Source organism: Electrona antarctica (genome assembly GCF_951216825.1).
Source record: "Electrona antarctica genome assembly, chromosome: 5".
NCBI lineage: Eukaryota > Metazoa > Chordata > Actinopteri > Myctophiformes > Myctophidae > Electrona > Electrona antarctica.
Genome location: NC_136810.1, coordinates 27,534,105 through 27,606,193, shown reverse-complemented (window position 1 = coordinate 27,606,193; position 72,089 = coordinate 27,534,105). Strand labels below are relative to the sequence as shown.

At 41.3% G+C, this 72,089-nt stretch overlaps 3 protein-coding genes across 4 annotated transcripts; all 3 read right to left on the bottom strand.

Moving 5' to 3' along the window:
• Positions 1-24,586: 24,586 nt before the first annotated feature.
• etfbkmt (electron transfer flavoprotein subunit beta lysine methyltransferase) lies at positions 24,587-27,968 on the bottom strand. The gene is made up of 3 exons (XM_079501422.1): positions 27,439-27,968; positions 26,034-26,164; positions 24,587-25,470 (listed from the first exon to the last, which is right to left on the bottom strand). The coding sequence occupies exons 1-3, from the start codon at positions 27,723-27,725 to the stop codon at positions 25,121-25,123; spliced, it is 768 nt and encodes a 255-aa protein (XP_079357548.1). The 5' UTR covers positions 27,726-27,968; the 3' UTR covers positions 24,587-25,120.
• A 7,168-nt stretch (positions 27,969-35,136) lies between these two features.
• Positions 35,137-49,056, bottom strand: LOC306922826 (protein AMN1 homolog). The gene is made up of 7 exons (XM_079500672.1): positions 48,957-49,056; positions 46,003-46,135; positions 43,162-43,288; positions 42,113-42,327; positions 39,718-39,771; positions 39,154-39,265; positions 35,137-37,868 (listed from the first exon to the last, which is right to left on the bottom strand). The coding sequence occupies exons 1-7, from the start codon at positions 48,980-48,982 to the stop codon at positions 37,792-37,794; spliced, it is 744 nt and encodes a 247-aa protein (XP_079356798.1). The 5' UTR covers positions 48,983-49,056; the 3' UTR covers positions 35,137-37,791.
• A 2,857-nt stretch (positions 49,057-51,913) lies between these two features.
• Positions 51,914-68,404, bottom strand: LOC306922825 (uncharacterized protein). 2 transcript variants are annotated; one of them, XM_079500671.1, is made up of 5 exons: positions 68,264-68,404; positions 60,613-61,611; positions 55,849-60,534; positions 53,501-53,563; positions 51,914-52,456 (listed from the first exon to the last, which is right to left on the bottom strand). In XM_079500671.1, the coding sequence occupies exons 2-5, from the start codon at positions 61,607-61,609 to the stop codon at positions 52,317-52,319; spliced, it is 5,886 nt and encodes a 1,961-aa protein (XP_079356797.1). In that variant the 5' UTR covers positions 61,610-61,611; positions 68,264-68,404; the 3' UTR covers positions 51,914-52,316. The 2 variants fall into 2 exon arrangements, with proteins under 2 accessions (XP_079356797.1, XP_079356796.1); XM_079500670.1 differs by having other exon boundaries at positions 55,849-61,611.
• Between the last annotated feature and the right edge of the window lie 3,685 nt (positions 68,405-72,089).

Here is a 72,089-nt window from a genome sequence, read left to right as displayed (position 1 = left end):
TAAAAAAATATTTTACTTGGGTTAGGGTTAGGGTTTACTTAGTGGGGTTGCTGATTAACGAAGCGGAAAAAAGCGCCATATTTTGCATGAGGCTTCTTTAGGACCTACTGATGGATTCTAGCCTTGGGATTCAAACTTTATTTTGAGAATTATGCGGGGTCCTGCCCATTTCTGATTTCAATTTTTTATTTTGTTATTTTATTTTCAAAACACTAACCCTAATTACTACTCCTAAAAATGTTGTCAACAACTCACACAAATCGGCACACACTCTGATTTTGGTCATGTGATCAATACAAGATGTATAAGTCAGATTAGTCATATTCCATGCGGATTGGCTGTGATTGGCTTCTGAAATTTGTGGGAGGGTCCGTTTGGGAAAAAATGGCATCAAATCATAAACACGGCATCCTATCTGTCCCAATTTTTTATCATTGAGGAGCCACTAATAAACATAGAGCCAATGCGATTTCACTTCCACCCATAGGGGGCGCAACAAATTATACAAATGTCACTGTTTTTGTGTCTGCTCTTTGAGCCTGGTTGAGGGGGAAGTAATTGTGTGATATGCACCGGGCTTCAGTCCAGAGCATCATCTCAACATGGTTTCCCACTCGCAAGATCGGATTAGAGTTCATCCGAAAAAATGCTTTTGATTGCGTGCGTGTGCGAGGACGATTTTGGATATGATGACGTCACAACATGGGTGCCACCCGGCCACCGGAGTCCTTGCAGGTGTGTTTGCTCGTTGCTCCAGTGCATGCCGTACATACATGAACCAGAATCCTGGTGTCTGCCCCCTCATGATTGCAACAGTCATGGTACTATAATACTACTGGAACCAAAAGACTTACAGTGCGTTTTAACAGCGGAAGAACAACGGCGAGCGATCATGAATTTCATTGGCTATCGCCTCTTGTCATTCTGCGCAATTGATGAAGACGAACTCCGCAAAACCATATCACGGATGACTTCATCCTCCTGTTCATTGGATACAATTCCCACCACCTTTCTCAAAGAGGTTTTAGACAGTGTGATTGGAGATATCCTAAAAATTGTAAACAGCTCTCTACAATCAGGCGTCTTTCCAGACTCACTGAAGACGGCTGTAGTTAGGCCCTTACTCAAAAAACACAATCTTGATCCCTCTGTGTTGGGTAACTATCGACCCATTTCTAATCTGCCCTTTCTGGGCAAGGTTTTAGAAATCTTTCATCAATTGGATGTGTTTCTACAGAACAATAATGTGCATAACAAATTCCAATCTGGCTTTAGGAAAGGTCACAGCACAGAAACAGCTCTTGTAAAAGTAATTAATGATCTTAGGGTGTCTGCTGACAAGAAAAATGTATCCGTTCTCTTACTTCTAGATCTAACGGCTGCATTCGACACGATTGATCATTCAATTTTAATACAGTGTCTGGAGCACTGGATAGGCTTGTCTGGTACGGCCCTGTCCTGGTTTTCCTCCTACCTATCAAACAGAAGTTATTTTGTCAATCTAGCTGAGTTTGACTCATTTCTATGCTGATGATACCCAACTATATCTTTCTGTAGCTCCAGATGATCCCTGGATAGAGAGACTCTGTGGAAGCTGCTGAGGCATTACGGTATCCCAGAGAAGATTACCCTGATTCAAAACAACTATCAAGGAACATCATGCACAGTTGTATACGTGCAGGCCAACTGTCCGAGAGTTTTGAAGTCCCATAGACAAATAATGCACTTCCGGAAGATTCGTCTGTCTGTCGCTCTCTGTTAAAACGCACTGTTAGACGACACAGCTTGCCCTGATGTGACATACACAGATTTGGATGGTGGCCAGTTCAGTGTTCATTTTTTCAGCAGATTTTGATTTAGTCTTTAGTCTAGAGAGGGTAGAGAGGGTCCAAATATCACTGAAACCAGTCTTACCAGGGGGGCACTATAGCAATTGTTTGAAAATGAAAACTGAGAACAGGCATAATTGCCTCGTTTGGCCAAAATCCATGGACCTTGTTTAGACATGTACCCTGACTCATGCGGAACACATCTGTCACTTTGACCAGTAAGCTCCGCCCTCAGATTTTTAAACCTGATTTTCTGCCTGGATTTTTGAGCAATTTGTGTGAAATGTTCTACATACAATCTATGGACCATTCACGGAAATCCCAGTTGAAGAGAAGTTTGTAAGTGAAAAATTGTACAGAAAATATAGCTGCAAGCAACAGGCACTTTCTGTATGTTTGGGGTACGAACAGCTGCAATACCGCTGGGTGACCTAAAGTGGCACTGTTGAGCAGCCTAAAAGGGCCATTCACACTGAGCACTATGGCCCTCATTTATCAATCGAGTGTAAAATCTGCCCCAAATTCGAGTGTAGGATTCGTAGTACACCCACGTCGGGTCGGCATTTACAAAGTGATCGCAGACAACTGTTTCTTCCTAATTTCATTCCTAGCAGTGATAAATGTGACGGCTGAAATCAATCTGGCACGCCCTGTGAAATCAAGCCTCGCCCTCGTTTTTGCGACATGAACAACTGCAATACGACCTGGAAACCATGGATACAGGAAAAACGTACTGCCCGCCTCACCCCCCTCTCTCATACACACACACACACACACACACACACACACACACACACACACACACACACAACTTGCAAGCCCAACTAACTGGTGTGTTGTATCTTAAATAAATAAAGAACGAACACCTGCATGAATTAAATAATTCCCTCTCACCTGTTTCCCTCTCACCTCGCTTGCCTTTCTGTAATGTCCACGCACGCACGCACGCACCTCAAGGCTACATGACACATCGCATCGCCATGAATGGAATACGTTTGTAGGCCTATAATAATTTTACCCATTCGTGCGCAGTGCACGGCGAAGGCGATCAGTGAGACTGCGCACTGCTGTGATAAGTCCTGTGGGTGAGTCAGTGATGCCTGCATGAGAGATAGGCTACCATGTCGTCAAGGCAGTCATAATCAACGTTTATGGAGTGATTTGATCATTGATGAACGAATCATAAACATATGGATGAAGGTTTGCATGTGTGCCGGTATGTGCTGGCCTGGGCTGGCGACGCACGCCTCCCGACCCCCGAAAATGATCTCGCTTTTATCTGAACTGTCAAAGCGCTTATTTAAATGGTGAATGATTAAGCCCCTTACGCCTATAGCCTGCTACAATTGCAAATAGGCAAGCTGTATGATTGTCATTGTCACTTGGAAATAAAGGCGTGCAGTCCATGTGCCTTTTTTTTAAAATAATATCACAGTGATTCTATAGGCATCTGATGTCACGCTCATGCCGCATGCGATGCGCTCCCAAATCATCTCACAAGTGCGCTCGCATAACAAGGCCAGTAAAGCACTGTTTGATTAAGCACAAACTAATACATTGTAAACATGTTATATTGTTTTTAATTGCGCGATTTTAATTACTTGTAAAGTTGGAAATCTCTCTTTTTCTTTTTCTTTTTACATGTATATACATACAGTTTTATATTAACATTTTAGGAGTGAAAACATATGTTTAGATGCCTGTGACAGCGTGTCAGCAGTTCAGACAATGCTGCTCCGCTGTTCTACGACAGAAAAACAGGTGAGGACAAAGCGTACGACAGCTCCCGACCAGACGTGAGTTTTGTCCTGGCTCAAGTTCAAAATCAAACGTTGGCGCAAATGGTAAATGCCGAAAATTGCGGTAATTTCGGCGTACACCATAATTTGGCGTACGCACGGTTGATAAATGAGGGCCTATAACTACAGCCAGCCAGCAGTGTTGAGAAAATTGCTTATTCATTTTCCCCTGGACCAAAAGCATACTCATACTTATGTATCTATACACAAGAAGTAGCAATAAAGAACCTTGAACCTTAATGTGTTGCTAAAAAATAATTTGATGAAAACATCTATGTTGTGCATGCCCGAATGTCTGCATCATGCATGAACATGCACTTTCATTTAAGAGTTCCGGTTTTGGGATTTGAAAATTATGGTCATTGGGCACCCTAACTATACACCACAGTATTCTGCCCATTACAATAAATTGCTTCATCTCAAGACCTTGATATACTTCCCAGGCATGGTGTGACTGGGTGCCACATATTGCACATACAGTTTCAAATAGTCAATAAATTATACAATTGACATTTTGCCCTCTGTCACAAAGCTGTTTCGACAGTCTAACAAGGCAGAGGGTACTGCCTCAGAGATTTTGAGGCCCCTAGGTAAAGACTGAATCCCTGAGCCATTCTGTTCCAGAACTAATAAGGAGCGCAAGTCTCACACAACTAGGCTAAAGCAAACATCGACCCGGCAGAAGAAGCTCGCTGAAATATTAGCCTTGTAGACTGTAAATATTGTACAATAGAAGATTAGAAATGTAAAGCCTTTATTAAGCAAATTTACACTGCAATATCCAGAGTGTTACAGTCATTTAAATCAAAGTGTAAAATTGGACAGAGGTCCAATTTTATGCTCAGACGCAGTATACAGTAAATGCATGAACTGGGCCTCAAAGGTATTATATTTTTGCATTGAAAGGGGGAAAAAGGTTATGTAAATGTCTTTCGACTGAATATTCTCTGGGGATCTTGACACTTTTAAAGTAAGGGATTTTATGAGAATTGGGCAAGTGCACACAGTGCAAACAACATCCATAATATATATTACATATTCATATAAGACCATTGCTTCAGAACCATCGCTTGATTCTTGAATTGGATTTTAAACAGGGGAATTCAGCGGAACGGCACTTCTAGGGAAATCTGCTAGAAGGCTACATTTCCTAGCACATGGTCTCCAGGGTTATAGGATGCTTCAAAAGCACAGTCAGTGTTGCACTACTACATTCTCTACCATGTTCCATTTCCTCTTTCAACATGCACAAACGATGAAGCAGTACGCCAGTGACCTGCTCATTGACAGTTCCCTGGGGAAGTTAAATATGGTCGCCTGCTGGTGATTTGAAGCATATAATGTTAAGAGAGGGGTGCATGGAATGGGGAAAATTTAGGGTGGGGTGTCTGCTGCCTGTGTGTGTGCACGCTGTCTTCCAACCATCCCCTCTGTGAATGCGATCCACCGGGGAGCCCTGCCGCCTCCTCCTGCCCCGAGTCTCAAAGCTGCCTTTGAAACCCAAGTCATTTCAGGGGAGACGGCCTATTTTGTTCTATTTTCCAGTAACACTTTTATGAGTTTGCAACTCCTGGGGGAGTAGTAGCCCGCTTAAGCTAACTGTAAGATGTGTCAAAACTTTCTAATACAAAGGTGAGATGTTTCATATCACAGATAAGAACTAAACAGAAAATATTGCCATGATCCACGCCCTCCACACACACACACACCTCACTGTCTATCTATATCTCTCAGCCCACACTCGTTCTACTTCTCTCCAATCTCCACATAACTGTCTGCATTAGACGTGGTTCAAACCTTTTCTGGATCAGGGCCCACTTGAAAATATTGAAAGCGTTTTTGGCCCACGTATTTTAATGATCAATCAATCAATTGTGTTCTGGCTTGGATCGATGGAACTAATAATTTCAGCAAAATTATTATTTTAAAAACAACATACTGGGCGCTGGTGGCGTGTCCTCTCCTCCGCGTCATCAGTGCCCATACCCGAGGCGGGGTTGGCGAAAGGGCCTTTCTGTGTGGAGTTTGCATGTTCTCCCCATGTCCCCTAGGGTAGGTACCCTCACAAAAAACATGCAGTAATCCTGGTCTCTAAACTGCCTCCCCCTGGGCAGCCGGGGCGCCTGATGGAGGGGAAAGGAACTGGTTGGAATAACGTGTTCCTTCCACGCGCTACGTCCAACCAGGACCCCCCCTGTCAGGTGTAAAGGAGCGACTTCCTTCATGCATGAAGGACGCATGAGTTCAAGTCCGTTGCTCTCCCCAGGTTGGCGGAGGGTGTGTAGAGCTCAGGATCACATTAGATAATTGACACAGGGTGAAAAATGGGTTATAAAAATCGTGGGATAAAAAATATTAAAAAAAACAAAAAAAACAACATAGGCTACTATTATTATTTGGGGACCCACTTGTAATACCCTTGGGAATCAATACTTTTGTCCTTTTTCCCTCCCATCTCTCACACGTGCTGCCTGTCACCATGGCTGGCATTACAGTCAGTGTAAAATGGTAAATGGTGCATTTATATAGTGCCTTTATCCAAGGCGCTTTACATAGATTGTGCATTACATTCACCCATTCACACACACATTCATACATTGATTGTGGCGGAAGCCATGCAAGGTACCAACCAGCACATCGGGAGCAATTTGGGGTTCAGTGTCTTGCCCAAGGACACTTCGACATGTAGCCAGGAGGAGCCGGGATTCGAACCGCCGACCCATGGATCATTGGACGACCTGCTCTACCTCTTGAGCCACAGTCGCCCAGTGTACATACCACACTGCAGGGCCCACTGGGATTCTGTCATCATCTGTTGGTTGAAACCACAAAGCCTCTAATCAGTAAATGTTCTCGTCAGCTGACAGTTCTGAAGACAACCAATGGAAAAAGTTATAGCCTATACCTTTATTGCTGACAAAGAACTTCAAAAACTAGGACACAAGCTTATCGCTTTGCTGCTTTGGGTAAGCAATACTAAGTAACCCAATCAAAAGCACAGAGTTTCATGCTTGCTTCAAGCTATAGGCTGTTCTGTTCTGCCTGAAGACAGATTCCGGCGTGATAGTTTCCCAGGGAGCTCTGGTGGTGTCAGTCAACACTTGCAAGACTTGATTAATGAGACTTGTGTGTTTGCATAGTGTATGCTGCCTGTATGCTGTCTGTTGGCACAGAGCCAGAGAGAGAATCTGTACACGATCTCACTAGTTCTGTACCCAGAAATAGACAATGCGGTAACAAACACTTGATTCAGGACTGCCTTAATTATTTACTTTATAGTCCAAAATAAGTGCTTATAGCACTGAAGAAGATGTGTAAGTACTGAAGCATGGTGTGTAAAGGTAGGTTGGAGAGCTCCAGTGCGTTACAGTCTCACTCACATTGGGCACAGCTCACTCGGAAACACATCATTACGTCATGGAAATAAAATACTCTCAAAATACCATTTCCTGATTATAGTTTTCTAGGAGAGACCTGTGTACAGTAGATAGTGTGGCACAATAATACTATTGAACATAATCTGGACTGGTTGGACCTACAGTATATTTCTGAAATGTGCAAATACGAATATTGTTTAGCAAGTAGTTTTGCTCTTTCTTATGCCTTCCCCGGTGGCCAGCCGTGGCTAGGGGCATTGCATTTTGGGGGTTGTCCGTCCGTCCATCTGTCCCAACATTATGAATGCAATACTTCAGGAACGGCTTGAGGAAATGTCATGACATTTGGCACACATCATGTCCACTTGGACTTAATTAAGTATGAACCGATTACAAGTAGGTGGTCAAAGGTCGAGGTCACTGTGATCGTATGTCTGCCCCAACAGTGGACATTATTTAACAGACCTTTATTTAACAAGCCCCCATTGAGATTTCAAAATATCTTTATAGATAGAAGGACGACAAGTTATTAGAAATGTCAATGCTGCAAACAACACAAAAGTAAAATATTAACGGCACTATTTACATTATAGCAAAACATACACAGTATAGACTCACAGAATATGCCTAAAAGACAGGAAATGGAATCTAACTAAGGGTGAACTTACAAATTGCCAAATGAATTTACCAGCAAACCCTTGTTCACTACATTTCTGACTGATTTCTTTCTCTGATCAATTTCCTTTCATAATTAATCATTCTCGTAGGATACATCCGGCAAAGTTCATGATATTGTTTTATTATTTCACTTCCAATAGCAATAATAAAGAGGAAGGAGAATCAATGCAGCATGCAGCTCATTGTCTTGGGCTGCATTCACAGCGTGATTATCACAGCATGATTAATGCAGCCCAAATTTATGCAGCAATGTATTTGATCTCTAAATAAATTATGCTCTTTCAATGGCCTAGCAATCTAGCATGTATTAATCTTTGCATCCTGCTGTGAAAGTTTGTCTTGTAAATGCTCATAGTCAGGGGATATTAATAAAATCTGGGAATACATTTCTTACCAAGAATGTTCTTCACCAATGTGTTTGTAAGGGTGTCTACTAACATATCCCACATTGGTTTCTATTCAACCACCCTAGGGGATTTTTTGACGGCTGCTGAAAGTTGAGGTACCATCAACAACCAATATATGGCAAAATGTTCTAAATTTCATTATACTTTAAGTAGCATGTGACATGTCAAACTAGGGGGTTTTCATGATTCTGAACCCATTCCAAGCATTAGTTTTCGGCCATAGCCACTTGCCCAAATGTGCCCAAATGTGCTGACCTCATCACATTTGTGATGACGGCTATGGCTGTTTTTAGGCCTAGGAGTGTTTTTCGTGCAAAACTAATGCTTGGAATAGATTCAGAATCATGAAAACCCCCTAGTTAATGAAATTTAGAACATATTTTGTCGTATATTGGTTGTTGATGGTACTCCAACTTTCAGCAGCTGTCAAAAGTTCCCTTAGGGTGGTTGAATAGAAACCAATGTGGGATATATTGTTAGTAGACACCTTTACAAACACATTGGAGAAGAAAATTCTTGGTAAGAAATGTATTCCCAAATTTGACACTATTCTGATAATATTCCCTGACTATCAATACATGCTCCACCATACGTTAGTGTCACAAACAAAAAATGGCAGATCTATAAGCTCACAACACGTCACAGACAAGATGCACAGTGAGCTTGTATATATCTGCTATCTTCTACAACAAATCTCTCAAATGCGTTGTGAGTTGTTTGTGTACATCGAACAGATGACTGCTCTACCATACTGCCTCACAAAGGATCTTCAAGCTGCATCAAGTCAAATATTGCATTAGGCCTACTTTATTCTACTCCAGTCTGAAGAGAAAAGGGAGACTTGCAGAAACACGAGTATGAGCCGTACAATACAATCTGTCATTGTTTAATCTTGAACTCCGTGTCACAGATATTGATGTCTGCTACCAGGATAAACACTCTTCTATCAAAATATCTAATCACATACCTTCTGTTTAAATCACCAATGTACATTTTTCAAGGCGTCCATACTAGGAAAGTAATTCCTGTCTCTACTACAGAGAATCTGTTGGGTCTGTTGCAGAGAAGAGGGACGTAAAGGATCAAGAAGGTAACGTTATTTCCTTGGGCTCCAATCTCCGAGGATGATAACAGCACCCTTTCAGCTGCCCACCACTTACAGTAAATTGAGTCTTTGAAATGCATAATGTCGGGCTCCTGTGTGTAGCTCCAGCAAACCTCATTACTGATTCTCCAAAAGGCTGCCTGAATCGCTGCCATGTAAGTGGTGGCGGTCCAGGCCTGTGATATTACATCTCCATCTGCAGAGTGAGAAAATACTGCTGGGACATCCCGGTGTGAACTCATGTCAGTTCCCTCCTGAGTCAGACCCTGATGGACTGTAGCCATCTGTAAACAGCCCTCGCACAGACCTGTGTGATCGCTGTTCCCACTGACATGGTGGGACTGCTGAGCCAAGTGGCAATAGACAGATGGAGGCAGAAAACAATTTGTTACACCTTCGCCAGCATCTGGGTGCCCGCATCAAAAGGCAACATCTTATTAGAGGCTGAGAACATAAGGGGTCAAGCCATTACAGCTGTAGGGACTGACATTGAGATGATAAACACCATGAACAGCTATTCACATGCCATGTGTCATTTGTTACTCATTTTGATGATGTGTAAGGAAGCCTATTTATTTCAAGTCTATGCAATAATTACACAGTCACTAAGCCGTGTTCACATCAAATTGAACAGTTGATCCAGTGTTGTGAAACAGCTGCAGTGTGACAAACAGAACATATAAACAGGGGGAATTAATACATTCGGAGAGCAAATCTTTATATAATTTCAAATAGGCCTGGTTTTGTTAAAGATTTTATAATAATTTATAACTAGAAAGTACTATTCCTGAAGAAACTGTGGGATCACTAAGAATGTTGATATAGTATTAAAGGGCGCATTCACCCATTTTCAACCTATCTTCATATTATTGGTCCTCACTAATGCTCATTATAATTTGGTACCATTTTTGTCAACTCGGTCCGTGTTTCAGAGGCCCCATTGAAATGAAAGGGGAAACTAAAAGTGAAAGTGGTGGTGCTATAACAGGCCGTTGTGGAAAGATTGTGGCAGAGGTTCGTCATTGGCATCCAGGGAGTGTGTGTGCACAGTTTGGCATCGAACAGGGGAAACGGTGCCGGAGATTAGCTGTACACGGACGGACGGACACGACACACACACACACGGATGGACGGACGGAGTGCAAAACATACTCTCTCCCCATGCCTTCGGCCTGGTGGAGACTGACAAATATCTCTAAAAGTACAAATTATTTCAAGAATTCTAATGGTAGCCGACATGTCCTAAGTAGGCTGAACGTTGTACAGTTGGAACAGAGTTTTTACCTAAAAGTATGAAGGACTAGTTAGGGGCCAAAAAACAGGGCGTAATAAATAAATACTAGGCCTTAAGATAACATTAGTGTGATCGCCTTAGCGATCCCACAATGACAGCTGGAATGACAGTCTTGTATTTATTTTGGAAGAATAAGAAATGCAGCTCTCGTGGGCCCCGTCAGCACTGATGTCATGTCAGACACAACAGAAACAGTCACTGTGGCCACTGCCCTTGGGGGGAATCCAAATTCGGGAAAGATTAAAGCTCGATATGAACCTCATTGACTTCCATTAAAAGATTAAATGTTAATTATTTCCTAAAGTATAAAACAATATGGGGGTTGTGGAAGTACATATGTGGCCTACTGGCAGCGCACTGGTCGGCCCAGTGTTTTACAGACACACAGACATCCGAGTCTCCATGAAAAGCTGATTCAGAAAGGTGGCACTCTACATCCAACCGGGGAAACTCTCCCCTGTCAGGTGAAAAGAAGCAATTTGGACTCCTCATGCATTGAAGGAAGCATGAGGTCAGTCTGCTGCTCTCCCCAGGTTGGCAGAGGCAGTCTCCAGGATAACATAACATTAGATAATTGACACTGGGTGAAACAATGGGTTACATTATTATCGTGGGATAAAAATTTGAAGAGAAAAAAGAAAGGTGGCGTTATGCCCATCCATGTAGTCGCTGGTGCAAAACAAATTATTTCGTATCAAAAGAAAACAGCTGTATGCTATGCTCTGAAGATTTTACTCTGCAAAGCAGCAGACAACCAACATTTGAACCACAACTGACAACTGGTCTTCCTCAGGACTGGAAAGACCTGAAGAAGACCTAGTGTTAGTGTAGAGTTTTCTCAATGAAAAGCTACCAAATATCAGTGTGCGGTTACATATTTATCCAAATCATAACAAGGCAATTAGATGGGGTTTTCAACACCAACAAGTTGTGCTCAATAGAGCACATGTCTGACTGGACTGAGATAAGACCACACTAGATTGAGACCACACAGACATATAATGGAAGGATAGGAGCAATGTAATTGTTTAAGTTGGACGGCCGATTACGCTATAGCCTTTTTCCTGGTGAGTGGTGATTATACATTTAAATAGGTGGTATCCTGGACCTGAACTAGCTTATGAATGAATGAGTGTCTCTGCAGCCGTTTGGGATAGCGTTGAATCATTGTTTTTGCTATGTACAAACATTGAAGGCAAAAGTCTGTAAGCACAAACATGTGTAAACACAAACATTGAAGACATAGGTGAGGATGCAAATTGTGATGGGCCAAAATCACTTCACACGGGTGTGGTTTTTCAATGATCGCTGACGCTTTGCCCCATCCTCTCTGGTGATGCATTTATAGCCTGTGGTCATTACTGAATCACGGTTAATTACCTCTTATGCACAGCATGCGCTTTCAACTGGCACGGTGGCACCCTATATGATTACAAACCTTTATATCAGGTGTTTTTATGTGATGCCTAGAGATCTTTTCCCAGGTGGCGTGTCTGAAACTAATGTGATTGTTAACAGTGTATAAACATTTTTCATGTGTATATTCCACTCCAGGTGATCTGGGTACAAATAAGCTGTAACAACAGTATAACAATGTACTTCATTTGGATGACAACAAAGAATTAGAATTGCTTTTCACTCATCTTCACCTCCTTTCTCATGTATGTGTTGATAAGAACTTAACTCAGTTATTCCTGTTTTATTTAAAGACCCCTTGCTTAACGTAGTGTATTGTTTTTCTTGAACGTAGACTGTACCTCTTGACTGTCATTATATGCAGCAGTTTGACCTTTAAGCCCACATATAAAGTCCTGGTGTCATGGGGTAGTTAGTGCATAGTTAGTCAAACTGCACAACCACAATGCCTTTGGAAACAGCAGAAAGTATTGCACAGGACTCAGGAGTATAGGTTTCGCCGCCTGAAGAAGTACAGAGTTAGCCTCCGCATCGTCAGATTGAATTACAACAACTCCATCCTGTCCATACAGCCTGGTATGGAAACGACATTGCCCGAGAAAAGATAAACCTACAGCCACAATCTGTTCAAACCCTGTTTGATGAATTGAAAATGGTGGGCCCTATTGTAAACAAGTGTAATGCTTTATGGTGTCGTCCACTCAGTACTAGAAGGCTTTCTTACCTTTATTTGTAGTTGTTACGTCCCCACCAAAGAGGTCCAGGTGTTAATTTGTGCAAAAGTGCATTATTGGCTATTTGCCCTACTATAGGCCCTCAATGGGGGTTGGGTTTCGAAATAAGTAGTAAAGTGTGCTGCTTGGGATACTATTTACATTATGAAGAGAGGATATATTTTTAAAAAAATGATTTTTGAGCAATGGACATAAGCGAAATAGCACAACACCCCAATGCCCCACTCAATTCAATGCAATTCAATTCAATTAATTGAGGACTTATGGTAGGGGAAATAGCCAATAATGCGCTTTTGCACAAAATAACACCTGGACCTCTTTGGTGGGGACGTAACAACTACAAATAAAGGCCACACAGCCAACTCAAGGTACGGCCACGGAGCCGACTTGGGGACCCAACGCAGCTCCTCCAAGGAAAACAAACAAATTAACGGAGCTGAACGTGAATCCCCCCCACCGCCCACCCCTTTTTTTCCCCCTCACTGTATATGTTTCTTTTCCCTTTTTACCTCCTTTATGATGAATTCCTGTTCTGTCTATAGAATTGTCTATTTGTACGTCTCTAAATGTTTTGATGATTTGAACATGGTGGACCCTATTGGAAACAAGTGTAATGCTTAATTGGGTCGTCCACTCACAGTTAACAGCCTTTGTATTGAGTTTGTGCTTGAAATGTACTGTAATTCTGCAAACTGTTAATAAATTCTTCAATCAATCAATCAATCAATCAAGAAAGCCTCTAGTATGGACTTCTCCTTTAACAGTTTTTGTATTGAGTTGTACTTGAAATGTACTGTAATTCTGCAAACTGTTAATCAATCAATCAATCAATCAATCAATCAATCAATGTTCAAACCCCTACAACGACCGCAGCCGGGCAAGGCGGCCATTGATACCATAGTATCAAGGGCCAGCCCACTAGTTTTATGAACAGCTTCCACCCGGCTATCAGTCTGTCGAACAAGGCATGACCACCACCTGTCATCAGGCCGGCCTTGGACTTTTGCTTTCATCATGGACTTACCTGTTGATTATAACTGCAAAGCTAACTTTTGTGGACTAGGTGGTTGAATTTAATACTTGCCGATACATACTCTGCACCTTAATCTGATGTACAACACACTGATACTGTTCTGGCACTATTGTTTATGTCATGGACCGTGTATACCAGCTGCTATTTCTAAACCTGTGTAAATATGTACGTAGCTACCTTGTTGTCTCTGTTTTGATAACCCTCTGTCTGTGTCTGGAAACAATCAAACGTTGGAGCTTGCACAAAACCAAATTTCACCTACTGTTTTACACCTGTAAATCTGTATGTCGTTCCAGGGCACCCCAGAAGCAAAGATTTAAGTTAAAAAGGTTCACTTTAAAAACAATTATATATATCTAAATCAGATCTACAAGCTCATAGCCAATTTAGCCAAATAGCCAAAGTATAAAATGACACAGATGCTTTCCAGCGGTTTTAATGGGTTAAACACCTGGAATCAGCTATCCCTTCACACACATTCAGAAGGAGAGGCGGAGCTGTTATGAGATGTTTTTATCTGCCCATTTCTTGCTTTTATTTCAACGGGCATTTTTTACAATGAAGTCATGGCAGGTGGCTCTGTGGAAATAACTCTGAGCCTGTGCTGTCACAATTGTCAATATTGTTGTTACCGTTGTTGCTGCTTTTGCTCGTCTCTCTCTGTGTCTCTCTTTGTCTCAAATCAATTCAAAATGTGTCTCTCTCTGACTTTCTTCCAGACACAGCACATCGCTACCCAACCCACCCAAGGCCTGGTTCTGCCTAGCTCTGGTCCATAGCTCTAATGCATTGCATTTAGAGCTATGTTACTATATCAACTTCCGGGGCTCGCATGAATGCAGACCAGCCTCTCGTTTTTAGCGTAAACTAGAAAAAGTGCCCTTCTGGGCACAGGTCTCCACCAGGAGGATAGGAGTGTGTGTGATGTTTGGCAAAATGTTTAGGAGTGATATAAACATGTTTGTTTGTTTTTTGCAACAATTTTCTTCATTTTGTTGAGGAAATGCAGAGCCAGATCACTCATAGCATCTCTGAGGATAGAATTCTGGATGAGCAGGACATGTGCAGCATTTTGTACAAAACTCCTGAAGACTTTGGAAGGCAATCTTAGCCAATCAGTGTAGAATCTGAGAAATCAAACAGACTTGTCTTGATCACATGACTACAGAGATCATGTATACCGATTTGCATGAGATTTGGATGAAATCTGTACGACTAATATAAACAATGTGTTTTGCAGAAATCGGCCTCATGGTGGCGCTATAACCGGCAGATGTGGAGGGATGCAGGTAAAATGTTTTTCCATGGCCTCTAGGGAGTGCGCATACAAAGTTGTACACAGATCGATGCAGTTATAGGTAAAAACAGGAATTGCCCTGTTATAGCGCCACCATGAGGCTGGTTTGGAAAATAAATTGTGTCATGTCGTCCTCAGCCTAGTGGAAATGTGCGTGTATAATTTCACGGAAATTGCACACTGTTTGTGATTTGTGGCATTTTGTTCGAAACGGACCAATCATGTGAGCTTTGGAAGCGAATCTTAGCCAATCAGGAAGGAAGATGGGAAATGGTGCAGATCCGTGTTGATCACATGACTATGGAGATAGTGTATACCGAATTGTGTGATGTATGGATAAAATGTGTACGAGTAATCTACAGAAATGTGTTTTGCCTAAATTGGCCTCATGGTGGCGCTATAACAGGCCGTTGAGGAATATTTGGGGCAGAGGTTCGTCGTTGGCATCCAGAGAGTGTGTGTGCAAAGTTTGGCATGGATCGGGCCAACGGTGCCGGAGATTAGCTGGTAACAGACGGACGGAAGGAAGGAAGGACGGACGCACACACGGACGGAGTGCAAAACATACTCTCTCCCCATGCCTTCTGCCTGGTGGAGACAATAAAAAGAACGTTTTTGCTACTCAGTACTCACCAAAACAAAGGCGGGTTGTGTCATTAGAAAGCCTACTTTCCTTAGTGGAAGCACTCTGAGCCCCCCACCACACGTATAAAAGGTACTTTTTGGCCAGAAAGGGATTTTTTTTCACCGGAGGAAAAATATTCTCTATGAGGGTATTCTCTGGGCAATATCGGTAGAGGGCGCATTGGAGTAACTAAAAGTATTTTTTTTGGAAACAAAATCCCTTTTTGGCCAAAAAAATCCGTTTATACATGTGGTGGGGGGCTCAGAGTGCTTCCACTAAGGAAAGTAGGCTTTCTTTTTTTTTTCAACAATATATTTATTTTCCTTTTTACACACAAATGACAATACACATATACAAAAAACAACAATGAACAGTACAAGACAATTACTGATATAAAGAAAGCAAAACAACAATAACCAAAAACAACAAAACAAAACAAAAAACAACAACAACAACAGCACTACTCCTCTTCAGCTCCATCCATTAGATGTGACAAATTATTGTTCTTTATGTATCTCATAAAACGGCCCCACACCTCCTGAAACATTTCTTGTTTGTCCTTAAGAATGTATGCAATCTTTTCCAAAGGTAGACATAAAGACAATTCTCTGAACCACTGTGTAATACTTGGTTTGTCCGGCCTCTTCCAGGTCAATGCTATCACTCTCTTAGCTTGTAAAAGACATATATCTATAAACATTTGTTCATTACGCTTTATCTTGTGTCCCTCCGGATATAGACCGAGCAGGAAGAACTTTGGTTCTGGTACAATATTTATTGACAAAATCTTCTGTATTTCCTGCCCGACCTTCCCCCAAAACTCAATCAATTTTGGACAGGACCATAGACAGTGGAACAATGTGCCTCTATCTTCACCGCATCTGGTGCATACATCTGGAATATTACAATTATACTTATTAAGTTTCACTGGTGTAATGTACACTCTCATAAGCCAATTGTATTGTAGAAGTTTTAGACGAGTATTCCCAGTCTGGGATTGAGCTTGTGCACAAGCCGTACTCCATTGTTCCACTGTTAAATCCTCCTGAATATCTGTTCTCCAGGCATTAAGCCTATCTTCCGAGGATTCCGGAGAAAAGTCAACCAATAGGGCGTAGAAATCTGATATTAACCCCCTTCCGAATGGGTCATTAACCAAAGCTTTCTCCAGCACAGACATGGATGGGGCCAGCATGGATTGCCCCAGATTAGTTCTAATAAAGTCCCTCAGTTGCAGATATTTAAAGAAGTGTTTGCGAGGGATATCATATTTAATGACCAGTTCCTCAAACGAGAGCATACTCCCCCGACCCCTCTCAAATACATCCCTTAATTGACCTATTCCCCTATCAGCCCACAATTTAAACCCCCCATCAGCTCTACCTGGCACAAATTGATTATTACCCCATATTGGGCTGAAGCGAGAGAGACGTGGATGTTCTCCCAAAAATATATTAACCTCATGCCAGACTTCAATCATTGTTTTAACTATAGGATTGCTTGTAATTCTTTTTAGGTTTTTATAAGTATCTGAGTAAATATAAAGGGGGAGTGGTAACTTCAAGGAGCTTGATTCCACATCTTTCCATGCCGGCGCCGCATCCGTTGTAAAGTAGAACATTAGTGTTCTCAATTGAGCTGCCCAAAAATACCACAGCAAGTTAGGACACTGTAATCCTCCCCTATCATAGGGTAGATAAAGTAAGGACAATCTAAGTCTAGGACGTCTATTGTTCCAAATAAAGTTGGTAAACAATTTCCTGGTTCTAGAAAAGAAGTTTGGTGGAGGTGACAAGGGTACGTTCTGAAATAAATACAATAGCTTGGGAAGTACATTCATTTTGAGTATATTAATTCTGCCGATCAAAGATATTGAAAGACTTGACCATCTATTAATTGAATTTTCGATTGTGGCTAAAATTGGGTCATAATTGGCATTCACAACCTCTTCCAACCTTGGCACGATTTGGATTCCCAAATAAGTAAAGGCATTTACTGGTCTGAAGTGACGAACATGACCGGGAGGGTTTGATCTTTCTTCCGAGTTCAGAAGCATAATGGATGACTTAGAGTTGTTTACTTTGTAGCCAGATATGCGACCATACGAAGTTATTAGATCCAGAATAGCTGGGACAGATATCTCCAAATTTTTCAGGAATAATATTACATCATCAGCATATAAAGATATGCGGTGCTCTAGATTTTCTATATTAATACCTGTAATTAGTGTATGTTCCCTTACAGCAATTGCAAATGGTTCAATTGCGATCAAAAATAAGAGTGGTGATAAAGGGCATCCCTGTCTACAGCCTCTATGGATCCTAATCGGTCTAGATATATTATTGTTGGTTAGTATTTCTGCATATGGATCGTTATACAACAGTCTTACCCATTTACAAAAGTTCTCCCCCAAGCCAAATCGACCAAGAAGCTCGAATAGAAACGGCCACTCTACGCGGTCGAAAGCTTTTTCCCCATCGAGAGATAAAAAGGCTGTATCTGGCGCCCCCTCCTGGACATGCAATAAATCCAATACTCTCCTTACATTGTGAAAACCCTGGCGGGCCACCATGAACCCATTCTGGTCCTCATCTATAATTTCAGGTAGAATAAGTTCTAGTCTCTTTGCAAGTATTTTGCAAAGTATCTTAAGATCAGAATTTAAGAGGCTGATTGGACGCATATTTTCGCATCTATCATTTGATTTACCAGGTTTTGGCAAAAGTATAATGAGGGCTCCTCTCAAAGTGGGAGGCAATACTCCCTCTTCAAAAGATTCAGTATACATGTCCAAGAGGGGTCTCGCCAATCTGCCCGCAAATCTTTTATAAATGTCTATCGGCAGACCATCAGGCCCTGCAGCTTTTCCAGACTTCATATTACTCATTGCCTCCAAAATCTCACCAATACTCACATCTGCCCCCAGCTTTTTACTGTCTTCCTCTCGAATTTTAGGAATATTAATTCCATCCAAAAAGGAGCTCTCAACTACATCTTCTTGATTTGTCTCGGAGCTATATAATTTACCATAATAATCTCTAAATGCCTCGCAAATTTGGATAGGGTCTTCTATCGTCTCCCCAACATAATTTTTTAACATGTTGATTGCTCTTTCAGTTTGCATTTGTTTAATGCGCCAGGCTAGAACCCTGCCAGACTTCTCACCCTGGTCAAAGATAGTTTGTTTGAGCTTTAACAAATTAGCTGCTGCTTTGGAAGCGGATATTTCATTATATTGTGCACGTAATAATAATATTTCCTGATGTAATTTAGGACAAGGCTTCTTAAAGTAAGAACCTTCCATAGCTTTAATTTTTGATTCCAGTAATATAACTTTTTGTTTGTTTTTCTTTGTTTTGGAGCTCGTAAAATTTATAATCTGTCCCCTAATAAAAGCCTTAAATGCTTCCCACCTTATAGTTGCCGATGTTTCATCCGTATTTGTAGCAAAATAGGTGTCTATTTGTTCTTCCAAAAAAGTTATCAGCTCAGGGTCCTGGAGCCATCTCTGCTCAAACCTCCACTTAGGGGGGTCCCGCATCCGACCTGGGTCTACATAAATCAAACTATTAGGAGCATGATCTGAAATTAGGATACTATCATACACACAGTCCTTAACTCTATTTACAAGACTTGCAGAAACCAGAAATAAATCAATTCTACTGTACGTTTTGTATGTACTAGAATAGCATGAGTATGCAGATACACCAGGGTTTCTATCTCTCCATATGTCTCTAAGATTTAAGTCTTTGGAAAACTGGTGAATAACTTCCCTACTTTTAGAGTGAGTTTTGTCTGAATGAGTAGATCTATCTTCAGTAGGATTAGGGGTCACATTCCAGTCCCCCGCTATCAGATAATGACCCCCAAGAGATGTCAATAATATAAATAAGTTACTGAAAAACTTTGGGTCATCATTGTTCGGTGCGTAGATATTTACCAAAATAAGACACTCTGCAAAAAGATTACCTTGAATTATCAAATATCGCCCCATTTTATCGGCAATTACCTTAGTAACATTGGAAAGTAGGCTTTCTAATGACACAACCCGCCTTTGTTTTGGTGAGTAGCAAAAACGTTCTTTTATTTAAAGACGAGGCTGGTCTGCATTCATGCGAGCCCCGGAAGTTGACAGTAACATAGCTCTAAATGCAATGCAGTAGAGCTATGGACCAGAGCTAGTTGCTGCCTAAGGGTTCTTCTCGTTAAAATGAGTTTTCCTTGCTACCATTGCAAAATTGCTTGCTCAGTCAGGGTGGGTGGGGTTACAATGTCGGATCTCTGCTCTATAGAGGGTATGCGCGTTTGATTGATTGATTGAAGAATTTATTAACAGTTTGCAGAATTACAGTACATTTCAAGCACAAACTCAATACAAAGGCTGTTAAAGGTATATTCAGTGATTTGACTTAATCTAAATAACACTTATTTTTTCTTTTTTTCTGGATAATCCTCCCTACTATAGAGTGTGCTGACCATATAAGGAGTTCCTCCCTGTCCCCAGTGAGCCCCTGGGGTCAAAAAACCCTAGTTTCAGTTTTGGTGGCGGGTGGCAAAGCCTTCATCCAATCAGGATGCCTCCAATCATGATCGAGTGGGGGCGGGCCTTGGTGCACATGCTGTTGGCCTGTTGCACTTCCCCCCACTGTAGAGCGTGCATGTGCACATTTTGTTACCGGGGCGGACTGGGTGGTTTTCCAAATCACTCAAATCACTGAATGCTCCTTTAACTGTGAGTGGACGACCCAATTAAGCATTACACTTGTTTCCAATAGGGTCCACCATGTTCAAATCATCAAAACATTTAGAGACGTACAAATAGACACTTCTATAGACAGAACAGGAATTCATCATAAAGGAGGTAAAAAGGGAAAAGAATTATATACAGTGAGGGGAAAAAAGGGGGGGGCGGGGATTCAGATTTTACGGGGGCCAGTTTCGAATTGCAGCCATCCGTAGGTGCCCTTTGAGAGCGGTTTTGAAGGAGTCAAGGGATTCGCATGTCTTAATGACAGTTGGTAGGGCGTTCCACATTTTGGTGGCATAGGAGCGAAAAGAATTTAGTCCCTTGTTTGTGCCGAATCTGGGTTGTACATGACATCATCAAACCCGGAAGTTATGCGGGAACGCCTACTGAGTGACCTACTGAGTGACAAAAAACTACTTTCTGGCCTTGACAGCCCATACATCCAAACGGAAAAGTCCTATTTGATTGCATTAAACAACGTTAAACAATGTTAAACTCACTTTGCATGTTGCTTTGCCACTCGATGTGCCATTCACTTTAAGCATGCGCATACCCTCTATAGTATGTAAAGTGTCGTACATCTTGTGAATTGGCACTATAATTGATTTGAATCTATGACACTAATTAAACAGTTCAACTTGAGGTGATCAAGGTTCGATGCTGAATAATTGTAGTGACTTGCATATGAAAAAATCACACCCGTGTGAACTGAGTGGTGTAAGGTCTTATATAGACTGATCAGCTGTGGTCTGACGTAATGTCTCAATAAATAGGCTGCCTGGCACATCAAAATGAGTATAAACTAGTTACTAAACAGCTGATACTTGGTGTGTTCATGATGTTTATCAATCCAGTGTCAGACCCTACGGCTGTAATTAGTTGACCTCTTATGTTCTCAACCTCTAATAAGATGCTTTTTGATGCGGGCCCTGAGATGTTGTAGAAGGTGTAACAAATTGTTTTCTGCCTCCATCTGTCTATTGCCACTTGGCTCAGCAGTCCCAACATGTCACTGGAACAGCTTCCACACAGATCTGCTTGAGGGCTGCTTATACATGGCTACAGTCCATCAGGGTTTGGAGGGAACTGACATCACACCACAGAGGAAGTTGATGTAATACCAAGGCCTGATTGAGGCAGCCTTTTGGAGCAACAGTAATGAGGTCCGCTGGAGCCATGTCGAGGACACTGCGAGATTGTATATTTCAAACACACAGTTTAAGTGGTGGGCAGGTGACAGGATGTTTGTTGACTATATAGAAGTGTCTATTTGTAGTCTCTAAATGGGTTGTCCACTCAGTTAACAGTCTTTGTATTGAGTTTGTGCTTGAAATGTACTGTAATTCTGCAAACTGTTAATAAATATTTCAATCAATCAATCAACAACCTGGTTTATCTGTAGCCTTTAGGTGAGGTCATAGTCATTAGTCAACAAAATGAACACTGCACAATATGTATAGCTCCATTGTGGTTCAAATTGGGTACAGATTACAATGAAGGCTACCCAAATCAGTCATGTTTCCCCACTAGTCTCCCTTTTCTCTTCAGACTGGTGGAAGTGGAATAGAATAAAGCAATGTAATATATATATTATCTCAATAATAATAATATCTCAAACTTATATAGCACTTTTCTGAGGACCCAGACACTTTACATGGGGGGCAAGAGGAAGCAACAAACAACTTTATTAGGGAAAAACAACACTAAAAGCTAAGGGATAAAAGCATTAAAATCAAGTAAATATTTTACTTATTTCTGGTTGAATACCCTTGAATGCTTTCAACAACAGGCAGAACAGCCACTAGTCCTTGCCATTCAAAAGGGAAATGCAATCATCTGCTGCTATTGTGTGTGTGTATACATGTTTGTGTCTGTCTGAATGAATGCATTCTGTATTGGATTATGTTCCATGAATTACATGGCCCAGTTGAAGGGCTATACTCAGATTCAGAATAAAGATAACTATTGATTCTGATTACTTTATTTATCCCAATGGACAATTCATTCCATTTTGCAATTGTAAACCCAGATGGCTGCTGTCTAGTAGATCCGCTGATTTACATTTGTTCTTTGCAAAGGCTGTAGTTCTGTTGTATGTTGATACTTGGTGTTCATGTTACTGTGACATGGAAATGTACAGCTGTACTTTAATATTGCTTGTTGTAAGAATCCTTATAGAGAAACAGACACAGACATTTTTAACAATACAGTGAAAGGGTAGCACAATAAAGAGTGAGGGACGGAAAAGTTTCCAGTAATATGGACCTAAACATGTCTGTTTATGTCCTTTTATTTTCCCTCTGTCCACCTCCCCCTATCAAGAGACTTTTTAATGTCACAACCACAAGGTAAGTCTGGGATTCTCTGCTGGAACTGGAACCTCTGCAAACTGATTCTCTCGGACTCAGACTTGTAATTATAAGGGAACCTCTTTTTGTGTTAACTTAAAGGTGCTAAATGTACGGTTTAGAACTTTTTTGTCAAATGGTGCTAAATAGAAGCATAAACCTTTTCCATAATACCATTGCATAATATAATGTTTTGCCTTTCCATTAGCCCAAAGTACCTGGTACGAATATAAAAAATCGGCACCAATACCTACTTGCCCCCAGTGAAGTTCCGGCAACCTCAGAGCTGTCTGCGCCAGGTATAAAGCTTTGGGGCGACCGTCCCGGACGGGCGACCGTTCTTCGCGGTTTGGGGCGAGTTGGAATTGGGGAGTCGTCTGGTATTCCCTGGTACTACCATTCCGAGGTTGCCAGAATTTGACTTGGGGGCGAGTAGGTATTGGTGCCGACCGTTCCGGTTACCAATGATAGCAGGTACTTGGGTGACAATATTATCACACGAAAAGATGAAATTACCTACCTAGGTTCCATCCTGGAGGCTAATCTTTCCGGTGATAAAATGGCCACCAACGTAATCAAAAAAGTCAATCAAAGAACAAGATTCCTTTACAGGATCTCCTCACTGGTCAACAAAAACACCTTGAAGACCTTAACAGGAGCCCTTGTACAAGGTTTCTTTGACTATGCATGCACCTCTTGGTACCACAGCACCTCAAAGGCCCTCAAAACAAGGCTCCAGACCTCCCAAAACAAACTGATCAGGCTCCTACTTGGCGTCCCCCCCCTGAACCCACCTCACCCCTGCCCACTTTGACAGGCTGGAATGGCTTAGGGTCGACGACAGAGTACAGCATCTTGCAATGTGGACCAGACCGGTCCACAAGATTCGATACACCACCAAGATACCCATGTACCTGTCTAAATACTTACTTAATGTTAACGAAGTCCACACCCACACCACCAGAGTGAGTGCAACAAACAATGTACAACCCAGATTCGGCACAAACAAGGGACTAAATTCTTTTCGCTCCTATGCCACCAAAATATGGGACGCCCTACCAACAGTCATTAAGACATGTGAATCCCTTGACTCCTTCAAAACCGCTCTCAAAGGGCACCTACAGACGGCTGCAATTCGAAACTGGCCCCCGTAAAATCTGAATCGTCCCCCCCCCCCTCACTGTATATGTTTCTTTTCCCTTTTTACCTCCTTTATGATGAATTCATGATCTGTTCTTTGACTATATAGGTGTCTATTTGTACGTCTCTAAATGTTTTGATGAATTGAACATGGTGGACCCTCTTGTAAACAAGTGTAATGCATAATTGGGTCGTCCACTCACAGTTAACAGTCTTTGTATTGAGTTTGTGCTTGAAATGTACTGTAATTCTGCAAACTGTTAATAAATATTTCAATCAATCAATCAATCAATCCAGCCAGGTACTTCTTTCAGAACTCCTATGTTCCAGGTTACATGTAGGCTCATTATAGACATGGGGTGCAAAGCAGGTGTACCAGCACTTTACTAGTCAAACAAGACCTTCAATCTGCTAGAGTTATGCAGTATGCACCTTCTCTCAGCATGCCGGTTGCAATACACAGGAAAAACAAACAGGCCTTTTAAGATCACATGGAACATAAAAGTGCTACAAATGTAAAATCACATGTTGCTAGTCATTTTTCCTGAAGCCAAGTTTCAACACTTTTGTTTTGTGTTATCCAACATCAAAGAGTAAGACTAAATCAATTTGAATGTAAAATGATTTTCTATATAAAGACTGCATCCAGAAGGTTTAACCCTTTAAACCCTACATTTTTATTTGACTGCAGTCGCCCAGTCAACTAAGGTCCAGCTACTAGATCCATTCCTTTTTTCCATTCTTTGCCGGAGATAGCTGATCTACATCTATTTTGTAAACAGTTGCGATGTGTTGTGAGCATACTAGTCTTTTAGGACGGTGACTGATATCCGTCTACAACCAACCAATTTCTTCTTAATACAGGTAGATATATTATGACAATGTTGGATCCATAAAAAAAGTCAACTAAGGTATATAGTTGATACTTGAAATGTCACTCTAATGTAGCATGGCTGCCCTCTGCTGTCTTGCCAATGAATTACAATGTGATATTATGCATCTACTGTTGTTTTGGAATATACACATTCAATATATGTTTATAGCCTACGTTGTTTAATATCTGGGAAAAGACCTTTAGGCATCATTGACATAAAACAAAGATATATTTAAGATGAAAATCATAAGTGCATGCAATTAACAGTGATTCAGTAATAGACCACAGACTGTAATGGAATAACTAGAAAGGATGGGGCAAAGTTCGTCCACGGAAAATAAATTAGGATGACACATCACACTGATGTACTGATGTCCCTGTTTGCCACAGTAACCTGGACAGAAAATAAAGTAAAGTTTAGAGTTCTGGGCTGTAGTACCAAACAGTACTGCAGGTGAGGCCATAGTTCTCTTCTCTGACAGACTCATTCAACTCAAACTGGGCCAGTTGACGGAGGAGCTTTTTAATCCTGTGTCCCTCCAGTGGCGCTCTCCCTGGGTCTCCAATCAAAACCTGAGTGCCATGTGTTTTGATGCAGTGATCCAACCAGCTATGAAGTCTATCTGCTAGGTCCTCCTCATAGAACATGTCTCCCAGAAGAATGAGATCATAGTCTGCCAGCTCTGAACCAATCATATTGTCAGTAATACAAGTGAGTGGTTCCACAGCATTTAGCGCACAGTTCATTTGGATAGCAATGGTGGCAACTGGAATGAAATAACAGGTTTTTGATTGATTGATTTAATACTTTATTAGTCGAAATGTAAAACGCACGAGGTACTGACCGACATTTAGGCTAAAAGAAAAAAACACAAAAAAGTTCTGTGGTCCTATAGGAGGGTGACTTAGATCCATTTCTGTTTTGATACTAATTCATCAAATACAAATTCTAGTGAGATTATCATTTACTGAACATATTTTGTGACTGTTAATTGGGATCTATAGTGATTATATTCTATTGATATAATTTTTACATTTGTCGAGTAGTCAACATTTTTTTAATTATAAAAACATATATATCAACAAATCAACTAAATCGATTAGTATGATTAACCACATATTTCATACTTGTCATACAACGGTCTGTCATGCAAAAACAACAAATATAGCTGATCCACAAGCTTACAACATGACGCATTGTACCGCGTGGACTTGAAGATCTTCTATTATTTCCTAATCGATTAGTTTGATTAACTGTTGCATCCCAAAATTGGGACTACAAATAAAAGAGTCTATGGATAAAGAACTTAAGAATCTATTGATGCCTCACCAGTGTCGATGTCATTTGCAACAACATGCGCTGCACCACATAGTTTGGCAGCGATGGCTGAAGCTCCACAGCCACTTCCCAGATCCAACACTCTCTTGCCCCGGGACACTCTGGGATTATCGAGGAGGTATCTAGGGAGGTGGCATACGAAAATACATGTTAGCAAATTCGTAGGTTGCACAATAATTTATCAGAACAATTGTCTTGTCTGCAGTGGTGGACCAAGTACGTAAGTACTCAAGTATTCAAAAGTAGCCTACAAGTCAAATTTATTTTTAACATCAATGTGTTGTGAAATTTAAAATATTAAGCCTACCCCCCCTCAACTTGACATAAATAGAGAGAATATAGGGTTGTGTGCTTGTAGATCAGCTATTTTCACAATATTTTTATTAGGATTTTAGTTAATTCATTCAACTGTAGGAGAAAACTTTCGCACACCTAGAAATCAGGCGTATGCATGCGTAGGCCAGTGGACATCAATGAAAGCAATAGAATAGACCCGCACACTGTGTATTTGCTCGGTACTTATTTATTGAAGCAACGTTTCGGTCCCTCCGAGCAAATACACAGTGTGCCGGTGTATTCTATTACTTTCATTAGTTAATTTTGTGTAGCTCTGGTCCATAGCCTTACTGCTCTTGCTTAAGGACCAGAGCTAAATTTTTTGTAAGATCAGGTCCCAAGAATGACAGTCCCTTCCTAGAAATGCAGTGGGAGTCAAAAGTACAATATTTCTATTTGAAAGGGGTCCCGGTGGCACAGTCGGTAGTGCCTGACAGCTAGAAGGTCCTGGGTTCGATTCCCGCTGGGGATGCTGTGGGCGCTGGGGGCCGTGTTCCCTCATCCGCATCATCAGTGCCCATACCCGAGGCGGGGTTGGCAAAAGGGCCTTTCTGTGTGGTGTTTGCATGTTCTCCCCATGTCCCCTAGGGTAGGTACCCTCACAAAAACATGCAGTAATCCTGGTCTCTAAACTACCTCCCCCTGGCCAGCCGGGGTGCCTGATGGAGGCGAAAGGAACTGGTCGGAATAACGTGTTCCTTCCACGTGCTATGTCCGGCCGGGGAAACTCTCCCGTCACGTGAAAAGAAGCAGCTTGGACTCCTCATGCATAGAAGGAAGCATGAGGTCAGTCTGCTGCCCCCCCCCCCAGGTTGGCAGAGGAAGTGTAGCACCCAGGATTACATTAGATAATTGACACTGGGTGAAAAAATCGGTTGGGATAAAATATATATAGCCTATATATATATATTTCCATTTGAAATTTAGTGGAGAGAAAGTCATGTGCTTGCTTGCTAAATAGATATTGTACTATAGTACTCAAGTCAAGTGTAGGCTACTTGTCCACCAGTGATTTCCATAACCTTAAACTAGCAGCACACTGCTTGTGAGTTCATAGTACCTGGTCAATGCCTGTCCCCCTGGCCAGTATATTGCCCAGAATGGGTCTGGGAACGGCCAAAGCTCTGGTCTTGCGTGCCAAAATCGACAGTTTGGAGTGAATAATCTCAACTTGATCTCTGGTGTTAGGTTTTGTCCTCCCACTATCTCTGTATTATCGAGAATAAACGTCCTAATATCATGATCAGTGTCATAGCATTTAAGAAAGCATTTATTCCTGTTTGTGCCGAATGCTCTGACAAGTGTTGAAACACGACTGACACTTTGCTGTTTTAAAAGTCCCAACATCTTCACAAAGGTGCAGCACTGTCTTTATTTAGCCAGTTAGCATTGTTATGAAGATCAGCCACGTCGAAAAAGTGTGCGACGAGGAAAGACATTTGCATCAGAGTAATATAGTATCTAAGAAATCTGACTACTAAGCGTAAGTGTAAAGTTGCCCGTTATTGCAGTATAGTTTGTCAAACATTAAGTGCGTTTGTAGAGTTATAAGGATTGTGTTCGATAGGGCACTGAGCCAACCAAATAAGGTAGCAAATATAAGACTTCCGGTGGACGATCTCTTCAAAATAAGAGTACCATCTAGAGTATTGAAACAAAGATTCATTTGCACATTAAAACTATAAATTAAGCATTTAAACGATGCTATAAGACACACATTATGTAAATTTTTAAAATAAGTAACAAGTAATGTTTCTGTGTAAAGATAAGTAATTAAAAAGTTATCTAAATGGATAAATGCTATTCACTGGAGTGCATGGACTTTATAAAGTGGACACTGGACAAAGATCCCTGCTATGTATCGACTAGTGTGACATATGCACATGTCCTCTACAACACCACACCCTCCTCTAAGCAGCAGAGGATTGGCACGCCATACAGTGAGCCATACAGTGAGGTCAGCGGTAAACAAATATCCCATTTCCAGACTAAAGTGGACGCTGGACATAAATTCCTGCTATGTGAAGTGTGACATATGCACATGTCCGGGGATACCTCCTCTATAACACCACACCCTCCTCTAAGCAGCAGAGGTGTAAAAAAAAAATGGCACGCCATACAGCGAGGTGAAAGGTCAAAGAACATCCCATTTCCAGACTAAAGTGGACTAAAGTGGAGGCTGGACAAAAATCCCTGCTATGTATCGACTAGTGTGACATATGCACATGTCCGGGGAGACCTCCTCTACAACACCACACCCTCCTCTAAGCAGCAGAGGTATAAAAAAGAAATGGCACGCCATACAGCGAGGTCAGTGGTCAAAAAATATCCCATTTCCAGACTAAAGTGGACGCTGGACAAGAATCCCTGCTATGTATCGACTAGTGTGACATATGCACATGTCCGGGGAGACCTCCTCTACAACACTACACCGTCCGCTAAGCAGTAGAGGTGTAAAAAAATTTAGCACGCCATACAGCGAGGTGAAAGGTAAAAAAAATATCCCATTTCCAGTCTAAAGTGGACTAAAGTGGACGCTGGACAAAAATCCCTGCTATGTATCGACTAGTGTGACATACGCACATGTCCGGGGAGACCTTCTCTACAACACCACACCGTCCGCTAAGCAGCAGAGGTTTTTTTTTCCACTGGCTAGCTGAGACAGAGCAGATCAGAGGCAGGAACGTAGGGACGCGCAGCTAGCCACTCTCAGTGCGGGAGGCGGTACAATGGGAAGTCAATAAGGAAGTCAAGGAAGTGAGGAAGAGAGAAGCCAAAACGGTCAAACAAATTAGAAATACTTAACGGTATCTGCGCCAAATTAAAGTTTTCCCACGTAGCCGCTTTATGCATCTTCACGCATCTTCAGCAGCACGGCCTGAACGGAGGGTATGTACAGTACATCTGTCTACCATAGAGCGTGGAATAAATGCACAGGGACCCTACGTAAAGCGAGGTCCAAACTTCAGAAAAGCTTTACGGAAGGTTCCAAAAGGGGCTAAGCCCTATTTTCCATCACTTTCGAGATGGAGCTAAGAATAGAAATAGCTGGGCGGTAGTTGCTCCCTTTCTTGTGCAGGGGGGTTACTTTGGCCAGTTTTAAATCTTGGGGGACCCGCCTGTCCCTGTTTGATGGAGAGATTTATTATGTGGGTGAAATTTGGAGGGAATATTGTCATGGCCGGTGGGGTTGAAGGGCACTCCGTAACCCTTTTAAGTACCTACTCAGTTGTTATGTTTGTGGATCTGAACCTTTTGCCTACTTCATTTCGCCTAGTAAATTGACCTGTCTGTGGCTAGCAGGAAAACACTTTCATATCACTCTGTTGTACATAGACTAACCTGGACAAACAAGAAGAAATAGTAAAAATGATTAGCGGCAGGGGCCGATCTAGGACAAACATGACATGACATGGAGAAACCTTGAAGTAGTTGGTGGGCAAGATCAAATCTATCCATCAATGACTCCCAGGTAAAAAAACACTTTGTTTGAAATAGACACTATATAGTGCTTTCTAGGGTATGCTTTGGGGCCCTGAAGATGAATACAAAATTAATATCAACATTTATATACTGTCCAATAATTAGTTAGGGAGGGGGTGAAATTATGACAGGCAGTTGCTGCCGTCAAAATATGACTGAGGTAAAAAACACTTTGTTTGAAATAGACACTCATGCTTTCTAAGGTGTGATTTGGGGCACTAAAGATGAATACAAAATTAATATCAACATTTATATACTGTCCAATTAGATAGGGAGGGGGTGAAATTATGACGAGCAGTTGCTGCCATCAAAATATGACTCCCAGGTAAAAACACTTTGTTTGAAATAGACACTCGTGCTTTCTAAGGTGTGATTTTGGGCCCTAAAGATGAATACAAAATTAATATCAACATCTTTATACTGTCCAAAAATTATGACAGGCAGTTTATTACATTTTAAATGTTTTTTTTAAACAAAATCAGAAATAAATTGACAGCGATATAAACAGAGTAACAAAAACAAAAAAACAACAACACAAACAAGAAAACAACACAAATCGATCAAGACAGCCAAAGACACAAGAAATATATATTAAAAAAACTCCAATACAATCAGTATACAAATCAACTCATGGTCACAAACATCATCCAGGCAAGACAGGCAGGCTAGTCAGATAACAGCTAATCAGGTTCAGTCGGGGGCATGAGTGTAAGGCGGTCAACATGCGACAGAAAAGGCTGCCATACTTTACTGAATTTGGCGATTGAGCCACACAATGTATATATATTTTTTTCCCTATAGTAGGCTATATCAGAATCCAACAGGAATGTGAGGGAGGGTATGTTTTTTTCCCCAGTGGATAAGAATAAGACGTCTTGCCAGAAGAGTCACAAAAGCGACAAGGTCTGATTGATATTTAGGCAGGGGGATGGTTTCAGGGAGGACACCAAATAGGGAAATAATAGGAGATGGATTTATGAGCAACTGTAATACATCCGAAATAGTATCAAATATGGATGACCAATAAGACTGTAAGGCAGGACAGGTCCAAAACATATGAAGAAGATAATTCCTCCACTCCCGAAAGAGTCAAGCCTCAAAACAACAACATGCCCTTTCTGAAATCTCACGATTCACATTGATAGATGTCGCTCATTTTCAACTCCAGACATCACTGCAAATCGCCATCTTCCATCCCAATGCTTAGACTGAAATAAGGGCATTTTTGGCCTGAGAAACCCCTTACATACAGAAGTGCACCTGGGAAAACAACCACCAAGTTATCTGTGAGGTGGAGAAATGCAAGCAAAGCTTCAGAATTTTCCAGAAGAAGGGTTTCAGAATGGGGTTTCATCTAAGGTCGTTATTATACAGTCCTATTTCATCCAAACCAAAACAAGACAACAAAAGAAATGCTTGGCAGTGCCCATGCTCAAAGCCAAATAATTCCTGTCCTCATAAATCAATAGCAAAGTGGCACTTGAACCAGACCCAACCTGAACTGTTCCTAAATGTCAGAAGTACTAAGTACAGAGAGTGATCTGTTTGAGACATTTCCAGAATCGGATCGTGAAGGTCACAGTACCGAGGACAGTGAATGATATCCACCCGATGGAAGCGATTTTACCTTAAAGGGGCATTCCACTCATTTTCAACATTTTACTATGTCATTAATATACCTTAGAGCGGTTGTGTGGAAATAATAAAAAAGTCCCCCCATTCTGTGTTTCCTAGAACTGGAGGTCTGAAAAAAATCATTAACATGGTGAAACACATCTTGATGACATCATCAAGATGTGTTTCACCATGTTAATGATTTTTTTCATGCTTACAAGTACCAGCTAGTAGTCCCTAATTTCAATGAAGAAAATGTGGCTCAATTTGGTACCTCACACCAGAATAATGCCAATTGCAGCTCGGACACCCTCAGTTATGGACTCTAACTACCAAACTTGGGTAGAGTGTGCAAGGCGCTAGGCAGAAGTTAGGAACATGGTGCTTCTTCAGGGTGGAAAGCCCGATTTGACTTGCTGTGCAGCCCTTTTCAAGGCTCACTTTTAGAGCTGCCCATTATACATTACATTACATTACATTACATTACAGTCATTTAGCAGACGCTTTTATCCAAAGCGACTTACAATAAGTGTATTCAACATAGGTAGGGAACAAAAACTACTAATCACCAGAAGTCTTTAGTGCATTTTCTGCAAAAACAAGCAACCAAGAGTATACCTAGCGCTAAGGTAAAAGTGCAATATATCAGCTACCTATTTCCTTAACCGGATGAGACAAAATAGCTAAATCAAATGAGCATGAGCTAAAACAATTAAGTGTATCGACTAAACAAGATCCACTAAACAATACAACAATAGAAAACAAACGTTCGTACAACTAGTTAACAACAAGTAGGTCAGGCAGAGAGGAAGGGTAGTGTTTCCTGAAGAGGTGGGTTTTCAACCTGCGGCGAAATATGGGCAGTGACTCTGCTGTCCTAACATCAGTGGGGAGTTCATTCCACCACTGTGGGGCCAGAACAGAAAAGAGTCGTGACCGTGTGGATCGGCCAGAAGGACCCTTGAGTGACGAGGCAATCAGTCGCCCCGAGGTGGCAGACCGAAGTGGTCGGGCAGGGGTGTAGGCATCGACCATAGCCCGGAGATAGGAAGGAGCTGTTCCTTTCACTGCCCTATAGGCTAACACCAGGGTTTTGAACTGGATGCGGGCCGCTACGGGGAGCCAGTGTAGAGAACGGAGAAGGATGGTTGTGTGGGAGAACTTGGGGCGGTTGAACACCAGACGAGCCGCAGCTTTCTGAACAAGCTCCAGAGGTCTGATGGCAGATGCCGGAGCACCAGCAAGGAGGGAGTTGCAGTAGTCCAGGCGGGAGATGACGAGAGCCTGGATGAGCACCTGGGCTGCCTTCTCCGTGAGGAAGGGGCGAATCCTCCTGATGTTGTAGAGGAGGAATCTGCAGGACCTTGTCACTGATGCGATGTTTGCCGAGAACGTCAGTTGATCGTCCAGGGTCACACCCAGATTTTTCGCAGTCCGAGTTGAGGTCACCACAGCATTATCAATGGTGATGGCCATGTCTCGGTGCGGACAGCCCTTCCCCGGGAGGAACATCAGCTCGGTCTTGTCCAGGTTGAGCTTCAGGTGGTTTGTCGACATCCACGCCGAGATGTCAGCCAGACATCGCCATACATCGTACCTCCCTCTTATCTTCTCAACCTATCATCGTTGTACACATCCCCCCAGGCTCCAAAACACGGACATTGGACAGAACTTTTCTCCACACTGCTGTCCAGGTGTGGAACAGCCTACCAGAGCATGTGGTGGACTCCATCACAGACAATGGCCTTCAAGCCTTTAAACGCTCACAGATATCTCCTGAACACCCCTCACACTAGGTGCGGTTCCATTAAGCCTTTGCGAAAAAAGGAAGCGTATGTTCATTAAGTCGAAAAAAGAAAAGCGAATTGTCGGTGTTTCCATTAAACTGATAAAATGCGCATATGACATAAGTTCATGAAATATGCAGTAGGTTGCACTGTTTTGCCAGTAACGTGAGGCTCATGTAAAGTAGTCCTAATCGATGTTCACACCATTGATTTGATGCGCTGTTTGTGTGCTCTCAGTTTAACGGACGGGACGCATACTGCGCTGTAATCTGATCCCTGGTCAGCGGCTGACCGACCGTCTTCTGCTTTCACAGTATTGACGACACCTACAGTCAAAGAACGTACAAAGAACGATTTGTTGTGTAATGCTTGTCTTAATATATTCGGCATGTAGCCTATGTCGCGGGACTCGATTGGAGCATACTGGTCGTTTATACTGTACATTTATTGATTGCAGCTGCAAACAGTTGTGAATAACTTGTTTCATCGGCTATATAGCATATAGCCTACACGTTTAGGTTGCTTATCTTATGCAATGAATATATATAAGAATAGATGAAGCATATGCATGGATCGAAATCGAATAGCCTGCAGGGACACAGGCAGCTAGGTTATATACAAGTTTAGTCTACTACACTACTCGTAGTCCACGTGTTTGTGTGCGTATGCGTGTGTGTGTGTGTGTGTGTGTGTGTGTTGCATCCATACAGTAGCGATCCAGAGAACAAAATGATCGGAGCGCCCTGATCAACTCGGGAGGATTCAGACTTCATATGGGATCTTTGAACACACTACACAATTATTAATCGGACGGGTCGGGTAGTAAATTGAGACATATGTATCCACAACACCACCCCCTCCCATGCACCGTTCACTCCACTGCCTCCCCATCGTTGTTTTATTTTATTTTCCAACTGTTCAAAAGCGATATAATGCGAGTTCAATGCTTTCTAATTAAAAACCTTTTCCGCAAGTGTTTCCATACACTATTTGCGCATTTCCCTTTTTTCGAAAAAGCCTAAATCCGCAACCTCCAAGCGAAAAGGTGTTTTTGCGAAAAATGGAGACTTATTCGCACTTTGATGTGTTTCCATCCAGGAGATTTTGCGCAAGAGCCTTAATGCGCAAAAAAACGGCTTTATGGAAACGCACCTACTGACTGTTGAGCTGCAGTGAACCATTTCATTGGCCAATGGATATGCATTTTATCTTACTTGGCTATTGTTCACAACTGCATCTAAAACAAATATTCTCACTTCCCCTTTCTGTGGAACTTCTCAGGCTTGTAAACGTCTTCCACATATTTTGGGTCACACAAGGTCATTTAGTGCAGTGGTTCCCAAACTGTTTCATGTCAAGGACCCCCAAAATCATACTCAGTAGCCCACGGACCCCCATTTGAAAATATATGCCAAGGAGGACCCCCATAAGCGAAGATTTTTTACAGCTCTAGCAGTGATTTTCAACCGTTTTAATTTCAAGGGCCCCCCGGTTTGACCTGAATTAGGCTATGGTCCCCTATAGTTAATGGCATTTCTATCTCTGGGACCCTCATTTATATTGTAAAATCAAAGTTAATTTAACTCAGTGTACAAATAGAACCAAATGGACCTGTGAGGGTCCATTTGGTTCCATTTGTACACTCAGTTACAGACCCATAAGGGTCCATTTGGTTCCTATCATTTAGCTGGGGACCCCTGGAACTCCCTCAAGAACCCCTAAGGGTCTTCAGACCCCACTTTGGGAACCCATGATTTAATGCATACATAATATAATGATCAATCCAAATAAGTTGATAAAACCAAATAACAAACACGAGTGCATACAAAGTGCGTTAATTTTGCTTGTTTGATTGATTGAAACCTTTATTTATTCTCGAAAAGAGCATTGAGGTTCCCCCCTCATTTGCAATGCTGACGAGATCACATATATAAAACAATTTAACACAGATATAAAACACAAATCAAATCTTCACATAAGGCATAGACATAATTTACAGACAGTGAAACAAAACATAAGTGAAAAACAGTTACATATTGAGGTAGGGAGGTTCAGAAGCAGGTTATTAAATTGACTATATGATATTGGGGTACTAATTTTCAGTGTTTGCTGTAGAGTGTTCCATGTAGTAGGGGCATCGAAGCAGAAAGCAGATTTTCCCAGTTCAGACTGCACACATGGGACCTCTAGTGTAAGGCATTCACTTGAACGGGTCTGACGTCTGACGACTATTTATTTTCCAGTTTAACAGCAACGTGATGTAGGGTGGTAGCTTCCCATCAATAGCTTTAAAAATCCCACCCGTGTGAACTGAGTGGTGTAAGGTCTTATATAGGCTGATCAGCTGTGATCTGACGTAATGTCTGACGTAATTAAATCACACCCGTGTGAACTGGGTGACCATAGCAACCATGCTAATTTTTTGGTACGAACAGACACGTAAACTAACAAAGCTGAAATCACACCCGGGTGAACTGGGTGACCATAGCAACCATGCTCATTTTTTGGTACGAACAGACACGTAAACTAACAAAGCCAGTTGTAGGAGTGGTTTACACCACTCAAAAATAAACTGGTGCCAGTGCCTGGTTCTCCTCTCAGAGAGGGAAGACCAACCTACTCGATCATAGAGGGTGCAATGGTGAGTGCTGTAGCTTTCACCTGTGATAAACCTAAGTGCTGAGTGATAAACTGTATCTGTATGTTCTTAATACTACTTGGCAAAGAAGAACTGTCTGGCTTGGACATTATTCTCTCTCCATGCAAAATGCTTGTCAACAATATTTATATTATATATACTTTGTGGAAAGCTCCCACTTCTAGTTTTTTTTTGTTGAGAAACTTCCCTTTTCCACAAAAAAAAACCTTGTTTCCGGCACACTACCGCCTTTTGAGATTTTCACTTCCACTTTCTGTGGAACTTCTGAATTTGACTTCTTAGTAACTGGCCTTTGTGGTTTCCATACAACATAAACATCACAAATAAGTAAACATCAATAACCAGTTATTTTGGGTGCCACAAGGTCATGTAGTACATACTGTACATCAATCCAAATATCATTAAGCTGATATAATAAAGCCAAATAATGATAAACTAATAATGACCAATGAGGGGTGACGGACCAACCAACCAACCGACGGGAAATGCACGTTTTCATAGTAAATGCGACCTGCAGTCGCAATAACGGCGTTCATTTTATTTATGTATTTGTTCTTTTTTCAAATTATATATTGGCCAATTAATACTTCTAAATGTGTGGTGATTGTTCAGATGCCCAAGATTCCACCTCATCCACCCTTTAACAGACATTCTACATCAGGTATTTTCATGGCAATGATACGTAGAGATCCTTTTTCCAGCTGGCTCAAAAACAAACATTCACATTTGTTTTCTGAGCCTGAAACAAGTAGATTTGAAACGACAGTAAACATGTATACTGCCCTACAAAGCCAAAGTGAAGTTACCATGGGAAAATAATTGACTGATAAATGGGTTTAAAAGTGTTTCAACTGGTCATCCAAATGAGATATGGTATATAAGTGATATTAATTACACTAATTGTAGGCATATATCTGTTCTTGAGGTAATTGTTTATCCCCCCAAATTCACAAATTTGATCTTTGGGATACACAAATAAGTCTGTGTTCAAAAACGTAGTTTCTGCACTTTGGCTTTGTAGTGCAGGTGACTGGTTACAAATGAGCCATATAAACAGCCATATAAGTTATCACATTGTAGTTTAATTTATGCTTCAAACTGTCTAATGGTGCACCAAAATCATCTTTTTAAATTAGCAGAAAATCTTACAAATAATACATGTGTTATATTACAAAATATTAACTACATGTTACAAGAGTGTTTAATTTATAGTGCATTAAAGGCACTATAAACACAGATACTTAAGAACAGCCTCGTGAAAGGGGGAGGTGGAGGGATGGAAAGGAACATCAATAATATAGCCATAAAGCACAAAATAGATCTTGGACTATAATTACACTTACATGGACGTAAACATTAAAGCATTATTTAGCACTTTACACCCCTCTGCCTTTATTGTGCTACCGTAACCCTTTCACTGTATGGTCTCAGGAATGTCTGTCAGTTTCTCGCTCTGTAATAATTCTTTCAACAATCAACATTGAAGTACCACTCTCTGACATTGCCTTATCACAGTGACATGAATACCATGTATCAATACTGTAGATAACGGCTATAGTCTTCGCAAACAACTCTTACAAAATCTTCAAATGCTACAGAGAGTCTGTGGCTACACCTTGCACCATGTGTTTAATTTCCGTTTGGTTTACAGAAGGACTTATTTGCAGAGTTGAGACGTAAGTGGGGGAAGGCAGGAGAATAGATCTGATCGTTTTCAGTCAGATTGGCAGCAACATTTGAAAATTGTACCAACAACAACTCAAGAGATTAGCTACTGCTGTTAATCTGTTAAATGTTTTGAAATCACATCGGAAAACTGTTCAGTACAATGGCCCAAGTTGGTGAACTGCCATTCTTCTCCTAAGCACTTTCAGTATATGGTCCATGTTACATCTTGAACCTTGCCTTGGCCAACAAAGTTTTGCATGGAGGATAACCAACACTGCTCTGTGAGGTGCAAAAAAAAGGTCTTAGGTTCATAACAGTGTGACTAATACAGGTCTATGTTCCAAGCTCTACAAGCATGAATAGATGACATCATCGCATGACTTTCAAAAACATATTGGAAACGTTTAACATTTTTCCTCATTGATCTGGTATTTCTAACAAGAGGACTTTGTGTCTCCGACTTTAGTATATCAATTATGTTACAAGTTAAATCAAGGTTATGATGTCCAAATGTTTAAAAATGTGAAGCAGAATTTATAGCCAGGATATGTTCTGGCTGGAGGAAGTGTTCAGAGAGTGTTCCCAAAAAAATAAAACACAAATCCTGGGGTGACAGGGCCTTCTCTGTGGCCGCCCCCACCCTCTGGAATGCTCTCCCCAAACACATACGAGACTCCCCCTCACTTCCTACCTTCAAATCTGCACTGAAAACCCACCTGTTCCGAATTGCATTTCAAAGCTGATGTGTTTTAAACTTGTTATGTGCATTGTTTTATTGGTTTTATTCTTTTAATTGTGTTTTTTTTCTAATAAAGTTGTCTTTTTGTTCCCCCCCTGGCCCCCAAACATGTAAAGCGTCTTTGAGTGTCATGAAAAGCGCTATATAAGTCCCAGATATTATTATTATTATTATTATTATTATTAGAACTCATCCAGAGTTAATATTGTAATTTAACTAAAAATCCATTATTAAAACAAAATCGATTTTATGAAAAAAATTATTCAAAAACAGCAAACATCTACAAGCTCACAACGCAAGGCATCACATTGTATATAGGTTATTATCGGTTATTTTATCTATTTTTGTGCAATTTCCGTTGTGCGACAAAGTATATTTCAGGGCCTAATAGGGTAATCAGACATATCAATTTAGTTCATTATGAAAAATAAATTTGAATTATTTTTGCGTAAATTTGTTACCATTTAAAAAATAATATATAGGCACATAAAAAATACACACTTCTCTATTCATTCATGGAGAAGTCATCAATAGAATCAATAAACACTAAGGAAATTATCGATAGTTGCAGCTCTACTGTCATACTGCCTAACTATATACACTGTAGCTTGTAATGTTTTGTAACAGTATGGTTTCTAACTGAAACTCTGTAAACAGTTAACCCCGGCTAGAACACTAAACATTATTTGTTACACCATCACTAAACACGGGTAGACCCACCCACCTCGGACATCAGCAACATTATGAAAATTACAAAAATATAATCGTCCGGGAGAAGATCACCCGTGTTTAGTGTTCTAGGGTTAAAGATGTTGTCAAGCTTACCTGTGATTTGAGGACAGTCATTAAAGACAAATCTCCTGAGGTGGGGGCAGTTTGTGAAAACACTTCTCACAGTCTCATCAGTCAAGTTAGGACATCTAGCCACCTGTAGTTCCTACAATTACATCCAATCACAGTGTTGTCTTGGGCCTCATTCACACACAACGAACATGCTCTGTTTCGTCCGTGTTTCAAGGCCGCCTCAATGATTTTCCAATGGAAGTCACATACGTGGTTTGACCAAACACTTGTTTGATGGGGGGAGGGGGGCAATCAAACAAGTGTTGGAAAAGCATTGAGTCGGCCATGAAACACGGAGGGAACAGAGCATGTTCGTTTGATGTGTGAATGAGGCCTTAATCTGGTGTCCCCGTTTTGGACAGGTAAGACACGTAAAATAGCTACAATCTACAAGCACACAACACATTGCTATGCGCAGAGTTGTGGGCTTGTACAACAAGCGAACAATGATAAGTACTGTATATAGCTTTTAAGACAGTGGTTAAAAGGTCTGAACAGTTAAACACAGTTCTCTTAATGGTATATTTAAGTCTCTAGTATACTTACATGCAAAGTATTGGAGCAACGCCCAACAAGTCCAGTGATGCCCTTGTCTGTAATCTACAAACAAGAAGAAGTTCTATCAACAACCATATATCTCATAATAATAAGCATGACAAAATTATCACTAGTAACTTCTCCACTGTATTTTTCAACCAGCAGGTGTCACTGATGAGCAGTGTAGTCCTTGTACAGTGTACACATACACAGTCAGTCACATTGCTTTACTCTCAGGGATCAGAGTTCAAGCCACGGTGCAACACCCTGGGCCTGAGGTAATTAATAACAAACTAGAAAAAAGTGCCCCTGTGGAGACCTGTGCCCCGAAGGGCACTTTATCTAGTTATTTTGTGTGTTAGGCAACACTGTTGATAAGAAGGATTTTCATTTTCTTTCTCCTCCTAGCACTAAAGACACGGACCGGGATATTTTCTGAGCACAATATAATGATGTCCGTGTCTATGTTTTTGAGTGGTGCAACCATAGTGTGCAGCCACTCCAATGCCCAGCGCTAACGGGCGGCCGAGACACTGTCTGGGTTTAACTGAGACTGCTTTCAAGTGTGTTTGAATAAATTACAGGAAGACACTTATCTCGCACCCGATCTACTATCTCGTCACCACAATCTTTGACCTGCTGTAACAGCCTGAGCAAAGGTTATGACATGTATTGATCTGTATAAAAGTGAATGTTTGCCAATAGTGACTTGGGGTCAGAGGGTAGAAAGAGGGTGTAACATTGTGAATGTGCTCTCGGGTCAGATAGCAAGTGGTTTTCGAAGCAAAGCAGACAGAGACCAGGACCCTTCCGGGATGCTAATTTACTGTATTTCAAGTAAACTGCAGTGGCTAATTACAACGTTCATACGTTGTAGCAAAGCAACTGAGTTTCCTCACTGGACACAGCATTTATAGGAGACATAAAAGGCCAAAGCATCAGTATGTGATGTCATACTGGAATATTGTGGAAAGAATCAGCTCTCAACATTAATAGCTGTCAACAGTTCATATGTCTATCAGACTCATGGCCGTGAAACTTTGCGCACACACACACTCCATAGTCATGTGTTCAACACCTGTCTGTCAGATTTTTCATAATCCACCCTGATTGGCTAAGATTGGCATATCAAATTTGCAGGAGTGGCTTGTTTTGAACAAAATGCCTGAAATCATAATTGCAGCATTTAATGTCTGTGAAACTTTGCACACACATTCCCACTAGGACGAGGAAGACATGCCACCCTTTTCACATTGTCCTATTATAGTGCCACAGAGACAGATTTTCGCTAAACATTTTTGATATTACTCATACAGATTTTGTCCAAACATCCCGCAAATCGCTACACATCTATAGGCATGTGACCAAGACAGATCTGTCCAATTTTTCATATTCCATCCTGATTGGAGAATTTCGAACATTGCTGGCCGACAATAACCTATATACGTACCTGACCTGTGCTACGAGGAGCACTTTTTCTAGTTTCCTTTGCACTCTACTCATGTGACTATTTATCTTGTTATTTATTGACCAGGGTTCATGCTTATATTTACATTACTCTGCTTACTTTGACCTTGCACCTCGCTATGGATTTTAAGTGTCTGCTGAGTGAATGTCTAAATTCTTAATTGTAAACCAAGGGACAATGTGCTGGAATAAGTAGTCGAACCCTACGTTGACCATCCACTCTGGTGAATTGCTTTCAAATCTAACGCATTCACTAAGCTTTGAAGACAAGGCATGAATCAGGAGGTCAAACAAGGTGTAACAGAGGACCACCTGCTACATGTAGATACATTGAGAGGACACTGTAATCTTCAGTTGATAAGGGGTGGTAGCGGTTTAACGCAGTGTTCCATTCCCCAAAACCTTGATCTCATTGTCTGAACAGTGTGTTCTGTTCTTTTCTCAAGGACAGCTTACATGTCTGCTACTGATGTTTACTTTGTTTCTCCATCTTTCCTCGAATGCATTCATAAAATAGAATGAACAAACAAAAAGGTAGGAGCGCACACCAGTAGTGGGGAGGTGCTGACCGCAGCTGTGATCGTGACTACGAGATGTGTGATGCTGTATTGGAACAAACAAAAAGGTAGGAGCGCACACCAGTAGTGGGGAGGTGCTGACCGCAGCTGTGATCGTGACTATGAGATGTGTGATGCTGTATTGGAACAAACAAAAAGGTAGGAGCACACACCAGTAGTGGGGAGGTGCTGACCGCAGCTGTGACTACAGTCACGATGCTAGAAACTTTATTAAACCAACGTTTCGGCCAGCAGGTTGCCTTCTTCAGGGTCATTGTGATGCTGTATGACTTCCAGTGGTAAAAACAAAACAAACAAAACAAAACAAAACAGAAGACTGTTAAAGTCTTGAATGTGTCTTTGGGAGGCATTAGGGGTACCTGTGTTCCAGAGAGGTGGGCTGTGTGGAGCCTGCAGTTGTCTGCAAGTGCCAGCAGAGCTGTGTCTCCTACAGTGTAGCAGCTCCTGAGAGAAACTACTTGCAGATCTCTGCAGCTGTGGGCCAGAGCTTCTACTCCCTCATTTGTTACTTCGTCACATTCTCCCAGATCCACTACTTGCAGGCAGGGGCAGGATGAGGCCAAGGACATCACTCCTACCAACAGGGAGTAGAGAAAGAGTACTATAACTAAAACTGCTCCCCCCCATATGGGTGAGAATGCATGAGATACAACTGCTCTAAGCAAAGTGTGGAAGACAGGATATAAAACAGACTTGGATGGTCAGGGGAGTCTTTACTGCACAACCTTGACAGAATAGAATGTAGTCACAAGACAAATGTGCAGCTCTTGCTCATGTGCAGTCAGTACAGAGCAACAGTTTAAGCATTTTCCATAGAAGTCAAGTAAAGTTTGTCGTTTGAAGAAAAGAGTTTGAGTAAAGAATGGAGAAAGAAGTCATGGAAATAAAGTCAGATAACAAGAATACATAAGTTCAGTAAGGTTCAAACGGAAATTGGCAACCTGATAGCTAAGTGGTTTGGGCTCTAATGCCCGATAACCAGTCCCAGCCCTGGTTTGATTCCCTGCTGACCTAGTCTCGTGTAGCAAACAACTATTTGAAAATTGTGGGAGGCAACAGTCTGGCCACACGAGACTACTGCTGGCCTGACCGTTTGCTGCATGTCCCTCCACTCCTCCCTCCCCCCTCTCAGTTGAACTTAGTATCAGATATACTTAAATGCTTTGTCTTCAGTTTACTGCATCTATGCCAGGCCCATGACCCTGAATATCCTTGTTCCACCCATGCTAAATTATGTATGAGATTAAATATTTGTGCCAGACAATAAAGCAGAGCAATATGAGAAGTGACTAGCACTAATCACTCTGTTCTCCGGCACGCCACTTGCTTCATTCTGCTAGGACTTTCAAATGACTTGATCAATCGGTTCACATATCACTATATCACCCTTTTGATGTGTGTTTGCTACCTTCTGAAGTGATTCTCCGACTAGCCAGCATTATCATCTTGAGTTGTGGGCAGCTTATCTGTCGAAGGGCAAGATCTGACACTTGACAGCCACGTAGATCCAGCTGCTGTATCCCTGGATGCAACAGCTGAGAACAAGATAAGAATTATTGTTTGTTTGATTGAATACTTTATTAACAGTTTGCAGAAAAAAGCACAGGAAAGTACAGTAAAGTTCAATACAATGTCTGCTAAAAGGATTTAAAACCCAAGGGAGCCTATAAGCTGTCATTGTACTGATTTGAAACGCTCTATGCCCTGTATGCTCTATACTCAAAACTGCATTACTTCTGTATATTTTAGAGAGGCCACGTCTTCAAATCTTCAAGGAATTTCTTCCTGTGTATACCAAGACGACTCCCTAGCAACGAGGAGTACAAGAGTACTTTCATCCTGTATGAGAGCGCACTCTCCTTTTTGCTTCTGCCCTGTTCATGAACAGCCTTTTTAATGAACTTCTTTTGTACTTTGAGACCACGGCCGCCTGAGTATTGTTATTGTCTATTAGAATATTTATCTTGTCGGATTATATAATATGATGCCATGTCCCTACTGGTGGCTGCTTAGGGCAGTGGTTTTCACTCTATTTAAGGATTCCCCAAGGATCCCCATAAGACTATATAAATGGAACCTTAATAGATCCTAAGTGTCCATAACGTTTTATATTATGCACACTCTCAGATTTACAGACCTTTAAGGATCCATTTGGTTCTGAATCTGAACTATGAATAATTTAGCTGGAGATGCCCTGGAAACCGCTCAAGGACCCGTGGGGGTCCCCAAATTCTAGCCTATCTTGTGAAGTTGTGAAACACTTGCTTAGGGTAGGTACAGCACACAGAAAACTACTCAAGTGTTCATTAATACATTTCAGCTCTGAGTGTATAGATGTACACATATGCAGAGCCGGATTTACCTTGCTGAGGGCCCCCGGGCTGGAGCAAATTAGAGGGTCCCCCTTGGGGCGCGCGGCTCTGCCGCGCGTCCTGCGATTTGGCCTCGCGGCATAGCCGCGAGGCTGAAAATAAATTGGGCTATTTTGTTTTCATTTTGGGGTACCCAGGCCCCTAAAAAGAGAGGCAGGCAGGCAGAAGCTCTCAATGGTTTAACCATAATACAACTAAATACAATAACAATACACACATTTCACTTGAATTGGATTTCACTTTACAATTTTATAATTAAAAAAAAAAGAAAAATATATATATATATATATATATTTTCTTCAGCCCACCCTAGCCCAACGGTAAGTCCGGCTCTGCACATATGGACCTGTATGTTATGATCAGATAGATACAATGCAATGATTATTTTCCACCTGTGATGCTTCCTTTCCAACAAAACCTAAAGTTTATTCTACGTTTCCTTGGTTGAGATTTCACAGTAGCTGAGGTGCTTCTTTGCACAACTAGCACACATGTACAGTACAGTATTTGACCTTTACCCTTATTGTCACTCAATGTGCTATACTTGACCTTTTATTTTATGTCCATGATTTTATACATATTCTGTATCTTGTATTGTGTATGATATGTTAACTTGTGACCCAACTGTGAAGTACTTGATTTATGTCCCGTCTGTGAAGCACTTTGAACTGCAACTCTGTATGAAAGGTGCTATACAAATAAAGATTATTATTATTATGAATGTATGTATGTATGTATGTATGTATGTACGAGCTACAGACGAGCCGTGGTGTGTAACCATCATGTACCCCAACCTCAGGACAATTATTGTTCTTTCCTGTATTCTACCCGTTATGCCCCAAGCGACGGAGTGAGGAGCAAGGAGTGAACACATATCTATCTTATACGATGCCTGTAAAAACAAAAGGAGATATACATGCAGCGTGCTATAAGCTTCTGGGCTACACTGACACATTTTTGAAAGAGACTCTTCTGAGGGTCCCTGGCACAAAACATTTTCAGATGGGGCAATATGAACTGCATGTGGATCTGGAAATGTGTTAACCAGATGTGTGGGTTTTTTTGTTTTGTTTTTTCAAAATAGTGGTTAAGTGGTCGTGATGATGATGGTCTAATCATGACTTGAGACTTGCTGTGACTAGGGATGGATCTCGTTAATTCTTATTTATAACGAGCATCCTATCGATCAGGCTTATCGAGCCGGGTTCTTATCAAGTCCACTATCGAGCATTTATTATTATTTTGTGGAAATACGGGAGATGACAAAAAATGAATTCTGAACAGAACGAGTATCTAAGGCCTTCAAATACAGTACTTTTCTAACAGACGGAAGGCAATTGACCTTTTTACTTTTGGAAAATATTATAATTAATAATTATGTGTACCGTCACTTTAAAAGTGCTCGTTGGCAGGTATCAATACACTATTAGACCAACATGTTTGTGCCAGCATGGATGACTACATTTATTTCTTGATCGCCTCTTGATTGTTTAAACATGACGTCACGCCATGGGCCGCTATGCCCGATAACTGGCTTGATAAGCCCAAAGCTTATTGATAAAACGGGTACTCAATAAGCTTGTTATCGGGTATCGAGCTCCATCCCTAGCTGTGACTGGTGGTAGTAATATGTTGATTCGGGTGAACTTAATTAAACTGTGAGCAAGTAAAAAGCTTTGGTATATACATTATATATGATGATCTCCTTTTTCCACCTGAAACTATTGAAACAAAGACAGCTCATAAAAATATGACAGGCTCCTTGACTGTAATCTTTTCTCCCTCATGAGTTGACAAGCACTTAGCAAACTTAACCGTGTTTTATTTAAAGATCCCTTGCCTATTGTAGTGTAGTTTTTCTTATACGTAGATCCTACCTGACCGATGTTCATGTCAGTGACTGTCCCTCTCGAAGTCATTCTATGCAGCAGTTTGTCCTTCAAGCCCACAGGTAAGGTCCTGATGTCACTGAGGTAGTTGTCTGCATAGATAGCCAAACAGTCTGCACAGCTGCAACACAAAATGGAAGCTGCTGTCCTATTCTGCACATCTCATTCAGTGACAGTGAAATGAGTGATGGACAAAGTACTCAATACTTAAATAAAATAAACAATACTGCAATATAGAAATACTCTGATACAAGTAATAGTCTAGAATTCAAAATGTAAAAAATTCAAAATGTAACAAAAATAAAAGTACCCATTATGCAGAATTTCCCATTTCACAGGTTTCAAATACATAAAACTATTTTGAAAATAGCAGATCTACAAGCTCACAACATATCACGATGTGTTGTGTGAAGTGAGGATGTCCTAGCCAAAACAAACTGTTTATAGACATCATCCCGCTGCCTAGCCTATCCACCAGGCAAAATGTGGATGCCTGGAGGCCCTGGACATTCGCCATGGTCTGTTCCCACAATAACAGTACCAAACAGAACAGAACACAGTCACACACTGAAACTGCCAAACAGAACACTGTGACCTGCCAAAACAGAGCACCGTCAAGGAGGCAAGCAAATGATTACGTACACAGGGAATCATGAGAATACAGTGAAGAACATCTCAGTGATGTATAAGTAAGTATGTCAGAGTACAGAACTGAGTACAATGATGTTATGGTTGCAATATCATACATGTCAATCTAATTCACGGCTCCATATATTGTACTTTCCCCAATACTACCTGAAGAAGTGGGCAAACGGCTTCTGATGTACAGTACCAGAACATGTGTGTGAAGCAGGCACTACCAAAATCCCTATTGGACTGAGATAAAAGAACAAAGAAAACAAAAGGTATATTATTATAGACATGGAGTGATAAGACATGATGCAAGGCTTAATATAAAACATGATGTTGGGAATGTGTGAGAGGCAAAATTCAGATGACTGCTTGCTCGCATCACTTTCTATCGGCCGGTGGTGGAAAGTAAAGCGTTATTCATAGTCTGGATTTTCGGTGGTGAAGTGACCACCGAACTACAACATGACGTCACGAGCCACTGTGAAGAGCAAACCACCGCCACCGCCCCAGCCCTTCTCTCTGTTTTTACTCACCACCGCTCAACATTATTTCAGCTCCGGTGGTCACCTCACCACCGAAAATCCAGACTATGAATGAGCCTTAATCTAGTAGATTTACTTAAGTACTGACTGATTAAGTACAATCGATTTATTTGTACCACTTTACTTGTGTATTTACAATTTACAATAATTTTACTTCGACTCCACTACATTTACACACCCCACTACACATAACACTTGGGTTACTAGTTACTTTGTAGATTTATATTATTATTAGAAAACATTACAAACCAATAGCTGATCTTCAAGCTCACAATGTGTTTTGATGCAACGCATTTATACTTTTGAAAACTTAAAATAAATAGGATATTCAATTTCCATATGCGAGTAGTTGTACTACTTTTACTTTTGGTACTTTAAATAAATTATGTAAATTTGTATGCCAATACTTTTGTACTTTTAGTCAAGTACATTTTGAATTTCAAACTTTACTTGTAAAGGTGCGTTCAGACTTGGATGATCAGAGTGGCGCATTACAAGTCAATGCAAAGACGAGGCGCGACCTGGTGCAGTACAAACGGGACGAACCGAGGCGAATATATATATTCAGGTCTGAACGCAGCTTTAGAGTATTTATTTAGTAAAAAATCACACCCGTGTGAAGTGAGTGGTGCAACTCCGTGTGGAGGTCCCCGGGGCGTCCCCGGAAGTTCCAGACCCACAGGAACTCGCCCAAGGTGCCGGCCCAAAAGGACGCAGGCCGGGGGGGTCACAGGGGGTCCCTCTACTGTACTGTACTGTCACACACTAAATCATCATATATACAGTTAATTTGTGTATGTGTTAGCCTGCGCCCTGCGCAACAGTGACACTTGGTGGTGAAAACAAACCAAACGCTATTTTCGTGCTCAGACAGAGCCAGCCAGCCAGTCAGCCAGGGATAGAGTAGACACACAAAGCTGTCTATAGGAGTGGTTGCACCACTCAAAAATCACACCTGTGTGAAGGGAGTGGTGCAACTCTGTGTGGGCGTCCCCGGAAGTTCCAGACCCACAGGAACGCGCCCAGGGTGCCGGCCCGGTTCCGACGAGCCACCCCATGTCAGAAATGGTTGAGAAATGACAGTTACCGTGTGGGGGTCCCCAGGGGGTCCCTCTACTGTAGGCTACTGTACTGTCACACCCGAAATCATCATATATACAGTTAATATATGTGTGTGTGTGTGTGTGTGTGTGTGTGTGTGTGTGTGTGTGTGTGTGTGTGTGTGTGTGTGTTAGGCTGCGCAACAGTGGTGGTGAAAACCAACCAAACGCGTGGCTTCGTGCTCGGACAGACCCAGCCAGCCAGGGACAGACACACAAAGTTGAAAGTTGTATAGGCCTATAGGGCTCCACTCAAAAATGTTTTTCCACCACTGCTATCGGTATTGGGCTAAATAAAGCTTAGCCCCAGTATGTTCCCTCAGCACTACGCTCTAGGGAGAGGGCACATATGGGACTAAATAAAGCTATGCTGAGATTCAACACTAGCTAGTCTCCATTAATTATTGTCCCTGGGAACCTTTGTGTGAAAGAAAGTAGGGCATTAGTTACCACCACTCATCTATATCAGACAAATTGCCTACCTGAAAGAATTTTAAACCGGACAGCAGCAAAAATGATGTATTGTATTTGTATGTATTCATAAAATAAAATAAACATACGTCTCCTAGTAGGGTATACATTGCTAAAATATTGAATATGATCACAATGATATAGAATATTGTTTATAATATCACATCAACCTAAATGTTAGAATGTCAACACTCACATATCCAAAAGCGATTTCACCATCATTCTGGTGGGATTGTTTTGGTTTGGTTCTTCTTCTTCTCTCGGTTTATTGGCGAATCACCAGGTGCATACCGCCACCTACTGTAATTGGTTTGTTTCGTCTTCCTCTGCTATATTGTGGATTGTAGCCTAGACCTACCAGTAGATTTAGTTTATTTCTTTTCTGAGCCTCCTCCTGTGTAACATTAAAGTATTCACCATGTCAGCATGCCATGATGCAGTAGTGCAATATTTATTATGTTCTTTTAATTCCTCTGTATTGCATGTTTCTGTCCCATGAGGGGCTCATGTGTCTATTGTCATGCCATATGGAAGCAGAGAAATTTGAAGCAGAATAGCTCTAATTAGCTCTGCTTCAAAGGGGGTTGTCATCATTTTATACTATTAAATGAACATTGTTCAAGAGCGATCGATGACCATCAGAAAGCAGGGTATGAGTCCGAAAGATGCACGGTTGCACCATAGCAGCCAGATATACAGAACAAATACTCAACTATTGTCATTGTCAAGCACTGCCAGCTTGGCATCCACATTTTTTGGAACTTTAGCTTGTGTATTCGATCTGTCCATCATGATAGTGTGACAAGCTCTCCAGCTTAGCAATAGAGAGCATCTCGTTGAGCCATCTCTTGAAACATGAGTTGGAGACTTCCAGTTTCCAGTTTTGCAGCAACCGTACTGCCTTAAGCATCTGGTTTTGGTGGGAACTTGGGAAGGAAGGGCCTTTGTCTCATCAGCAACCAAATTGCTAAACAGCAACTGGCTATAGCCTATATCCCTTTCCAGTCGGTCTTCAACATTTTTCAACCCAAGGACCCCCTAGCTGAGAGATGAATCAGGGGCCCCATATATTGTGTTGCAGATTAAAACATTTCACAGATTTCATAGCACTATCATGAGTTGTGTTGGATTCATGTTGAGATGTGTATTTTCATGTGTGGTCTTGTAAAATATAGTCCATAAGCCATATAGCAATATTCTGTATACTACACTTTGGTCTCTGTGCTAATTTGGGATGCAGGTTAAGTGTAGACACATTGACTGGTCAAAAGTGCTTAGTCTGGGAGCCTTCCTTCATTAGAAGTTCTCAGGGAAGTACCTGTGGCTAGGCTTTGTTCTAAACTCTTTGAGGCTCGGCTGAGGTGTTGGAGACACTTAAGCATTCTTTTGTCTCAAGAAACCTTCAAGGATGTTTGTGAGACGGCTATCTGCTAACCAAATGCCATTTGTTGAGATGTATGTAAATCTTAACTCCACCCTTCTTGAATTCAACCCAGTATGCAAAAGTATATATCTTGTCATTTTGTCAATGAAAGGTTCAGTCTTAGCAGGCTGGCCATCAAGGTGGTCAGCTTTGCTTGTGCTCCCGTGGGCCGACCAGGGCCTACGGGGAAGCTATGCTATTTTTGTCATTCTGGACTCTGTCTTTGATTGAAATAAATGGTACAACACACTCCGAGGAAATCTCTCTCTGCCTGCGTTTCTCCGATCCGATCTGATGCTTTGACGAGGTTTTTCACTACTCTACAGTTTGCTTTAGATAGAGTTCAGTTTTCTCTACTTTAGTGAGTTTTAGTGGTTAGTTGGGTGTGAAAATACACCTCACATGATGTATAGCCACTTAAACCGTCAAAACTTAGTAAACGTGACTTTTCCCTCAGGGGTGCCCAAGGTAGATCACGATCTACCAGTAGATAAAGGCTGTGCAGGTAGACCAGATGTCATGCCCCAAAAGTTAAAGTTAAAATTTTAAATATTTATTTAAATAAATGACAAAACATTTTTGGCATCTGCCACTTGAATTAAGTTAACTTGATTGATTGACATGAACGGCCTGTCAGCTTCCTTTGCGGCTTCTATAGTAGGCGATCACACAATGCAATGCTGTTTTCTAGAGTGTTGTGCAAACGTCAGTAGCATTACGTTATATGAAATAGAAAAAATGTGTGTTAAAGAACCCCAAAACCTACTTCCATTCACAATGGTTCCCAATGTCCCATTCATTGTGTTTGTCTTATGTCATGCAAGTGCTGCTATTAATAATTATAAAACATTTTTGGTTGGTAGATCTTGTTGAGCTGGTAATTTTAAAAGTAGATCTCAAGTCAAAAAAGTGTGGGCACCCCTGCTCTACACCAAACCGATTTGCCAAAAATAACCAGATCTACAGTTGTAAATGTAAAAAAAAAAAAAAAAATAGAGAAAGAAAAAAAAACACCCTCGTGTTCACATCCATAGGGTGTCTTTGGACTTTGCTGGCAGGAATTACATCATAATTTACCCTGAACAAACATTAAAGTCCATAGTCTTGGCTGGGGAGTGCATGGGGACATGGAATGTATATTAGGCTCTAAACAAACATTGGAAGTCCATAGACTTGGCAGGCCTAGGACATAATTTCAGAAAGCCATGCATAGCAGCAGCCCTCAAACATCCTATCACACAAAGATTTAGCACCCTCCCTGTAGTAACTCTGAGATCCCGGACCCCCTGTTGAAGACCCATGCAATGATAAGACTTAGGAAGTATTTGTTTCAATGTATTTTTGACCTAATCATTCTACCTGTTGATTTTACATTTAGATACACTGTCAACAACTAGCATGGAGCTATGCCAGTCTGACCCATAAATTTAGAAGTATAAAAATCACACCCGTGTGAACTGAGTGGTGCAAGGTCTTATATAGTCTGATCAGCTGTCAGTGACGTCACACACTAACCATAGTAACCATGCTCACCTTTGCACAGACACGTGGTTTGCACCACTCAAAAATATCAGGGAAAAAAGGGTAAGTACTGTAAAGTAAAAGAATATATACATAACATCTGTAATAAAGTACAGTACTTGGGTAAACGCAATAACATTCCACTACAGCTTCTATGCCTACTTTCAGCCATATGGTTTATGTACAAACCTCATGTCCTTTGTAGAAAACAAAAGATGAGCCACACTTATTGATTTCATATGAAATAACTTTTATCTTAAAAAGTATGTAAAAAAAATATAGATTGGAACACAGTTAAAACACATTTTGGTTACATTCACTTGAAGCAATATGCTTCAACATTTGGCATTTGACCACATTTTTGTAAAAAAAAAAAAAAGATTGTGCAAAAACAAATTGTAAGAAAAGAAGAAAAAATTACAAATTCAAATGCATAATCAAACATTTTCTTTGGGATATGGCATCATAAAAAACAAAGATTACAATAAATGTGTATGTTATAAAAATGAAAAAATAGAAACACTGGCAGTAAACAAGATGTCCAAGAGAACCAGTGGAAAAAATATATACCCGTTTCTCCGGTTTATCCATAACATTTTAATTTCCATCACATTATTCATCTCCAGATGGCTGCTTGGCCTTAAGGTATTTCTTTTGGAACTGGTGGAAGGTGGTGGTTTCCTTAGGGACTGTAGAGCTTTTCGAGGGTAAGGGACAATACTTCTTCTTCGAAGGAACCAGTGCCCAGTCACCTATAATGTTCAATAATCATAAGAAAAAAAAATCATCTCAAATGTAATGTTCAAGAACAATCTGAAACTCATTTCATATTTTCAACTTGCATAAGGTTGAAAGTAGGGTTTGGCAATCTGGGCAAAATCAATTATCACTCTATTTTTGACCAAATACCTCAATATCAATATTGTGATAATCATAATATACAGTTTCCTTTTTTTAAATAAGCAAAAGTGATTCAAACCAGGAAAAGAAAACACCATACACCAATATTACCACATAAAAAGAAATCCTAAGCAATATCTAGACTCATATCAGTATTGCCCAGTCCTGGTTGCTTTCAATTGTGGTCGCATGATAGCGTGTGTGTGTGTCACTGTCGGATGGAAATAGTTTGCCCAAATAGTTTGGATGTTGTCATCAATCGATAAACTTTCACTTAATTACGACTCAATAGAAGTAAAACTAAAAACATTCACACCCGTGTGAACTGAGTGGTGCAGGCTGTGTGTGTGTGTGTGTGTGTGTGTGTGTGTGTGTGTGTGTGTGTGTGTGTGTGTGTGTGTGTGTGTGTGTGTGTGTGTGTGTTAGGCTGCGCAACAGTGGTGGTGAAATCCAACCAAACGCTATTTTCGTGCTCGGACAGACCCAGCTAGCCAGCCAGCCAGGGACAGACACACAAAGTTGAAAGTTGTATATAGGGCACCACTCAAAAATGTGTACTTTTCCCACCACTGCTATCGGTATTGGTTTAAATAAAGCTATGCTGAGATGTGTGTGTGTGTGTGTGTGTGTGTGTGTGTGTGTGTGTGTGTGTGTGTGTGTGTGTGTGTGTGTGTGTGTGTGTGTCAAATGCAACCCCAATTACATGACTCCTCAGTGTGAATGTCCCGGCTGCTCAACAGTGTGTTACCCGAATGCAACCCCAATCAACTGCAGGGGTCAATAGGTCGTACTCTAAACAGACAGACACACACTGCCCTTCCCCTTCATTGGAGCAGTGTGCACCGCTCAATAATAATAATGCTAACAAGAGACTATTTTACGTTCATGTATAATACCTTTTGGTTCTTTCACGTCTGTCTTTGAAATTCTGTCCTGTGCTTTAACAAGGTCAGGGGTATCTGAAAAAGAGAACAAAATACAGAAATGTTCCATGAATGTTTAAATAAAAACCAATGACTTAGAATCTAGGCTGACATATAACTCGATCTCTACTATGATCTCCTCCGTATAGGTCTAAAAATACACTTGCTGTTCATGTCATGCATAACAAATTTGGTCTTAAAACATAGTTAACATTAGTCATTGGTTTCATACTGCAGCACAAGGTCAGCTTTTGGCAATTTAGTATTAACCTTATTATCAGCACAAATAAGCCCAAATAAGAGACCTGCAACCTCCAAGATGTGTCTTGGTAGCGGATTTGAATGCCATCAATGCATTGAAAGGGACAAAATTACATTTAAGAGAGCATTCGAGCTCAAGTAGTATCTGACCTACCGCAACAGTCTCCAGTGATGAGATAGGCCTATCCTTCACTTATCCTATCCTTTAATCTCAAAAGTGGCAAGTTAGCCAGTTGTGGCATAGTGTGATCATATAGTCACTCTGAATATTATGATTATATTATTATGTTATTATGCGTCCATGCTTAATTATAACCACATCGCCATGTGTAGACTGTTTTCCTAATAAATAAATAAAACACATGGAGCCTTCCATTCAATCATGCTAACATGCCACTAAGTCATGTTATAAACTGTGCTCATTGTGCCATATCATAGTGCATACAGGGCAAAAAGCCCTGTGCTGTCTGAGACGTCGCACTATGCCAGAAATAGGTGATATCAGGAAGTCTTGATGAACAAACAGGCAGATGGCCTGAGGTTTAAGAGTTCATGCTATGACTGTAAAACACTTTGACTACAGAACCCGAGTTACTCGAGTTAATTAACTGTAGAACACTTTCCCTGCGGTTCGCGAGTTGCCCGAGTTATGTTTTCATTGTTTAATCCGCGTTTTTAATCAGTTTTAAGTCATACGGGCGATCCACCGGACAGAGTGGGATATGAGAAGCGTTTTGATGACATCGCAAATAGGTCCGTCGCGCAAAGGGTTATGGGAAATTGAGTCCCTATTCATTACAATGGAGGGGGTGAAGCGGAGCGGTGCGCTTCCTCGTCCGCTCTGTTGTGATCGCCGCTTTGGAATACTTTGCAACACTATGACAAGTGATTACACCGTTTTAGTGGATTTTCATGACAAGCAACTCAGCGGTCGGCACAGTGGCTCTTCAAAGGCAACTTAAAACATAGGCAGTGAAGCCTGAAACACGGTCCCACGATCCCAGCAATAAAACTGTTAGATTTGTACTGCTAGATAGATTTGTTAGAAGAAAAACAAAAAGTGTTGTAATCTGCCTTTTTTTCTTCTAATTATTTGATCAGCCCAAAACATTGTGTTTATTGTCATGATTTGTCACAACTCGAGTTGGCTTTGTCCGCAGCGTAAACGTCTTTAAATACTTTTTGAAAAGGCTATGAGGAAAATTAACGGGGAATTCTTTTCCGGGTCTATCGTCGTCATGCGGGACTGCGACGCTCTATAATGTATATGTGAATATGAATAATCATGTATAGCCTCTCCATATACGGGCATAAAACCATAACACATGCCTAACCAAAAGCCTCTTTAAAAGTGTGGATAGCAAGATGTCTTCACTTTCTATAATTCGTGTCATCTTTCCCTGTGAGGCCATAATCGTGCAGCTCTAAACTGACTAGGCATGTAACAATATATCGTATATCGATATTAATCCCGGCGATTATCGTCGTGAATCCCGACGATTCTTTTTTAGGGGGGGGGGGATAGTGAATTATGGTGTGTGTGATATGAAATGTGAGCTTTAATCATATGCCATCATATTCAAGTGTTTTTGGAGAGAAATGAGACTGATCCTTTCAGTAGCAGAGGCATGCAGAGGGACGGCGGAGCTGTGCATCTGTGACGTTTCTGCACTGTCAAATAGGTCTACATCTATCCTAAGATGCCATCAAAGAAAGCTTTTTTTTAACATGTTAACTCGAGCTAGGTTCTATAAACAAGAAAGCATGGTTACAGTTGTTGCACAGAAATTAAGTCATTTTACATGAAAAGTAATGCTACTTTTGCAATGTAGTTGAAGTAAAAATTGTGAAAAAAATATTTTTTGGTCATTTGTCTGGAAAATAATTGTGTTAAAAAGATCGTGAAAAATCTATCGTGAACCTCATATCGTGATATGTATCGAATCGTGATTCGTGAGTTGAGTGTATCGTTACATGCCTAAAACTGAAGTCTATATTTCAAACCAGTTATAATAAGTAATATTTTGTACAGTAACAAATCAAGCATTAATATTACTTACCTAAAGAATTCGTGTCAGTGGATCCATCTTTGAAGTTGAAGGTATTCGGTAGAACGCTGAACTTTAAGATGATCTGTTTTTCAGATTCACTTTCCATGCCATCTTCAGGGTTATTGGATTTAACTGGAGTTGAGACAATCTTCTCCTTGGGCATGAAGGAATGGTTCCGTTTCTCAGATTGACTTCCTCTGCCGTCTGAAGGTTTATTGGATTTAACTGGAGTTGAGACAATCTTCTCTTTGGGCATGAAGGAATGGTTCCGTTTCTCAGATGGGCTTCCTTTGCCGTCTGAAGGCTTATTGGATTTAACTGGACTTGAGACAATCTTCTCTTTGGGCATGAAGGAATGGTTCCGTTTCTCAGATGGGCTTCCTTTGCCGTCTGAAGGCTTATTGGATTTAACTGGAGTTGAGACAATCTTCTCTTTGGGCATGAAGGAATGGTTCCGTTTCTCAGATTGTCTTCCTTTGCCATCTGAAGGCTTATTGCATGTAACTGGAGTCTTCTTTGACTTGTTTTTTTTAAGTTTGTAACCATGTAAAATAGACTTTATAATGTCTAGACGCAAGCTCCGCTTTTTCCTCTCAGTTCCACGAGATAGTAGTCTTGAAAGTCTTCTTTCAGAACACACTGGAAGATTCACTACATTAGTGGGTTGTAGAGAGTCAGGCTTTTTGGGGTATCCTTCTGATAAAGAGCCGGTAACCATATAGTTCCCTGGTGTGAGTCGTCCCCTTTTGTATTTCCCCCTGGTTGGTACAACAGTTTTCTTCCACTCATTATGAATGCGTTGTTTGACAGTGGTAGGGCTAAATTCTGAGGGGATATATTGTTTGGCCGAACTCTTCACCACAGGGGTACTTTTCTTCCAAGTGTTGATGTCCGCAGTGAGGATTTGTGGAAGCGTAAGTGCCTGAGATTGAAAGGGATCTTCACAGATCTGTTTGACTGGAATTTTGACCACAAGAGTACATTTCTTCCCAGTGTCGGTGTCAAAGGAGAGGTTTTGTAGAGCCTTAGTTGCCTGAGATTCGGTGGGATCGTCAAAAATCTGTGGTTTGCGCGGAATTTTGACAACAGGGGTAGTTTTCCTCCAAGTCTTGACGTTCACAGTGATGAGTTTTGGGACCGGATCTGAGAAGCAATTGTCTCTATTTATACCTCGACCATTTAACACCTGCTTTCCACTATTGTAGCCAAATAAGGCCAGTGTCACAGGTGTAACATACACGTCCATGTTGTCTTCCTGGATAGACAACTTCTCCCTATGTTTCGGTTTACCCAGAGGAAAAGTCTGCGATTTAGAAGACAATGATGATTGTTTACATCTCTTCATTTTTTTCTGAAAAGGTGACATGTCATCCAGGTCCATGGTTCTCTTGCGTTTGTTGGGTCTAGTACCCTCTGAGCTTAGATTATTTTCAGGATCACGATCGTGGCTTTGTCCCAAGGAAAGAGTTTTAAGGAAACAAACTTTTGCATCAGAAGCATTATTACTCAGACAGGTACCTGTATGTGTTTGTCCCTCTTCTACTCCAAATGATATGTGTCCTTTGTCTGCAGGATTGTGCACAGCTTGTCTACACTCATCTTCAACCTCTGATGTCATGTCTGCAGGATTCTGCTCATCTTGTCCATTATCTTCAACCTCTGATGTGAAGACAGTTGTTCCAACTTCACTAGTAGTCAAGACAGTTGTTTCAACTTCTTTAGTAGAGTAGAGTATTTTAGTTCCTTTTTCAATAATGCTTGAACTGCACGAGTGACCTATTGATGACGTACTTGGTAGGGAAATGCTCCCTGATTCTGAATTTGAACAAGAGTAGTGCATCTCATCATCATACTTTTTAAGGTCAATGGCTTCCATTATATCAGTGCATTGCTCTGCCAATTTCTCCCATACGTCGTCGTCTGAGTCATCTTCTTCAAGGCTGTGTGTCATCTTCTCCAAGATGACAGTACTCTTGCATGTGTTGGGTTTCGCCACAAAGCTTATATTGTTAGGACTGAGATTTTGGCTTTGTCTCACTTCATCCTTTGCAACACCTAGTGACAGTTTTGCATCAGAAGACTTCCTCAGATGAATAGATGTTGGTGTTTGTCCCTTTTCTATTCCCAATGATATGTGAATTTGGTCTGTAGCATTCTTCTCAGCTTGTCCACAATGACCTTCAGCCTCTGAAGTCAAGGCAGATGTTTCAATTTCAGTTTCTTTTTCAATAATGCTTGAATGAGCCATTGATGATGTACTTGGTAGGGAAATGCTCTTTGGTTCTGCACTGGAAAAAGAGAGCTGTATCTCATCATCATCATCTGAGAGGCAAATTATTTCTCCGACCTCAGTGTATTGCTCAGCCAATTTCTCCCTTTGCCCTGTATTTTCTACTTCAAAAGTGTTCATGATGAGACCTTTAGAATCCTGATTTTGCTTGCACTGGCACTTGGTGTCTGGCTTTCCAGAAATGACTGCAATACACTTAATTACACAGCAAAACTCTTGCATGTCAGGCGTAAACTTCTTCTCGGGTTTCTCAGTATCAGCCTGGCTATCATTCACCACAGAGTCACTGAACAACTTTTCTGACTGATCAGCAGGCATTTCAATTTTTGCTTGATCGTTGTGCACTTGTTCAAAGACAATCTGAGCCTCATCTGGGAGCATAACATGGATCTCCAACAAGGAAAATGGGTCATTGGAGTCTATTGTCGTTTCTCCAGCAACAGAGATGTTACTTTCTGTAATAATGGCTTCGACACCCAAATCTTCCATTTCCTCTTCCTCTGGCTTTTCATCAGATCCCAGTTTGGACTGGTTGTCACTCTCAAGTTCGTCTGGACAGAATTTCAAAGACTTAGGGAAGCCAAACTCTTTGTCAATGTTATCCAACTGTTCATTGGTATTCAGCCATGATGAAGTGTATGTCACCTCAGGATGAACATAATCATCATTGATAATTTGGTAGCGGTCTTTAATTTTATCCCAGGAATAATCAACTTGTGAGACAATGACAGAGTCTGTCGCTAAGATTAAGAATTTCTTAACCTCAGCCATTACCGTTGGGTAATTGTCTGATCTGATCTCATTCTTAAACTTTTCCATGCTCCCTTCCCAATATAGGGACACAACCTTTTTATTAAAGTCAATTACTGAGTCTTCTGATTGCATTTGTTTGCATGGGAGTTTTGTAGTCTCAATAAGCGTCATTAGTTTGTCAAATGTCCATGGGATAGTTGGAACTATGGATAATCTCAAGTCCATGGCATCTGAATCTTCTTGCATCACACCGTTATTCTCACCAGTTTGGCTGACAGACACTTCAGTGGTCACTGAAAGTTGTGGCGTGGGTGTGACTTCACAATGACTATCAGATTCTGCATCTTCATGTTGTGTGTCCTTAGCAAAAGATAACTTTGTAGCGGTTATGTCTGTGCCAAAAATGTATGGTCCTGTATCCTCAGTCAATGACACTTTAGTGCCATCACTGGAGATAGTCAGGCAAACTCTAGGATCATCTTTCACATGTGGTGAAATGCGTGATTTGTCGAGGTTGCCATCCATTTCCTTTATGGTGCCATTTTTACATTGACCATGGATCATTTGAGAATGTTCTTGTATGCTGGAAACCTGGTTAATAGTCTGCGATAGTGGTTGTACGACTGCAACAGCTCTATCTATCAGCTTTACTGTAGAGCCTACCGTTTCAGGCAGTTTGACATTGCTTTGTAGAGGGGGTTGCTTGTCATTTCTCTGCTGTGATATCTTCCGAGGCAATTGCTCCAATTGTGCATAATTTGAAGCTCCTTGCACACTTTCCATTGTGAATCTACTGGTATCTAGCTTATTTCCAAGAAAAATTACATTGTCTGCCTTAAAACCAGTTTTGTCTTCAGTTACTGTGACATAGAATCCCTTTTGTACAGGGGCAGAGGCATGTGAAGACTCTGAGGTAGGCTGCCTTTTTAACTTTAAACGTTTGATAGGAGAGTGCCCCTCAGACTGCACAGTCGGAGCGCACTTGGCATTATTGTCTTTAACAATGGTCTTAACAGTATTCCCAGGGTAAAATGCATCATTCACCAGGCATATACTGTCTGATTTTCCAGGCATCTTCACAGCATTTGTAGAGTTCATTTTTGAATAGGTAAGATGATTGTGATATCCAGTCGGATGTATGAAAGCTTGATAGCCGTTGCTTGTGAAGGCTTGAGGTGAAGACTGCTGACTTGATGGGGCACCTAGTGAGTTTGTCATCTGGGTATGGCCGTTGCTTGTGAAGGCTTGAGGTGAAGACTGCTGACTTGATGGGGCACCTAGTGAGTTTGTCATCTGGGTATGGCCGTTGCTTGTGAAGGCTTGAGGTGAAGACTGCTGACTTGATGGGGCACCTAGTGAGTTTGTCATCTGGGTATGGCCGTTGCTTGTGAAGGCTTGAGGTGAAGACTGCTGACTTGATGGGGCACCTAGTGAGTTAGTCATCTGGGTATGGCCGTTGCTTGTGAAGGCTTGAGGTGAAGACTGCTGACTTGATGGGGCACCTAGTGAGTTTGTCATCCGAGTATAGCCGTTGCTTGTGAAGGATTGAGGTGAAGACATCTGATTCGATGAGGCACCTGATGAGTTTGTCATCTGGGTATAGCCGTTGCTTGTGAAAGATTGAGGTGAAGGCATCTGATTTGATGAGGCACCTGATGAGTTTGTTTTCTGGGTATAGCCATTGCTTGAGAAAGATTGACAGGAAGAAGACATCCGATTTGATGAGGCACCTAATGAGTTTGTCATCTGGGTATAGCCGTTGCTTGTGAAAGATTGAGGTGAAGACATCTGATTTGATGAGACACTTGATGCGTTTGCCATCTGGGCATAGTTGTTGCTTGTAAATGACTGATGTGAAGGCATCTGATTTGATGAGACACTTGAGTTTGCCATCTGGGCATAGTTGTTGCTTGTATACGATTGAGGTGAAGACATCTGACTTGATGAGGCAACGTGAGGAGAGCTTCCATGTTGAAGTTCATTTATTCTGTACCTTCGGCTGTGGTTAGGATTTTGAGCTAGCTGTTGGTTGTATGCAACACCAGACTCTAATGTACCATTGCAAAGTATCTGTGCATCTTGAATAAAGGTATTCATTGTAGAGTTTTGTGACTGAGGTTGCCTTGCCATTCCGTTGACATTCTGACCCAGGTTTGTCTGGGCATTGTCAAATTGCTGGGCCATGTAACCAGTAGCAGGATAATTTGTGATAGTTTGTTTGACATGCTGATCTGGAGTTGATGCACAGCTTTGTAGGGTGTTCTGAGCATTTGGTTGTATCCCACCATTTGGACTCTGCTGTGGCCAGTAGTTCTGGGACGTTTTCGTCACCAGAAGTTCTTTGAGTATGCCTAAGACAGAAGACGAGGAATGGCTTCTACTTTGTGCGTTAGTGGTTTGTGTTTGTATTGTTGTTTGCATTGTTGTATTGATCCTTGGTGCAGTTGGTCCATGCTGAGGATTCCTCAAGGCCTGGTCATTTGACACCTGTCCATTAAAGTAAACTCCATTATGAGAGGTGAACGGAACATTTTGCAGTTGTGACATATCTGCTCTCATATATTGAGGAGGCTGATTTGGATCTTGTCTCGCTTGCATATATGGAGGAGGGGGTTTATTTTGAATCCCAGCCATCGGAGTCCTGGTACCGTATTGCTGTCCACTTTGGCAAGTATACATTTTGCTTGGACTTCCTTTCAGCTTTGTGGTAACTTGAAGAAGAACCATGTCTGAAAGAGAAAGATAAATACAATAAGACAACTTTTTACATCACTTGACATTTGGAGCTTTGCAATTATACTTTTATTTTACAGTGTGGCTCTGGTCTCTGGAGGCAGCTAGCCTTCTGTCTATAAAGGGACACACGTGTCCGGAGCAATTCTTGCAATATGTGCATTTTCACATGCGTCGTAATTTTTAAACTCATTATGTACAGACATTTCAGTCCTTAAACACTGAAGTCCTTAACCCATTTTGGGCGGGAACCCCTTTTGGTGTTAGCATTATGTTATGCTTTAGCTATTGAAAAATAGCAGATCTACAAGCTCATAGCGCGCCACCGAGTGGCGCGCTACGAGCTTGTAGGTCTGCTATTTTTGAAAAATCGAAGAACGACTGACATAGAATCAAAGCTTTTTCAGAAAACTGTCAGGATGTAGAAGATATTTTTAGAATCTGGTCAAAATGGGTTAAACTAGAAACCTAACGCTAACCCTAAGGTAAGTGGGGAACATAGAACCTGGGGAACATAGGGATGACCCCCATTTCAGGCCTTCCTTGGTGTACGGCCTGAAACTGATGTATTCAGAAACACAATATTAATGACCAGGGGATAAATGGCCTGCTGGTTCAGAAGTATCATTTAAACCCTGATGTGGCAGTTCTAAACACTAACGCGTGAGGAGTTACGAGGCGAGCAAAATACAGTCATGGTGAGGTTTATTTAACTGCACAGTCTGCACAAGGATGCTGCTGCACAGGCGAATCTCAGGGCAGGCATAGCATGTTCGGTAAAAGGCATGGGTTTATATCAGTCATAGGTCCCACCCAGAAGGTGGGAACAGAAAGAGAGATGAGAGAGAGGGGGTTTGAGGAACAGGACGCAGAGGTGAATCCAAGATCCTCTAGATTAACATACGGATGAAAGGAACATTTGCTATAGATAGAGGAAGAGAGGGGGGGGGGGGGCAGGAGGGCAGTAGAGATGGTCACAGGAAGGCATTGTGTACTTTGTCTTTGGACAGACATTGGCTGGGTTTCCAAAATGCATATGGTGTAAGACGTGTAGTGCCGTACATGCTCAGATGCCCTCATAGGCCGCACATAGAAGCCTGTGAACATAGACATTTCGTGCATAGATGTGCCACGCAATGGTAGGCCTCAGGCCTGGTATGGTAGGCCTCAAGCCTTTTTAAGAGTAAAGAGAGCATACTGTCAGCTGTCCAGCAGTCCAAATATTATTAAATTAAATTTCAGAATGGTATGGCCTGAGGCCTACCATACCAGGCCTGAGGCCTACCATTGTGTGGCACATCTATGCACGAAATGTCTATGTTCACAGGCTTCTGTGTGCGGCCTATGAGGGCATCTGAGCATGTGCGGCACTACATGTCTTACACCATATGTGTTTGGGAAACCCAGGCCTTGTCGTTATCACACCATGGGTGCGAGCTTCAAAGAGTAGAAAGACAGTATATTTAAAGTCCTTTTGGTGACCGAATTTGAGTGGATGGGTGATGGGAAATTCCTCATCAACCCTCAGGGTGAACGGAACACAAGTTTACACTTGCCTCCTCTGGCCAGAAATCATCTCATTAATTGACAATACAACATAGCCCATCATGAGCCCCCTGTCACAGTTCGATGAAAGGCAGATAACGGAAGAGTCTGCTCCTTCCGTGTTGTGTACCCCAATGTTTTGTTAGAAATGTTGAGTATGGGTCCCCAGCATGTAGAAACTGCCAGATGCTAATTTGCATATGTTGAGCAATTATCATAATATGTGATCATACCATTAACATGTATGTTTTTTTATGTCACTGTGGACCATGTCTTTAATAATATATTATTTATATTTCCGCCGTGGTCACGCATCATCGTCCATAACACGGAAGACAAGTTGACTGGCCCCAAGTAGCCTACCTGCTGCATTATATCAACAAGGATAGCATGATAAAAGAGGTTAGGCCTAAAACTTTCAAACATGCAGAGTAATGCATTACTTTACCTAGGTTACATCATCTTCTGATGATCATGTTTTGACATGAAATAATCCTGTACTGTGTAGTGTTTTGTTTCATTAGCGTTAGTGTGACAAAATAGGCTACAGCTTGTTGTCGTTACGCTGCTGCAGCTGCTCGCTGAACAAATGCAGAAGTAACACGGACTCACAGCGGTTTATAAATCACTGTCAGTGATGCGTTGCCGACAAATCCTTAGTATCTTTATTCGACAGATTCTACTTTTCACCGCTGTTTGGAAAATCGTGATGACCCAAGGTTTAATTCACGGTCGGAAAAACTTGAGATTCCTTTCTCGCGTACCGGTGGGACACGTCACGCTGACCAGCACTGGTCCTCGCACCAGTGGTTGGGAACCTCTGCATTAAATTACGTTAAACTAATTTTGCCACTCACATTATGCATGCGCATCATACCCCTTTATTGAACACAGCTTTGACATGTTGGAGAATAGGGAACAGATTGTGCAAGGTTGTTGCACATTTACTTTTGCCATGCCAACAAATGTGCTGCCAAGGAGAAAAAGTACAGAGACTCGAGTGACAGGGGAATATACAGATTTAACTTGCGCTGTTGTGCACCAAAAATAGCAGGTCGACAAGCTCACAAAGTGCAGGACCCCAATGGAAATAAGCTTATTTGTGTTTTTTGACAGATATTTAGCCTATTTGTAATGTTCATACATGTTGCCTTATTGTCTATGCCTGCCAGGCCGAAGGTGTGGCAGATGTTTTCACCCCGGACACTCCCTGATGGCAAGGCAGAACCTCTACCCGACTTGCACTTGCACTAGCCTTGTAACCTAACACCGGGGCTCCACCGGGCGTGTCAGCGTCGCATCTCCGTCACCGTCAGGGAATGTTCCCTTTTTAATCAATGAAGGGTGGCTCCACTGCCAGCGTTGCGTTGCGTGACTGCATTAAAATTGCCCCGGTTTGTTTTTTGACGCACACGACGGAGACGCAACGCGTCCGGTGGAGCCCCGGCGTTACAAGTGTATGCAAAGGATAAAGTTATGTAATTTATATGTAGAATTTAGCATTTTATTAGATTTGTAAGTTAGCATTTTATGTAGACGAAGCACATAGCACTCAAATCTATAATGTATAGCTTCACTGCACAGATAATCTACTGTTAGACAGATATTAGGCTCTTAGCTTGCTTATGATTCTTGTTAACTATTTCTATGTATTTGATGCTTTATCTTGTATTGTTCCTGCTTACTGTAAAACGCTCTGGACTAAGTTGTGATACTCAATTTGAATTTAGCACATACAATAGATATAAATGTAGGCCTAGCTATGTGCCAAATTTGGGACAGTCGGACACTATTACCCTTAGGCTTTTACACTAATTACACTACACTATTACAGTTATTACACTATTACTTATTGTGATGGCATATGCATGATTAGCACTTGTTGCCTGATGGGTCAAATTTGTCCCAAACAGACATTGCCATAATATATCAAACAATCGAGCACCGAAGTCCTGATGTCACTGTCAGTAGAGGGCGTCAATCCACAGGTTTGTCTACTTTTTATTTGCATTGTAATCTCCATAGGGGGATTTTAGATCGCCTCATATAAGAACTGCGTTTGAAAAATAAACCGATCACCCCGGCCTTTTCACTCATATGGATATGAAGCATCGACTGAAGGTGGAAATGTACAAATATACCCAAAGAGTAACAAAAAAACCCAGAGACTACATTTCCGGTATAGGCGGGTGGCTGCATCTGCCCGTCGCACAACAGAAACTGAATGTTAATTACGTTTATTTTTATTTTATTTATATTTAATGTCTCGTGGTTAGTACGAGTTGAGTCACCACCAGCTGAGCTTACGTCAACGAGGAATCTCAGGAACGCAATGTGTTGACAGCTGGGTGTGACGTATATTAGCAGCGACATTGCCTTCATATGTAGTTTCAAGGCTTTTGCGGCCACATTCATTCCATATAGGTACATCGAGTTAGCTGATGTGTATTCTTATTTTAGCACAATTTATCTCAGAATTGGGCAGTAAGTCACACACTGGCAGCCTAGAGCCATGTGCTGTCTCCACTTCTTGCTTTTTCAAATGAATGTAATTTATTCTCCAAACCACTTGATGGCGCCAAAGTGCTTCCAGTCCTACCTTTCCATGTGCCAAAACTGAGCCAATAGGCATGGACAGCTTTCCTTTTCCACCTCACATATATTTGGCCATTAACTGGTATGTGCCAAATTTGACTCGGTCGGCGTTAAAGGGTTAAATGTTGACCTCCACCCTCCGTTCAGGAAATTCCAACACACTATATCCACTCCAAGACAAAGTTCTTCTTCTTTCTACAGGGGTCCCACGACTGGGTTGGGCCTTCTGCTCAGACCATCTGATAGCACCACAGTCCATTGATACTTTAAAAGGAGACTAAAATGGCATTTGCCTAGATGGACTGATTGATGTCTTTGTGCGTTTTTTAACTCGTTGCTCCGATCCATCGGGCAATTTCCAAAATACCCAAGCTCTGGTCCATAACCTTATATTAAGGTCCACAACAATTTCGCTACTCACCAATACAAAGACGGTTTTGAGGCAGCGAAAGCCTACTTTCCCTAGTGAAATTGTTATTTTGATCAACGTTTGCCTGTTTTCTCCTATATGGTACCAACAGCATAGAATACACAGAATACATACAGCATAGAATTGTGGACAAAATCTTATCCAACAATATTAACAAAATATTCTTTAGTTTTGGGTCTGAGTCGAGGCTAAATCTCATCAAATGGTGGTCCGTGGTTCAAATGCAGACTAAATAATAGGGATGCCGCCGATTAATCGATTTTCCGATTAATCGTTGGAGTCTCCGAAATCGATTTTAATATTTCATAATCGAAAATCAGGAAAAAATAAAATAGCCAAAATATAGGCTAATAAGTAAGGCTGCATGATATATCGAACATGTACCTTCATCAGAGTGGAGAATATAAGTATAAATCAAGTTGAGCAAAGCCACTCTTCTCTGCCCCTCTCTCTAACAGACAGTTAACGATCGCTTGTTAAGTGCCTGCCAGACAGACAATCAGATGAAATGAAGGCAGTTGTAGAGTAGAGTGTTACGGAGCCCTGAATGGCCATGCATTCAAAATATATTTTATCTTGTCCGTACAAGATAATATCCCGTCCGTACAAGATATTATCTCGTCCGTACAAGATATTATCTCGTCCGGACAAGATATTATCTCGTCCGTACAAGATATTATCTCGTCCAGACAAGATATTATCTCGTCCGGACAAGATAATAATTATCTCGTCCGGACGAGATAATATCTATCTTGTCCGGACTTACTTTGGGGTCTGTGCCTAAATCTTTTATTTTTTATAAATCGTTTTTTTAACTGGACATCCTTAGGAGGTGTAGGAGCCATTATGATAGTGGTGTATTATTTATTTTGTTGGCAATTTTATTTTTGAACACGTGGTGGCGGGCTTTAGATTTGACAGCACTGGGTGTGTATTTAAGAGGGCACACAGGTACTGTGATTCAGATGGGACACAGACTAGGGGGTCATGGGAGCACACCCTTCCTACCAGCACTCAGAGAAAGACAAAGGAAAGAACAATTCAATACAACTGGTATGTTTGATTTCAACTGCTCACTTCTATACAATAAATACCCTACAAACTGGAATCAAAGACTGGACATCTATCTGTAACCGTGTTCTGTGTACTGCGTATAGGATCACTCCCACCATGCCTGTGACAGTAACGTGCCAAAACAAAGTAAAGCAATTGATGGCCGTTACAGGGGGTCTTGATATGCGTCATTATTTTTTAAAAGGAAATGTCCCTGCTTCCCACCCTTTAAGGCAGACCAGGTGCAGGCAGACAAATGGTGTTGGGAATTAAATCAATAGAAACCAATAAAATACAACATTTGACTTGTTGTGATGCTTGTTCAATTATTACCAAAGTAATAAAAACTGACAACGCCGTGACCCTACTATCAACCCCTAGTTTAAGATTTAAACTCTCGCTAGTTTAGATTAGGGATCTTAAACTAGATCATCAACCCCCCTCGCGTAGCGGGGTTCCTCCATGTCGTGACTCAAGATCCAGGGAAGAAAGCCAAATCCCTGCTTTGAGCAAGGCATGGGGGAGTTGAATTCCGACACTCCGACAGGGAGTCAAATTTCAGCACATCTGTTAAGTGTTAACTGATTTAAAAGTGGGACCAAATTCTTGAGACCACTAAAAAACAACAACCAGAGTTCTAGTCAGACTCGGATCGAAAGTGAAGTCCTCCAAAATCCTTCCATAAACGGTTCACAGTCTGTCCAGCCCCAGGCTATAGGCTAGCCCATGCCCCACCACAATAACACAGACACCGTTATCCTCCACACTGCACACGTCGGTAAAGAAACCCACATCGATCTCGAGCGTACAGCTGAATGAACAAACAAAAAACGCCAGCGCTGCATGTCTGCATACTAGCTCACCGTTTGGAACGTCCTCATTCAGAGTGAGTCACTCTACGCGCGAAGCTTAGAGTGAGGTTCCAAACCCCGATACGTTCCCTCAGTCCCTGCACTCGTTCAAGACTCAAGCGCTCTAGTATGTTAACCGAAATTGGGATGGGCGGTAAATAAAAAAATACTTACGGCTTTTCTTGAATTGTAATTATTGGCGTGCGTAAAAGCTAGCATATATATCCACACAAGTTCCCGGGACTCGGTGTCCGCACATGTAAAAAATAGTATCCTGAACCCCTCTGCTGAGGCTCATTCGTCTCGGTCACAACAAACAATGTGAGCTTTTTCTTCACGTGTGTGAAGGAGTGTACTAAATGATGATACTTGCAGGCGTGCCGTGTTGAGATGGGTCCAGCTCCATGGTGTTCAGCCAATCACACGGAGCGCGATTAACGTGCCGCCTACCGCGTAACCTCGCGTCACCTCTCATTTTCTCTCTCTCTCTCTCTCTCTCTCTCTCTCTCTCTCTCTCGTTGTTGGTGTATGCATAGATATTATATATATGGGTGTATGTGTGTAGACTAGACTAGAGGGTATGCGCGTGGATATGTGCGCATGCATAAAGTGAATGGCAGATCGAGTGGCAAATCGAGTGGCAAAGTGAGCAACAAAGTGAATTTAATGTTGTTTAAAGTAATTTAATGCAATCAAATAGGACTTTTCTGTTTGGATGTATGGGCTGTCAAGGCCAGAAAGTAGCCTAGTTTTTTGCCACTCAGTAGGCATTCCCGCATAACTATATGTCTGCATACTCTATAATATATTAAAATGTCCTTTTCTATGCTATTTAAATTATTTTGAGGAAAAATTCTGCTATTGTCCCCAAATTACTTCAAAATATTGCGCTGCTATTCGTTTAAAAAAGCTTTATACGTACAGTACATTATGTAGCATATAACAATGCAATGTGACATGGCTCTATTTACACAACCCCCTCCAAGTCCAACTGTAGGCTACTGTATACTTCCCCATTTTCAACTGTTATATTTTGACACTTGCTTTGGCAATGTAAACGTATGTTTTCTCATGCCAATAAAGCTCCTTTGAATTTAATTGAGTGACATGCTTATTGTATCATGACATTTAACATTACTGTAAAATGTGTCCTTAACATTGCGTGCTCCCTCTCCTTTGTGTTGTGTGGACAAAATGTGTGTGTGTGTGTGTGTGTGTGTGTGTGTGTGTGTGTGTGTGTGTGTGTGTGTGTGTGTGTGTGTGTGTGTGTGTGTGTGTGTGTGTGTGTGTGTGTGTGTGTGTGTGTGTGATAGGAAATGTATATCTCAGGGTATATCTTGAATGTATATCTGTTTTATATTGTACTGGTCAGAACCGGTCAGAAGTGGTCTGGCCATATGCATGTATAATTCATTTAACTAAGATGACGCACACATGTTTATAATATGTTTGTAATTCATTTAACTAAGATGACGTACACAGGTTGCACCAGATGGCCCGAGTATGTGCACGCACATGTGTTTCAACCAATATAGCAGAGTGCAGGGATAATGTATCAATACTATAGGGAGTATAGGCCCTCTTGCAAATTGGCCCCATTGCAGTGTGACACATTTGGATATTGGTGCATACAATATAAAACATCCGATATATAAATACATTCAAGATATACCCTGAGATATACATTTCCTATACGTGCGTGTGTGCGTGCGTGTGTATGCGCGTGTGCGTGTGTGTGTGAAAACACACAGCAGCGAACACACAGCAGCACATATGGTTGGTTACATAGCTTACACCTTGAGTCCTTCCTTTTGGGCTAAAAACAGCCACTTGCCCAAATGTGCTCAAATGTGCTGACCTCATCACATTTTTAGCCCAAGGGGTGTTTTTTGTGCAAAACTAATGTTTGGAATGGATTCAGAATCATGAAAACCCCCTAGTTTGACATGTCACATGCTACTTAAAGCAGAATTAATTTTAGGAATTTTGCCATATTGTGCCTTAACAGGTTGTTGATGGTGGCCATATGGATTTGGGGCTCTCATGAATTTTGCCCACATTTTTGCGTATCAGATACAACCCCACTATTTGGGCCTCTTTTATACCGTTTAAGTGGGCGTAGGGATGTGTCATTCCACTCCTCTCTTGCCATTGGTTATAATAAGATACACCTCCAATTCTCTGAAGTCTGGTTAAGTAAATAGACAGGCAGGCAGGCAGGCAGACAGACAGACAGACAGACAGACAGACAGACAGACAGACAGACAGACAGACAGACAGACCCTTATTGATACCGAGGTTAAATTCAGTTGTAGCAACACTGCAATAAGGATGAAATAAAGATAGGTGGGTAGGTAAGGGTATAGAGAACATGTACAGAAGTAGTAGTAACACTGTGTAGTGTAGTCTTTGCTATTGTGTTCTTGTTGTATAACATGTTGTGAAGTGTACAGAGACCCCTTGGGGTGATGTTGCAGTATAAATATGGTAAATAATTTTAAAAAAAATAACACCTGTGTGAGGGGTGCTCTAATCAATTATTGACCTTATACCAACCTTGAAACGACAGCCGATTTGCTCAGACACATATGACATAAATTCTCCATTCATTGTCAAAAGCATTTAATGTTTGTGTTAAGACAGAATCTAGGCTACACTATGTACTCTCTGCTGCCCCATCTGGCGGAGTCAGGTTACTCAAAAACTGAACTGAAAAATCACACCCGTGTGAAGTGAGGGGCGCTCTTATCATAGTAAATTCTCCATTCATTGTCAATGGGAATTTGACAAAATAGCCAATTTGCTCATCCTCAGATGACAATGTCAATGGCATTTAATCGTATATAAATGTAATTTCTGTTGATGATTGTGTTGTATCTCACCTACATTGAAAATGATGGCCTGCCCCTCAACTGTACACAGAGTTGATACAAGTACAGTACAGTACAGTACAGTACAGTACAGTACAGTACAGTACAGTACAGTACAGTACAGTACAGTACAGGTAATAGTGTACAGTGAGTACAGTACAGTAACAGTACAGCAATAGTGTACAGTACAGTAGATACAGTATAGTACATTACAGTACAGTAATTGTGTATAGTACAGTACAGTAATAGTGTATAGTACAGTAATAGTGTATAGTACAGTAATAGTGTATAGTACAATACAGGTACAGTATGGCACAGTAATAGTGTACAGTACAGTAGATACAGTATAGTACATTACAGTACAGTAATTGTGTATAGTACAGTACAGTAATATTGTATAGTACAGTAATAGTGTATAGTACAATACAGGTACAGTACGGCACAGTAATAGTGTACAGTACATTACAGTACAGGTATGTGGCTGTAACTGATTCTGGAGATGAGTTCTACATAGCAGCAATCCCTTTGATGTGATGTGTTTTGGGTCACCAAGGGCCTAATTTATTCTTCACTTTGCCCATGATTTTTACACAATATCATCTAAATCTTAATTAGATAGTAGTAGGAGGTAGAAAATTAAATAAAATAAGTACTGAAGTACTAAACCGTTTCTGTAATGGTGGCCTCTAATTTGCATATTTAGGAGTAAGCTTACCACTAAATACATTACAAATACCTTACACACATTGTCTGACCATCAGAACATAAATATGTAAACTTTATTTGTCCAATTTTCTTGCTTTGTTATAATAGGGTTGTTGAAGAAATAGTTCAAAATCGCCAGCCATTTTGTTATGCAAATTAAATAGGTTAAAACAAAAAAAATGCTTTGGAACCAGGTTTTTTCCCGATTCAGCCCCCTTGAATTAGATAAAATGGCCTGGTTCCGGAATTTTACCCCAAAATGCCTCTTAACAGTCAAATGTATCAGAATTCCCACCAGACTACATTGGGAGGGTGAACCATGAGCAGTAAAAGTGGGTGTGGCCATTTTTCCACCAGGGAGTGGTCTTGGTGAAAAATAAATGCTTGCAATCAACTCAGAATCATGAAAAATCCCTAGTTTGACC

What these genes read in the sequence shown, in the direction of transcription:
- etfbkmt (XM_079501422.1), bottom strand. Translation starts at nt 27,725, where the DNA reads ATGTTGGGACTTTTAAAACAGCAAAGTGTCAGTCGTGTTTCAACACTT. An exon ending in GGGGGACAGGCATTGACCAG is followed by an intron (nt 26,165 to 27,438) that starts GTACTATGAACT and finishes CCACCTCCCTAG; the next exon opens with ATACCTCCTCGATAATCCCA. An exon ending in TGCAAATGACATCGACACTG is followed by an intron (nt 25,471 to 26,033) that starts GTGAGGCATCAA and finishes ATTTCATTCCAG; the next exon opens with TTGCCACCATTGCTATCCAA.
- LOC306922826 (XM_079500672.1), bottom strand. Translation starts at nt 48,982, where the DNA reads ATGATGGTGAAATCGCTTTTGGATAT. An exon ending in TCGGAGAATCACTTCAGAAG is followed by an intron (nt 42,328 to 43,161) that starts GTAGCAAACACA and finishes CCCTGTTGGTAG; the next exon opens with GAGTGATGTCCTTGGCCTCA. An exon ending in TGACTGTCCTCAAATCACAG is followed by an intron (nt 37,869 to 39,153) that starts GTAAGCTTGACA and finishes TGCACCTCACAG; the next exon opens with AGCAGTGTTGGTTATCCTCC.
- LOC306922825 (XM_079500670.1), bottom strand. Translation starts at nt 61,609, where the DNA reads ATGGTTCTTCTTCAAGTTACCACAAAGCTGAAAGGAAGTCCAAGCAAA. An exon ending in CACTGACACGAATTCTTTAG is followed by an intron (nt 53,564 to 55,848) that starts GTAAGTAATATT and finishes TCTCTTTTTCAG; the next exon opens with ATACCCCTGACCTTGTTAAA. An exon ending in AGACGTGAAAGAACCAAAAG is followed by an intron (nt 52,457 to 53,500) that starts GTATTATACATG and finishes TGAACATTATAG; the next exon opens with GTGACTGGGCACTGGTTCCT.